At 34.6% G+C, this 72,089-nt stretch overlaps 1 protein-coding gene, 1 long non-coding RNA gene and 1 other non-coding gene across 4 annotated transcripts; 1 reads left to right on the forward strand and 2 right to left on the reverse strand.

The window, feature by feature from the left end:
• Positions 1–5,236: 5,236 nt before the first annotated feature.
• On the reverse strand, positions 5,237–20,575 carry LOC145614828 (uncharacterized). Its single transcript, XR_014107172.1, has 8 exons — positions 20,341–20,575; positions 20,004–20,167; positions 19,263–19,305; positions 15,747–15,938; positions 7,950–8,042; positions 7,750–7,861; positions 6,967–7,661; positions 5,237–6,863 (listed from the first exon to the last, which is right to left on the reverse strand). It is a non-coding gene; the product is annotated as an uncharacterized LOC145614828 (long non-coding RNA).
• Positions 20,576–21,215: 640 nt separating this feature from the next.
• Positions 21,216–27,425, forward strand: LOC145614296 (FBD-associated F-box protein At5g60610-like). 2 transcript variants are annotated; one of them, XM_081669324.1, is made up of 6 exons: positions 21,216–21,342; positions 21,782–21,887; positions 22,010–22,903; positions 23,066–23,209; positions 24,179–24,528; positions 26,980–27,425. In XM_081669324.1, exons 2-5 carry the CDS (start codon positions 21,843–21,845, stop codon positions 24,515–24,517), a joined length of 1,422 nt encoding a protein of 473 aa, XP_081525450.1. In that variant the 5' UTR covers positions 21,216–21,342; positions 21,782–21,842; the 3' UTR covers positions 24,518–24,528; positions 26,980–27,425. The 2 variants fall into 2 exon arrangements, with proteins under 2 accessions (XP_081525450.1, XP_081525452.1); XM_081669326.1 differs by having other exon boundaries at positions 27,060–27,425.
• Positions 27,426–54,345: 26,920 nt separating this feature from the next.
• LOC145615746 (small nucleolar RNA R71) lies at positions 54,346–54,452 on the reverse strand. Its single transcript, XR_014107339.1, has one exon. It is a non-coding gene; the product is annotated as a small nucleolar RNA R71 (small nucleolar RNA).
• Between the last annotated feature and the right edge of the window lie 17,637 nt (positions 54,453–72,089).

Here is a 72,089-nt window from a genome sequence, read left to right on the forward strand (position 1 = left end):
GAAAACTAGACCTGTCGCGAGGCGACAAACCTGTCGTTTGGCGACAGAGACAGTTTTTGCGGATTTTGTTTTTATCATATCTTTTGATCCAGAAGTCCAAATAAGTCATATAATATGTCGTTGGAAATCTCTTGAAGTCTTCTTTTTAATACAATTAGAATCAGATTAAAATCTTTTGTAGATAAAAAGATATGGCCGAAATAGTGAAAGGGTGTCAGTTTTGGATAGAGTTTCATATATCTTTCATATCTTTTTCGTTATAGCCCGGAATTAATATTATAATATATCACTGGAAAGATAATTTCAAGATCTATCCAACCATATTAAATTTGGATAAAAAATATGAGGCACAAAAATAATATCTGACTATCTTTGAACATCTTTAAATTCGAATAGAATTAGGAAAGTTTTAAAAGAAGGAAAGTTTATATTCAAATCAAATTCCATGATCTTATCTTTTCAAAAAAGGATAATTAAGATATTTTAGAAACTTATAGAAGATTCTAATCAATCCTAATTAGTTTAGGAATAGGATTAAACCTTTGGACCCTCCTCATGATCATTGGGTCGTAGGTTAAATCCGGTTTGGGCCCAATTTAGTATTTTGGCCATAACTTCCTCATTATTCATCGGAATTGGGCTTATAATATATCGTTGGAAAGGTCTTTTCAAGCCCCCTCCAACTACACCATTATTGGACCCTTATCATGGACCAAAATAAACTGAATTGAACGTTTTCATAAAATAGAGTGGGTTTTCGAAAACAGAAAGAAGGATTTTAATAAAAACTAACCGCAACACTTGACTTTTCACACTTTCACCTCATTCGATTATGGTTCGACGCGAAAGTTATTCATTACTGGGTTTGGTTTTGGGGAGTCACAAATGGGTGTCTACAAGTAGCATGCTAAATGTGTTTGATTGATTACAAGTAATATCATGCTAGGTTTGGAATGTAAATTATGATTTGGATGTTATTGGTGATTGAATTATGAAGCATGATTTATTTGTGATGGACTATTGAATGGAAAATAATATCTTGGAATATTATTTATGAACCACATATTTATTTATGGGATGGTAGAGAGCATGTTTTTTTTTTTTTTTTTTTTTTTTTTTTTTTTTTTTTTGACAGGATGGTAGAAAGCATGTTTAATTAAACAAAATGTTTAACTTGGTTTGGAATATTGAAAAGGAATTTTATTATGGTTCATATAATTTTTATTGATGTTATAAGCATGGAAAAGGAGCTATATAAGTGTCTATGTACACGAGGAATAAATTGTATGTTGGTGCCTTAGTGCACTTAAGGTGTTTTAACACTGAGGGATAGGATTTGTGGCGCTTTATGCGTTTAAGGTGTCTTTAACACTGAGGCAGATTTTAAAAGGGTTCAACATTAAATATTATGTGGCCACTAACTATTCAAGAATTAAATTGGCATATTTGATTGTGGTTTGTGAGTCATCACCAAGTCTAATAATCTGTAAATAACGTAAAGTGAAAGAGATTACGCACCAAAACTCTTGGAACGTATATACCTTGAGTATGAACATATGGGGGGAGTTATGTGACTTTATATTTGATCATAACTTCTACTGGAGTACAGAACGCTGTACATTCCTTTTTATTATTATGCACAGCCACCTATGTGTGCTTTTGATGCTGGCACGGTTAGCTCCCGTGTCAGTAACCTCAATTAATTTGGGGGAGGTAGAGTGGGAAACCCGTTCGATGCGTAATCAATGTTAAATAAATTATTTAGTCTAGTTCAAAAGTCTTGTTGAATGTTGTGTGTGCTTGTAAATAGGTGCATTGAGGTAAGTGTCTGTTGATAGGTGAAAGCATGTTAGTATGTTTAATTACACTTATGTACTCTGCTTTGCTGATTGTGTGTGCTTGTGTGTTTTGGCCATGTCTTTACCTTGGCCCTATGATGACCCATTTTTAATGGAGAGTAGTGGAAACAAGTAGAGATAAGCTTTTTAGGTATTAAAGCACATTCATGACGGGGCATGAGTGAAGAGCGAATGATGCTAGTTTCCATTAGTTTATTACGTGTTTTATGCTTTGCTTAGTTATGATATTATTATTATGTGTGAGATTAACGCAAAGTTTTGGATTTGGTTTGGTTTTAATAAGGGCCTACAATGGTTCCAAGTTGTAGGTTATTTTCGTTTGACTTTACATTCGTTTAGTTTGCTTTGTTTTGAATGGTTTTAAGTTTTGTTTTTTGGTGTGTATCTTTGATAATTGCCTTAATCGTTTTCACGGTGGCAGTAATATCTTAGATTTTCCTATTTTGAGTTTTAAAAAGAGCAAAATAGGTATTTTAGAAGACATAAATTTTTAGGGTGTTACGTAACTATGAAGTGTCTAACCAACAAATAATGGCGCCATTTTTCAACCGCAAGCACGATCGCCATTAACTCTTTTTCATAAATAGGTTTAGTCCATGCGCGACTTCCCAATAACTTGCTAAAGTAAGCAATAGGGTGCCCAAATTCAAGTAGCACCGCGCCAACCCCCTGACCACAAGCATCAGTTTCCAAAACGAAAGGCTAAGAAAAGTCCGCCATGGCAAGGATAGGAGCCTTAGTCATGGCTCCCTTGAGAATCACAAAAGCTTGGGTGGCAGCCTCGTTCCACCCATAATTATCCTTCTTCAATTGCTGTGTCAAAGGATGGGCAATTTGAGCATAATTCTTGATGAATTTTTGTAGTATCCGGTCAACCCCAAGAACCCACGAAGTTCCTTCAGATTTCTCGGTTGTGGCCATTCAATCATAGCCTGAACTTTGCTCTGGTCAACTTCCACCCCTTGACCATAGGCCACACGTTCCAGCCCAAACTCACATTTTTTCTAGTTGGCATACAGTTAGTGTGTTTACAGCACCCGCAACAACACCTCTGCCAAGTGCTTTTCATGCTCTTCATGAGACTTGCTATAAGCCAACACATCATCAAAAAAGACCAATACAAATTTGTGAAGGAACGACTTGAAAACTGAGTTCATCAAGGACTGAAAAGTGGCGGGAGCATTCGTTAGACCGAAGGGCATTACCAGAAATTTGTAATGGCCCTCGTGTGTATGAAATGTTGTCTTATGCACATCATCCTCACGCACCCTAATCTGGTGATACCCAGATTTTAAGTCTAATTTCGAGAAAACACAAGCACCATACAATTCGTCTAATATCTCATCAATAATAGGGATGGAGAATTTATCAGGACATTGCATTTATTTAAAGCTCTATAATCAACACAGAAACGCCACGAGTCATCACGTTTCTTAACCAACAACACAGGGCTAGAATAAGGACTAGAAGAAGGCTGAATTATACCTGCCGTGAGCATGTCCTGGACCGCTCTATCTCATCCTTCTGACTTTGCGGGTACCTATAAGGACAGACACTAACAGGGTTCGACCCCTCTTTCAAGATAATAGAGTGCTCGATTGAACACCGTGGCGGCAGACCTCCTGGCATCTCAAAAACCCCACTAAAGTCACTGAGAACCTATTGTAAAAACAGAGGAACCTCACTTGAACTGTGATCCTCGTGGTTTAGCTCCACCAAAACCCTTGCTTCTCCTTCTTATGCGACTTGATCATTTCCTTGAGAGAAACCCCCGAGCGACCCAAAAATTGATCACCTCGAAGTGTGACAGAATTATCCACGAGATGGAATTTCATCACTTGTGTTTTCCAGTTAGCTACGATGGTGCCTAACTTCTTGAGCCATTGAATACCAAGGATTAAGTCCGAGTCACCCAAGGGAAGGATAAGGAAATCCTCGACAATGGACACACCTGACAAGTCCAACAACACTCCCTTACAAATGCCTTCACCCTACATCGCCTCACCGGTGCCAAGAGTTACCGTAAAACTTTTGGACTCCGTCGATTGGATATCCAACTTCTGAGCAGCAATGGTAAAGATGAAATTATTGGTGGCGCCGGGATCGACCATCACCACCACATACCTACCGTTCACAACACCAGCCATCCGCATGGTTTTCGGAGTGGTAATCCCCATTATCGAGCTCAGAGAAACACTTGGAGTGGTGTCCCCCGCCGGAGAATCGGAATTACCCAGAAGAGGTTGCGTCTCCACCACCTTGAGATCGCCAGCATCGAAATCGCCGTCGTCCTCAACCGCAGTGAGCAGAACACTCAACCCACGCCGGTGACAACGGTGGTTGAGGTTCCATTTTTCATCACAGCGAAAACACAAACCCTGCTCGCGTTTTTGTTGGAGTTCGATTTCCGACAACCGCCTTATCTCTCCAGTGTTTTTCTGGTAAGGGTGAGTGTTTCGGGTGGTGTTTGGTTGGTGGGTGGATGAGGTGGAGATGGGTTGGTTTGTGTTTAGGTTCGTGGAAATCTGGGTTTGGCTATGTGGGTTGGAACGAAAAGACGGAGTGGGGGTTCGCCAATTTGGCATGTGTCCAACAGATTTGGCCCTTGGGCCCAAACGCAACTTTTCCTCAATCCTCATGGAAAGATCCATGGCATGATCCAAGAAAATCGGGTCAAGGATCCAAACCTCCACCTTGATATCATCTTTTAACCCATTAATATACTAACCCTTTGAGATCTCCTCTGCAACACCATGTTCATTAATCGGAGCGAGAAGCTCAATGAATCGCCGTTGATAGTCGACCACCGTGCCTGTTGAGCTAGCCATTGCTCGTGTAGCGTACCGGTGGCGGTGGTTCAAAAGCGCCGGAGAATCAATTTTGATGCCTAGAGCAAGGCGTCGCCATCAAGCGCGACAACCGCCGTCTCCAATTGATCTTCAGCACTCAACCGATAGGATCCAACCATCTGGGTTCGTGCAATCAAACATAGGCAAATCAAGCTTCTGCAACCGCCAGTTCGATTGCTCTCCTTGATCGCCACCATCACCAAACGGCATGTGGGGTTACGCACCAGCGAAAGAGTTATCCCACTGAAACGGCGATCCATGTACTGCTAATGATTTGGGATCAGATCGAGTTTTCTCCTCCCTAGCAGTGAGCTGAGCACTGAAATCAGTTTTGAAAGCCGCTAATGCCGATGAGATCTCCTGAGCAACACGGTTAGGAACTTTACTATTTCTTGCTCCAGTAAGTCAAGACGTTGAGCATGGGTAAGGCGAGCCATTGTCTACACCGGCGAAGATCGTGGTTGCCGTGATACCATTTTGCTAGGAATTAACCAGACCTGTAAGCAAACTCAGAGACTAACAACAGAATTTAGAGGAAGAAGAAGGATAGATTGTATTGAAGATTAGCAAATTCAGTCAATACACCTTTCTTTCGAGAGGAAAGGAGCTCTCCAAAACTAAGCAAAGCTTAACAATAATTATAGCATGATTATTACAATAGATTCTTCCCCCCTTAAATAAACTTAGCCAGCTAATCCTTTGCTTAAATATTCTTCTCTCTCTATAACAAACTTTCTCTAACAGAATAATGAAAGCTCTTGACTATTCTGCAACTGCATTGTTAATTGGATTTACTTCCCTTGGCCCGCTTCTTCCTTGCGTAAGTAAACACCACTAGGATCTCTAGCACATTCACATATTTATTATATATACTGTGTATAAAAAAAAGAAACTCAAAATTACCTCAAATTTCACGATTGTGACAAAATGATAATGATGATGGAGAATGCTACAATGGTGATGAATTAGAGAATATCCAAATCAGGACAAAGAACTATAAAGATTGAAAGAAAGTGAGGTAAAAAAGAAATCTATACTAATATATTAAAAGGCGTTTATAAAAACGTCTATGCGCCACGTAGCCTCTTCCAAATTACGCCACGTCACTTCACCAACAATTCATGACGCCACGTCACTTCACAAACATTTGACGGCGCCATGTCACCTACCCAACATCTCCACATACCACACCATCACTAAATAAAAAAAATGATGATAAGAGGATTTGAACCCCAAACCACTTACAACAAAATTGACTCTTTAGTCATCTAAGCTAATTATCAAACACGTTATAATTATGAAAAAGAAATAAATATAACTTAAAACCATGTGGTGTAATTATTACAAAAAAAAAACACATATTTATTTTCTACTTCACTCTTTATTCCCTACTTCGTACTTCGCATATTAAAAAGCGTTCCTAAACCTCTTATTACACATATTACTATTTAACCATCTAAGCCAATATCAACTATGTTATTTGTATAGAAAAAAATTCATATAAGTGCAAACCACAAGGTTCAATTATAAAATAAAAAAACTATATTTAAAGAATAACTCAATTTTAGTTTGACAATGACAATTGCAGTTTTGAAAAAACTTCTAAAAAATTTATTGATTGTACGTCTACAACAGTAGCAACTCGGGGCAACGCCCGGGGTCACTCACTAGTTAACTTTTAAAAAAGGAGAAAAAAAGAGGAGAGAGAAAATTTCAAATTGAGTAGAATACAAAGGAGAGAGAAAATTAATAGAGGTAAGAAAGAAGAAGAGAGAGAGTTAAGATATAAAAAGGGGATAAAAAACGCATGTTCATTTTTAGAATACTATATGTTAATATATAGATGCAGTGGTGCAGCTAGCTAAGCTACACAAGTGTGTAGCTAAGAATTTGCATGGTAGAGGGCATACTCGAAGCTTCAAAGATTGGGCTTGCCTGTTTGAATTACCTTCAAGTTGAGACCACCCTTCAAGCCTCAAAGGGTACAGCTTATCATCTTCATCTTTCTGAACCTACATGACAGTTTCTTTTGCTTCATTTGGATGTGTATGATACCCAACATGATTTGTCACAGGCCCACCAGCACTTCTCAAACGTCTCCCAATAGGGTTACCGCCACTCCCAGCAGTCCCAGGTCTTCCAGGAAATACAATATCTGCAGCACAACAAAAAAGAAGGTGTTAACAGTACAAATTCACATCCACTAACAAACACGTGATAAACAATGAAACACAACAAGGCAATTCTTAAAACAATACCTTCATGTTGAGCAGAAAAGTCATGGAAACCTTTTTCTTTAGAAAAAATCATGTGGTGCTAATATCCGAGGGTGAGCTGGTTGATTTGAGTGATTGTCCAACTCTGACAACCGCCAAGTTTGGTTATCTAAAACGGACAAATCATTTAACTCTGAGGTGGGTGTGGACTCTCCAGGGTTATCAATCTCAGAACTTAAATCTGAACAGATACCAAACCCTTCTTGAGCATTCAAATGCGGCATTACATCACACAACTCGTGAAAAGGGGCATGTTCTGGAGCATCTGCCAAGCGAACTGGTAAGTCAAGGCCGAAAAATCCTTGTTCAAACCATGAGATGATGTCAACAGCGAGAAATGGACCCTGTATCTTTCCCTGAGGTTCACGGCAATATAAGCTTAACTCCCCAGATGTTACACCATCACCAACACGATTACTATCTCTGTCACTCTGGGCATATAACTACTGTTACCTCGATTATCTTCAAGTGTTTTTGACAAAAACAAAGAGTCAGAATCATCGGGATGGTTAATACTAATATAAATCTCAGCAGCTTTGAGAGGAGTGATTTGGTAATTATCATCATCAGCATGTGCTGCATCAGCAATAATTTTGAGACTGTCAAGTGTCAACATTGGTCCTCCTCAGATTACATGCTCCAACCTTTGAATTTAACCACATATCGAGCTTTATTCCCTGGAACATGTAGCATTACACAAAGAAATGACATTCAAACAATATTCTTTTGAAAGATTAACACAAAGATGGAAGAGAGGATCCTTACCATCGGCCTGACGAGGTTAACCACTTGCTGAATCTTGGTAACTGATAGCCTCCCCGGCAATTGGATGAGGGGGCATCCTGGTCTTCATCAAGAGGATCCATGTTGCCGATGCCTGGTGAAAACATATTACTACCATCAGGAAAAGATAGTTCATGCAGTTCCTTCTTTCATAAGAATAAAAGTTATTGTGAATGAATTACCTGTTGCAACCTCAAAAACCTTGTCCTGTCTGTATGGACTTATGAAGCCCCACTGCCAGTGATTTTCTCCTTCCATAAATATTTGAGTAATGCCTGTTTAACCATATAGTATCAATAATAGCATCCAGCAGTATGAAGTGTTAAAGACTTCTAAAAAATCCTATGCATTCATTTCTCATGAAAATGGACTGTTTTAATCAATCAACAGGTGAAAAGTATTCCTAGCTAATAAATCATCTAATAATCAAACACTATAGTTGTACATCATCAAATACACAATAAATTTCAAGATTTTCCTTAACAAGGATTAACTATTAAACAGGTGAAATATCTACTACCCACATAGAAAAATATGCACCAAAAAAAAAAAAAAAAAAAAAAAAATCATCAACTCTTTATGCTTGTACACTTGATGTTTCCTGAATATTTTCACAAGATGGTCATTTGACTCATTTTTAAGGTAAAGAAACTGATTTTATGAGGGTCGTTGGCATGATTAATGTGTAAAATGTTTGATAGCAAGCTGATATCAAGTAAGAGGATATAAGTAGGGTCAATATGCCAATCCTACTGGAGATCTTGAAATCCCATCTCTTAATTTAATTTATTTTCCTTATCACCCTTCTGTCTAGCCTCAATTACTCCACCCAAATAGCACATCAAATAATCCCACAATTTCAAAATCAAACTTCAAAGATTAACGCATACTAATTGAAAGAAAGGGAAAAAAGATTCAAAAATCAAAGATTAATTGACATGAAATTTGGGGAATGCAGGTCAAAAACAGTTTCTTCATTATCTTAGTCAGCCCAGAAACTGAAAGCAAATTAATAACTTGTATAACTCAATAAATAAATAACCAACTCACTAATTCATTAAATTAATCAGCACGTCTTGTGTGCGGCTGGCCACACCGTGTGGCCATTTAAAGTAACCCCATATAACACTGACGGAGTAACTCTATAACACAACCCGAGTAACTCTATAATAATGATGAAGTAACCCCTTTAACACTGACCAAGTAATCGCCATTTCACTAGTGAAGTAACCCCCTATAGTGGCTGGCCACACGGTGTGGCCAGCCACATATAAGACTTTGTGTAAATCAATTCACTAATTCATCAAATAACCAGATGGTACTTTGTAAAAAGCCAGCAAGCCTAATCAATACTTTATCTAAATTGAAAGTAGTTACAAGCCGCTGAATGAGAAATCAACCATAGCGCATAAAGAATAAGAATGTCATGCTTAACATTTCTATGTATGAATGCATAGAAAATTCATCCTAAAATTTCTGAAAATAAACTCTCTGCAATAAACTGATATTACTCGGTGTAATAACAGTACAACGAAGGGGAAAACTCAGAAATTTGATCAAACAAATTAATGGTTTTACAACGATAGTAGTAGGTTTAGCCTACAAAGCTCCAATAGTGACTTTAGGTCACAACTCTCCTAAGAAACTACTCCAAAATTCTGCCTACCTCTTCTTTCTCTCCTTTCCCTATTTATACTAAGGCTAACAACTACTAACCTAATAATACTAGACTTCCCATATTTCCCATATTACATTTGATAATTACTAACATACTAAACTACCCATAATACCCTCCCCTAAGTCAGTTCATTACAATTAATTGCATCAACACCACAAACCAGTCCACATTCGTCGAAGACCAAATCAAAGAACCAAACTACTTCTCCTACATTCATGGAAAACACTCCCACTATTCTCCAACCGTCTACCATATACTTCCGCAAGCTCTATAAATATAATGGTCCTCCTCCTGTGAAGAAATCCAATTCATACATATACCATTTCCCTAAAAGTGCACTGCATATTATTTCCTCATAACTATATTTCCGGGCCATGCTTACACATAAATTTTTCACTAAGAGATTTCCTAACCAACTACTATATTCTAATGCTAAATAAGAAGCCTACCCTCTACAAATATCCTCTTAGCCTTTCGTATCCTTATTCCAAGGAGTAAAAGTGTAAAACTACTACTCCCTCCGTTCCTAAATGTTTTTTACGTTTCCATTTAGGGTGTTCCTTTTTATTCTTTACATTTAGTATATTTCCTATTTTGGTCATAAATTTTGGACTAAATTACCCTTGTTTTACAATTTTTTTACTCAAAAGTCCTTACTTTTCCATGTGCTATTGTACTTTTTGTATTATTTTATTAGTTTTTCAACACTTATTATCACTTTCTCTCTTCTCTCTCCTCTAATTTCTCCACCCCACATGCTCAACATTGTATTTTTCAATAAATTTGTCCTTTCAATTATTGAAATATTCCAATATACCTCAACTTTACACAATTTCTTAATTACCGCGCATAATTCCAAACGTAAAAAACATTAGGGAACGGAGGGAGTATAGTTTACTCCACCACATGCAAATGCTACAACTATTCTACTATATTATAATCTACTCTACACCATCACAAAGATAAAACTCCTATACACAATATTCCATCAAATTAATCTCTGCCGTATGTACTACTATACAACGAATGACCTGCCCTCCATTTATTTGTATTTGTCTACATTGTATTTTATATGCATCCGATTCACATTGTACTTGTAAATTGTAATTATAGGCTTTATGCCCGTATTATAGTGGATTGGTGGACTCAACGCCACCCGCAGTTTTTACCCTTATTTATGGGGGTTTCTGCGTCATCATCTTGGGTCTCTTCTTCCCCTTCCCCTTTGTTCATCTTTCGTAGGTTATTCACCCCCATTCTTTGAACCTACGCTATCATTCATAACCTTATTAATCTAGCTGTTGTCATGTTGAACCTGGTCAAATCTAGCGACCAAAACAGTTTGATGCCGTCTGTGGGGACACAGTTAGATAAATTTGTTCGTAATTTGCTATGGTTGGAAGTCCCAATCACAACCCCAATATGAACGAACTAGTCGAGCAATTGCGAGAAGAATTGAGAGCCTCTAGGAAGCAGAATCAAAAGCTCCAGGCCGAGTCTCAAGCAACCTTGGAAAAGTTCCAGCCCAAATCTCAAGCATCCTTGGAGAAGCTAACCAAGGAGCTCGAATCCGTCAAGAGCAACAAAAAGAAGCGGGTCAGAACTAAGGATATCCCTCAATTCTCCCTGATTTCATCCGATGAATCTTAAGGAGAAGATAGTAATCCTTAGAAGCCTGAAGAGAGTAGCTGTTCTTAAAGCCCAAAGCTGGAAAATGATGAAGCCTTTGAGTCGGCTACCAGGTGTGCCGAAGCCTGTAGCTTATGAATCTCCCGATGGATTTAATGAGTCTCCCTTTATGGAGGAGATAGCGCGAGTTCATATTCCCAAAAAGCTGAACATTCCCGTATTCCCCAAGCTGTACGATGGGACCACTGACCCTCAAGAGATCATGTAGCCCAGTACAAGCAGAGGTTGTGGCAGCTATCAATCCCGTGGGAGCTTATTGAGCCAACCATGTGCAAGTCCTTTGGCGCTACTCTATCTGAGTGGCTAACCAACTTGAAGCCGGGATCTATCAGCAGCTTCTATAGCTTGGCATACAGGTTCTATCAAAAATTTGCAGCTAACATGGAGCAGGAGAGGCAGAGCAGTGACCTGTACCGCGTCGTCCAGAACCAGAATGAGACAACCAGAGAATATTGGAGCAGGTTTAACAAAGAGATGGTCAACATCAAGAACTGCAATCATTCAACTGCCATAGAAGCATTCCGCCAAGGCCTCATTTATCAATCTAGGTTGTATTACGAGTTAACCAGATATCCTTGTGCTTCTTTGGCAACCTAGGAAGGTCCATACCAGGTTGACAAACCGCGTACAGGTTAGCTATGCCAGAAGGCAAGCTAGTACCTGGAAGCTGGAATGTGGCACATCTAAAAACTTGCCATTTCTAAGAACCTTCTAGGTTGTCTCCAGGTTTCTTCTAAGTTTTCTTTAAATTATTTCTAAGTTATTTTCAAGTTAGCTTCGCACTGTTTCTAACCTGTTTACTAATTTTGAGTTATTCCCCGGTTGCATCCATCTTCTTTTTAAGTTATTTTCTAATAAAAAAATATACAATATTTATGTTTGTTGTTTTAATTTGGTTGTATATTTCCGTCAAATCAGTACCAATTTAAAGTCATCCTAAGCTACGAATGAACCAAGGGCCAATGCGCCATATATCAATGACATCCGAAGTTACAAACGTACTAAGGGCCAATGCGCCAGATACCAAAGATATTCAAAGCAAAAGCACAATCGCAGAACAACGAAAGTAAAATCAAAGTCTATTCCAAAGAACCTAGCATCGAATGTTCAAAAAAAAACTAACGAATAAAAACCTTTGCCCTCATGAGCAAAGTAAAGCATAAGTTCAAAAGCCAAGATCAACGTGTTAATACCAAGAAACTGTCGTGACTTTTCGAATCTAAAGAATTATCTCGGGAAAATTTTTATCTTTCCGTCTAAGTTTATCTTTCGAAATCATTAAGCTTGCCTCATAGATGCAACAGGTACATCCAAGAGACAAGCTGGGGGCAAACTTTTGTGCCTAAATTTTTACTACAGGTTCAGATCGCAGGTCACAAATTGCTAGATTGCAGGTTATAGATTGCTACGTAGTCAGCTAACTGGTTCCAGATATTAAACGAAATCAAACAAAGATATTTATAAGGAGTATCCTAAGGAATGGGTCAAAGCTGTTACAAGTTTTCCTACGATCAAGGAGGAGATATTGCCAACAAGAATAAGTCAATTGGAAATATTAATTGTATCAACACCACAAACCAGTCCACATTCGTCGAAGACCAAATCAAAGAACCAAACTACTTCTCCTACTTTCGTGGAAAACACTCCCACTATTCTCCAACCGTCTACCATATACTTCCGCAAGCTCTATAAATATAATGGTCCTCCTCCCGTGAAGAAATCCAATTCATACATATACCATTTCCCTAAAAGTGCACTGCATATTATTTCCTCATAACTATATTTCCAGGCCATGCTTACACATAGATTTTCCACTAAGAGATTTCTAACCAACTACTATATTCTAATCCTAAATAAGAAGCCTACCCTCTACAAATATCCTCTTAGCCTTTCGTATCCTTATTCCAAGGAGTAAAACTACTATAGTTTACTCCACCACAAATGCTACAACTATTCTACTATATTATAATCTACTCTACACCATCACAAAGATAAAACTCCTATACACAATATTCCATCAAATCAATCTCTGCCGTATGTAATACTATACAACGAATGGCATGCCCTCCATTTATTTGTATTTGTCTACATTGTATTTTATATGCATCCGATTCACATTGTACTTGTAAATTGTAATTATAGGCTTTATGCTCGCATTATAGTGGATTGGTGGACTCAACGCCACCCGCAGTTTTTACCCTTATTTATAGGGGTTTCTGCGTCATCATCTTGGGTCTCTTCTTCCCCTTCCCCTTTGTTCATCTTTCGTAGGTTATTCACCCCCATTCTTTGAACCTACGCTATCATTCATAACCTTATTAATCTAGTTGTTGTCATATTGAACCTGGTCGAATTTAGCGAGCAGATTTTGGCCAAAACACCTAGTAGTTGTTTCGAGTTATTCATTTGGCCAGGCGAACCACTTGAAACAACATCCTGAATTCCTGACCACAAAGCAAGCATGTTGACCTTAAGTTTTGATGATGACTCAAGGAACCTAAGCAAACCCATATAAGTTTTAACTTTCGTTTTTAGCTGATTGATGACAGGTTTATGCGACGAAATTCTAGAGTAAGAATGGAGCATGGAACAAGGTTTAATGATAAGCTATGGAAGGATTAAGAAGACAATCAGAAGTCAAGTTCCTTGAGTGAGGAAATGAATCAGAAGTCAAGGTCTAATGATAAGCTATGGAAGGATAAAGAAGACAATCAGAAGTCAAGCTTCACAGAGTTTCAAGGAGTCTAATGTATTTTATCTTTATTTTAGGGTTCTTGTATTTATGTTAAGTACAATGATAATTGATATGATTTAAGTGGATTTAATTTTATTTGGTAAAGATTTTATTTTCCATATTTTAACTTAATTATTCTCGAAAATTTCTCTTAAGTTAAAATATCTTTTTGTTAAATTGATTTTCTGTTTTGATTTTATCTTATTCTTTGGAAAATCTGTTTTGGAAAAATATCTTCAACGTGTGTTTTACTTTGTCAAAAGAGGTTGAGAAAAATTAGGAAGCCAGTAAAACCACTTCCCGGTAAATCGTTTAGTTTGCTGCCGAAGCTCCCACGAATGGCACTTCCTAGTTTCATTGAAGGTGTGGCTTAGTGTTAAGGCAAACGGCAGTTTTTAACTTCCTTCTCCTCTTATAAATATACTTGGTTAATACACTTGAGCATTACAATCTTTTAGCTTTCGAAAAGAGTCATAATCCACTTAAGTCCTTGAGTGTCTTTGTACTTAGCATTTTAGAGTTTAATCTTGAGTTGTACTGGGATAGAGTTTGGGTAAACTCTAGAGTGTTTATTGCTTTGAGTGAAGCAAGAAAAAGAGAAAGTTTAGAGAGTTTAACTGGTTGAGGGATCAGAAGAGGACTTGAGTTCGTTGAGGAACTTGAGTTTAGAGTCTTAATTTGTAATAGGTTGTTTGCCCTATTATTATTAAGAGTTGAGTTTAAAATCCCTTGTGGTCGTGGTTTTTTTCCTTGATTAGGGCCCAGAAGTTTTCCACGTAAAATCTCTCTTTGCACTTTAAAGTTTTGTTTAAGTTTCTTTAAGAATTCCGCAAAAATTACCCTAGTTCCTCTACAATACAATTTACCCCCCTCTTGTATTGTTCATTCGAGTCGACAAAGCACAAAGTACTCAAGCTAATTGATAGAAAACATTGAATACAATCTGATGCCAAAAAAAAAAAAAAAAAAAAAAAAAGACACAGCACATAAGTGAGATAATGGATAATGACAAGACTATGGGAATAAAGATAAATAACAGGTAAATAGGCCATATATATAGAGAGAATATCCTCTTCAAGTAGAAAATAAAATCACTAAAAGAACCAAGAATATTACTCTTTTACCTAGCAGATCCTGCTCAAACAGAACACATCCAACATAATATACTTAAAAGTAGTCTAGCTTTAATGTTCAATAAATCTCAAATTTATTTTGGAATATGTCAAAATATAAGCATATAGCAGATTAATTGTCCAAAGAATATCTCATTTGGGACAGCATCCCAAAGGTCGTCGCAGGAAAGCACAAGAAATTCAAGCTCCTTGTCGAATTCTTGTTCTCGAGAAAGTAAATTAATTATTAATGAATGTTTTTTGGTCAATCCCCTACACGCAATATCTTGGCTAGGAAACCAGAAACTCACTTTTGCAAGCTGCTCCATCTCAAACTGAAGAGCATAAGTAACAGTTCCCAAAGGAATAAAGGTTAAAATTCAGGACAAGATCCACTATCGCAGAAGCAGATGCACAATAAGTATAGATCCTAAATTAATCTCACAGTAATAAAAAAATTCATTTCAATCTGTTACTTATCCCTTATACTTTTGATCTCAACTTCCAATCTGGAAACTTCCTGTAATAAGCCTAAATTAATCCTAAATTAATCTCACAGTAATAAGCCTGATGTCAGCTGCATTGCAAAATAAAACCATTGACATGATATTATATTATCAAAAGATTGCCTTTAAAGACTATCTTACCACATTCACCCTAGTATAGTATTAGTAACCTCCTTTGCACTTATTTGAAGCCATTTATTTGAAGCTAAACAGTATAGATATACTTTACACTGATTGCTGAAATAATATAAAAGTGTTACCTTGTTAGCAAGGATGTCCAGTGTTCCATGATTTGCTGTCAGATCTGAAGATACAACACAAGAAGGCAATTGAAACTTCATTGTTATACAATTGATTCTCTTTTCAGTATCATGCTGCACTCCAACCATAACACTGACAGACAAGCACCAGAATCTGAAGTGAATGGTGGCTTGACATATGTAGAGGTAAGCCTGCAAATAGAAAATATAGTAAGGCTCAAAGAAAAAGGTAGCCAATGCATGGAAGAATTGAAAGTGTATGTGAGTTGCTATCTACTCATCTGTAACTCATAAGGTTAAACTATGAATCAGGTGCATCATAATATAGCTTAATATGAAACATTTGGGAAGAAGAGAGAGATGAACCAATTTCAAAAACCAAAAATTCAAGTCAAGTAAAATAGATATATTCATCAAACTTCATGAAAAGCTCTTAAACAGTGTTTTTATGTCCATAAAAATACCTATTCAAAAGTCAAAACCACTAAATCGATGAGCTCCAATGGACACTAAGAAAATGACTCATAATTAATCCTAGGATCATTTTCAAAATTATACAAGAAATCATAAAAAATTTTCACAAAATAGTTGAGTCAGACACTTAGACACATATCTGTGTAGCCGTGTCGGGTTGTAGGCCATGGGTACCCGAGTCCGAGTAACATAGTGTTAGAATCTAACTCACTTTGATGTATTAGATGCTTTCCTAGTGTTTAGTTTATGTTTTCTAGGCCATAGGTCCCATTATTGTGTTACTTGTCAGTGCAACGTTCACTAGGGATTCTATGCATGTACTACATAAAGTTCTTTAGAGAGCGAGTGATTAATGAAATCTTAAAGCCTTCTACCAAGTGTTGCCTTGCTTTTATGGTTGTTTGTTGTTAGACCTTTATAGATATTGTGCCTTACTTGCATAATAGTTCCCCCTCCAACCTAACTTGATGCGCTAAGGGCTCGTGGTTCGGATCTGCTTGTGCCCGCCTTAAAGTATCGGCCGTCTCAAGCCCCGACCACCCGCACTCCGTCGCCCAAATAGACGTAAGTGCTCCTGAGATTCCATTGTCCGCTTGTGTTGCTTTGTGCTCACAAGCCCCTCTTTCGCACAAGGCTTGCGTTCTTGCCGCCAAAAGGCTAGAGCGCGCCGCACGTTTCAGGGCCCAAACTCCTGAACCGTGACAGTTGGTATCAGAGCCAGGTTCAAACATCGTCGCAAGCAACCCGTGTAGGCAAGGAGGGCTTCACGAAGACGAAATTCGTAGAAGAAAGGCTCGCTTGGCTCGAGGAGAAGGCGGACAAATGGTTCGAACTCCAAGTTATTGTACACGAGTAAGCCGAACAAATTGTAACATTGATGGGGGATAGAGATGCTCTCCATGAACAATTGTAATTTGTTCAAGGACAAGCTGATGAAGCACTTGAGAAATGTGCTACCCTAATGCGCGTTGTTGGCAGAGATGCAATGGGGGTAGGTGCGGTGAAGATCAAACCGCCCAAACCTCGCGACTATAGTGACGCTAGAGACGCAAAAGAAGTTGACAACTTCTTCTTCGACATGGAGCAGTACTTCCGAATATGTCAATTCAGTGACAATCAGAAGGTGGATACCGCTATCATGTACTTGTCCAAAGATGCTAAGCTTTGGTGGCGCACCAAGCACGCAGACATTGAAGCAAGAATGATAAAGATTGATACATGGACGGAGTTCAAAGAGGAACTCAAGGAATAGTTCTACCCCGATAACACAAACTTTGTTGCTCGGATAAAGTTGCAAGAGTGCTGCCAAAAGGGCTCTCTTCGTGACTATGTGAAGGAATACTCAGCGAAAATGTTGAACATCATAGACATGAACGAGAAAGATCGTGTGTTCAACTTTGTCAATGGGTTAAAGGAATGGGCACAGCGAGAGATTTTAAGGTAGAAGATTAATACCCTCGCTGCTGTTATGTGTGCTATTGAGAGATTGATGGACTACTCAGTCGGGAAGGACCGTCAATTTGAAAATGATTCAAGTGGGACGTCAACACGCTCCAATATCTCGAAGAATGGCTCTCGAGTATCGTCCAACACCGTCAATACATATCATAGGAAAAGTGGAGTAGGTGATGCCCAGAGATCTACATCTATCCCCTCCCACGACTCCGAAAACTCCTCACAAGTCTTCAGCAAACATAAAGTCGCTGACATGCATACTTTTTCAAGGCGCACACCAATGGTGGGAGTGCGAGCATAGAGAAGAGTTTCACCCTATCGGCAATGCGAGTGATGGAGTTAGAGAAGAAGGCGACATCGAAGAAACAAGCTCCCACCAGAGACCCTGAGAAGCGGGAGATGAAGCCCAATGATCGGCAACATCCCAGATGCACCCCTACCAAAACCAAAATCAGATCCACTGCTTGAAGTAGAGAGCGACGAGCCCGGAGATACCAAAGTAGAACCTCCCAAGAGAAAGGAAACACACAGTGGTCAAGCAAACAACGTTGGTCACATGCAAGAGATCACAAAGAAAATGGTCACCTAATAGACACCAGCCACAACTTGAAGCTCGCCACCACAGTCTCCACGAAGGAAGCAGTCCCCAACATATGACCGAGGAAGCAGCTCTCCATTAGAAACTACAAGATTTAGCTCCTAGGAGAGATGAGGAAATTCAGAGATGAAGCTCTCCACAAGTTGTTCGACCAGAGACAAGCTCCTCGACTCAAGATAGTTTAGGATTTTCTAATTTTGGTTGTAACCCTTGTAAGTCAACGAGGTCGTCGACAACTTAAGTGGGGGAGGAATGTTAATTTTGATGTATTATATGCCTTTTAGATGATTTCCTAGTGTTTAGTTTATGTTTTTTAGGCCATAGATCCCATTATTGTGTTATTGTCAGTGCTTTAGAGGGCGAATGATTAATGAAATATTAAATCCTTCAACCAAGAGTTGCCTTGCTTTTATGCTTGTTTGTTGTTAGACCTTTATAGATATTGTGTCATACTTGCATAATAGCTCCCCCTCTGACTCAACTTGATGCGCTAAGGGCTCGTGGTTCGAACCCGCTTGTGCCCACCTTGAAGTATTGGCCGTCACAAGCCTTGACCACCCGCACTCCATCGCCCGAGATTCTATTGCCCGCTTGTAAGTCTCGCTTGTGTTGCTTTGTGCTCAAAAGCCCCTCTTCCGCATAAGGCTTGTGTTCTTGCCGCCAAAAGGCTAGAGCGTGCCGCACGTTTCGGGGCTCAAACTCTCGAACCGTGACACATAGGCAATATGTGAACATTATTATCAACGGATAACCATTTATTCGCAGCAATATATAAACTATTTACCACCACAAATTTCATCAAAATTTAAATTATAATTAAATAAATAGAACTAAAAATAATCTATCAATCGTGACACCATTCACAGCAATAAACCAGCACTTCAGCAGTGCTCTTGATCGAAAGACAAGATACAACATTGCTAGGAAGAAGAATAAAAATATGAGCATAGAATAAATCACCAAAAAAAAAGAGAGAAGGGGGAGATTACCAGTAGGTCGATTACTTCCTGCACATGAATTTGCTCGATCTCCCTACTCATTCAAACAAATTAATAAGGCTGAAAGTATATTGTAGTCAAGAAAGCAGTAACCAAACGACCAATTGACCAAATTGGTAAATAAAAAAAGACCCCTAGCAAAAATTTGGTTTTTTGGATTAGTTCATTTTTCGTGGTTTTCTTACAAAAAATATACAAAATATTCTAACAAAGTACTCGTAAATGTTTAATTTAGTTCATTTTTCGTGGTTTCTTACCTAAATCTGCAACCCCTTTTTTTGGAATCAGCCATTTGAAGAAAAATTATTGTTTAAATACTAATTTTCACGTAATTTTCCTACCCATAGCATTGATTTTCTTAAAAAAAGAGGTTGAAAGTAGATATCGGGATATAGCAAAATAAAAGGAAATGACAGACAAAAATAATTTTAAAAAATATAATAATGAATTGAATTATTAAATATGAAGTCTTTGTCGGAAAAAAATTAGGTATTTTGGTCTAAATGTCGCCTGAGAATAAATTTTTTACCAAATTGTCACTTGGAGTCAACTTTTTTTACCATATTATCGTCGGAGTATTTTGTTTTTTACCAAATTGTCAATAGGGGTCTTTTTTCAATTGACCATAACCAAACAAAGTTCTGATTGATCCATAAGCTTTTCAAAAGCCATAAGATGAAATTTTTAGCATTGAGAAGTGAGAAGTATACACCAGGAAAGACATAATTGTACCTAATTTGATATCACTCTATTTGCAGGTGACTTAAGAAAGCCATTTTCTGGTGACTTGACATCTTGAACAGTTGAACTCATTTCAGAAACTTGAGTCATGACAGATTCACCACCATTCTGATCCAAAATTGCATAATCTTCTCAACCCAGTAACCAAGTTCGACCTACCCCGCCCCCCAAAAAATCATCCCATATTAGTTCAAATAAATAAAACATTTAAGGGTAAATTATGAACAGAAAGAACTAAGATATACCAATAAGGCAATAAATAATCAAAATTAAAAGTTTAATGCAATTTGAGTTTAAAAATCAGCAAAAGGGGAAGACATGATCTTACCCAAATCGAAGAAAATTGAAATTTCGATGATAGAAAACAACAGTGAAGATTGATGATTGCGGTTGACCGGATTGAAAATAATTTCAATAATTGCTTCAATTAATCAGCTTGTTTCAATTCAACTTCTTGTATTCCGGCAATCAACTATAATAATTGATTCATTAGCTAATTTGATTGATGAAAAGGAAAAGGAAAAGGAAAAGGAAGAGGAAGAGTGTATGGTGTGGAGGGAAAGGCAAATAACTGAGCTCAACACAATTGTTTACCAGACAAGGAAATTAGGAACTAAACTGAGCTGGAACTGAAATTAAGGTGAACAAAATAGACCCTTACTCGCTTTTTAAGGGTACTAGGTTAGATCCCGTGCCATGCACGGTAATTTCAATATTTATCATTAGTTTAATATAATTATTTTACTATAAAAAATAATATCAAATTGCAAAACAGGATGAAAGTTCTATAATTACAATTTTTTTGAATCTTTAAAGAAAACAGAGGAAGAAATGCATGCACGACTAATAAAAATAACCATGGATTACATTACAAAGTTATAGATGATATTACATTATTGTATTATATGACTTTGTTCCCGTCATAAATAAATAAATATATAAATATTTGTTGAATGTGTAAAAATAAATATACTTGCCAAATAGAAAAGAAATATTATTGTAAAGTAAGTATTAGATTAAATACTTCTCTAAGAAGCTTTGAAAAAAAAAACCTTTTGGAGGGAATATTTTTAACCAGGTTATGACAAGTGTCATTTCTGGTTTCGCCTTCGGTATAGGTATATTGATTGATTGATATATTGATTGATTGATTTTTTTAAACAACTTTTTAAAGGGTTATTTGTTTGCGGGAGTAACTTCTAATTGCTGTTGTAGGGTTTTGCCACTCTCTTGCACCTTCCCTAAAAAAACAAACTGTCCTCCCCAGTTTCCGACTGCAGCGCACTCAACGATCTCCATTAAAGCGCACTCCATTGACGCAGCTTCCGAGGTAAGTTGTTTCTTTGAATTTCAATTTCAGGGTTTATCGTTGATCTAATTTAATTGTCAGTATAGTAAATTTGGGTTTCGTTTAAATTATTGATTCGAATTACTAAGGCTATGAAAGATCATAACTTGCAATTATATTGCTAGAGAAGAAGATTGTGAACCTAATTTGATGACTGAATCAAATTTGGTTGCTAATTTGTTGCAGAACCCTTGAATTATGCGCCTTAAAAATCTAATTTGCTATTAAAGTTTTTATCTTTACTAATTCCTCTGATTTTTTCGAGCAATTTGATGTTTTTATATAGTTTTATAATCATAGTGTTCAATTTGACTTGTTAATTGTTAATTTCCTCTGAATTAACAGTCAAGCTTTTCTGTAACTGTATTTTGAGTACTACAATATTTATTTAATAGTTAATTGGTGCTGTTGAACCTTGCAGAGCTGAGTTAAGCTTAGGTTTGGTTACTGTGAAGCTTTGTTTGTCTTTGTCTTGTTTAATTATGGAGAAACGGACATGGCCTGCACTCAAATCTTGCAATCATCAGGTGCATAATATTTGTTTCCTTACCATGCACTAATATTACTTATATCAAACTGCGACGTACGAAATGTGTGATTCTGATTTGTGTTTTGTTTGCACTGTATGTCATGATTATAATAAGCTTAGCCTCATGAAGCAAAAGGCACTGATAATGATCGATTGAGTCAATTGCCGCATGATATTCTAATGTTGATCATGTCCCTCTTCACAATCAAGGAAGCTGCACAAACTAGTGTTCTTTCCCACGGATGGAATTACATGTGGCGATGTTTTCCCATCTTAATCTTTAAAGATGATTACCCTATAGTGCATTCGGTTGCACGAAATCATCTGTTACTTCCCCAAGAAAGGGTGAATTTTGTGACGATGGTGAACAATGTTTTGGAGTCTCATCTTGGCCTTGCTATAGATGAGCTAAGGGTGGTTTTCGACCTGGATGTAAGTTATGAGTCTGATATCGATAGGTGGCTCACCTTTGCTATCGAAAAACATGTCAAAAGGCTTGAATTGGACTTCACACCACAAGTTGGGAGAGCTTATTCGTTGATAAATTGCTACACTTGGCCCCTTGAATGTCATTTGTTGTCTCTTGGTTTGCATCGTAATTTGGCTTCCCTAACATCTTTGTGTCTCAAATATGTCAATGTAACTGACAAAGACATAGAGGGCATTCTGCTTTCTTGCCATGCCCTGGAGAATTTGTGCATTGTTAATGGGGCAAACGGTTTGAATCATATAAACATGCCTCAAACATCCTTACAACTCAAACATCTAGAGTTATCATGTTGTTATTATTTGTCATGCATTGACATTACGGCCCCAAAACTTGTGTCATTCACTCTGCATGGGCGGCCTATAGCACTGAATATTAGAGGTTCATTGCTTTCTAAGTTATCAATCGGAAATGGAGATTATAGTGGAGAGGTTGTGGCCTATGCTTATAGATCCCTTTCACAATATTTTTCCAACTTGGAGTATTTGAGTTTGCATTTGCGCTTGGCTACTTCCTACCCTGTCCAGGTACGACATGATATTTATGCCGCCTTTGCGAATAACTCTTATTCCCATTGTGAATAAATTTCATTCCCACCTATATATGTACTTGCCTGTTTCTTATTTTTTATTTTTTATTTTTATCTTTTTGTTAACATATTCATATTCAACTATCATCGTGTTATGCAGTGGAATACAGGGATATTTAAATCACCAGTCATGTCAAACCTTAAGCATTTAGAACTCCATGTCCAAGCAAAGGGTGATGAAAGCTTACTTGGGTGGGCTTACTTGATCGACGAATCTCCGGTCCTTGAGAAGCTCACTTTGAAGGTAGATCTCCCTGTACACACCCTCCTATACAAATGTGATATGCTGTTGATTGACTTTATATTATACCTACTCCCTAAGTGCTAAAAAAGTCTCATTTCATTACAAAGTCTTGTCCTGAATAATATAACAAAGTCTTGTCCTGGATAATATAACAAAGTCCCATCACAAAATGCATTTTAAACTCAAGGTTCTAAAAACTATAAACATTATTTGAGAGTATATTCGTGTACAATACAGAATGGAGAGAGAATCTCCTTTGACAGTGACTGATAACTAGTAACCATCATAACTGACCAGACTGCAGGCAGTTGTGTAGACTTGAGCAGTTGAGCTTGAGCTTAACTTGCGTTGTTAGCATGTCCTATTTAAAAATCTCCTTTATGGACGAACTTATTGTTGTATCCATCTTTGATTAGCCAAACCCATTATCCTCTTCTTTTATTCACCTTTAGGTATATCTCATGAATAGTCTAATAGGTTGGTTGCATCCGTTAGTTAATGTTGAACAACACTTCAATTCACATATGAGTTGTTTATAGATTTGGGGAGCCACCTCAATTTGGGGAACCAAATTTATTCCCATCGTGTATGCTCTTACCCTCTACAAATGACCTGTATTTTGGCCACACATGCTTACTGACAACCCCTGCCTTTTCACTCGTTTTCCCTTTCCTTTAATTTTTTGTGCAAATAGAAAATTGTCAAGAACATTAAAGAATGAATGGTAGACTTTGGTTTTCTGGGTCTGCCAATTGACAGTCCAACATAATCTTGTACGGCCTGATTGGTAGTGTTTAGAAATATTGGTAATGAGATGAACTTAAGTGCAATTTTACAAGGAAAACATCCAAATCTCCATTGGGGGACTCACTCTTAGGCTTGTATTTTTTTTTTTTCTCTATGGGGAAGCCAATTACCATACAGGCCGTTAGTATTTTATTCTGATCTTGTTTTTTTTTCATGTTGCAGTTCTCAAGGTATCCTTGGAGCTCTAAGTTTAATGTACCACAAAGGAATATAGTCAAACACAAAGGACGTCCCCTGAAAAACTTGAAGACCTTGGAGCACTTTGGTTTTCTTGGACTGCCGATTGACATTGAGTTTGCTACCTATGTGGTTGAGAATTCCGTCAAGCTGAAAGATGTAACATTTACCCTTCCACGAGTCAGCATATATCAAGACCCTACCAACGAGTATGCAAAAGATTGTGTTTTGGAATTCATAAAGACACTTCCTCAAGAAGTTGCATTCAAATTTGGCCAACCCGCAAACCATTGCTGTCGAATTTCAACACGTCCTTATTTTTAGATCTTTGCTTGGTGAGTACCATTCTATTCAGATCTTGTGTTTGAAAATTTGATGTTTGATTAGTATGATGATTCTTACATGTTGCTTCAAAAATTTTGCATCCGTCAATTGTCTTTTTGGTCTGCCCATCCTTTGAACCTTTGTGAAAAATAAAAATGTAGTCTTGGACTTTATTGGCTTTAGTGATCAGCCTATAATGAGAATGAGCTTGCCATAAGAGGATGTAATCATGTAGGGATATAGTTTAGGAGAAGAAATGAATAGTGGATTTAAAACTAGAGCTGCCTGCGGGGGGTATTTTTTTTAGTGCTTTTGCTTTCGTAGAAGTAAATGATCTACAATTTTTACTTTTTTCCCTAATATTTGTCAATGTTACATTGTAATTAATATATCTCAAGTTACATATTACAAAAAATTATAAAAATTACAAATTTGGAAACAAAAACTCGAGAAGGGTTAAATAATATCCCACATGACTATGTTTTGAAGATTATAAGTAACATTAAAGTATCAGATTCTATATGCATTTGAATATTCCAAGATTCCAAATAGGACAAATAAAAAGGAAACGAAAGGAGTAGAAAATTGAAATGATTTTATTCTCATGCAACCATATGTTCGTTAATTGTCTTTTTAAAATATATTATGTTTTTAGTGACATGGCAGTAATTACGTAAATATCACCAAATAATTTTAATGTTGCATTTATATGTATTAAGAACACTTGATTTAAATTATATGTATTAAGAACCAAATTTCATAACATATGAGTAAAATTTAGAACATGTGAGTAAATGTTTGGATCATACGAGTAATAATTTAGAACGCAATATGAAATCTAGCACATATAAGTTAAAATTTAGAACAATTACTTTAAGTTTTATAACAAGTGAGTAATAATTTTAAACATATGATTTAACTCATTTAAGATTGATAACATGCGAGTAAAGATTTGGAACCGCATATGAAAGAATTTTCACATCAAAGAGCTGAGGGGTTCTCATGAGAGCCTTCCCTATATATATAGGATCAAGTGAGGTTCCGGCAAGGAGGCTTGTAGAGTGGCTAAATGTTGGGATCATGAGGGCTCGGGGAAGATTGAAGAATTCACTGGAGGGTGATTCATAATGATATGATACTTTGGGGATTGATTCATAGTGATATGATACTCGGCAAGGAGGCTTGAAGAGTGGCTAACGGTGTGTTTGGATAGAAGGAAATGGAAGGAAAAGAAGGGGAGGGAAATGGAGAGATGTGATATCTTTCATTTGGATAACAAATGAGTAAGTAAGGGAATCGGAGGAGAGAGAAATAGAGGGATTAAATTGTAGGAAAATGATCCCTCCAACAATGGAGAGATTTGGAAGGAAAACACACCATTCTTCTCTCCTCTCCCTTTCCCTCCCCTCCTCTTCTTTTCCTTCCTCTAATGTTATCCAAACACACTGTAAAGGTTTGTCATCTTTTTCTTGTTTGGCTTCTTAGATGAGCCCTCATCTAGTCATCTACACTTTGTCTTCACCGGTGACTGATCTTGGGCCAAAAAGTTGTGTGTGTGTGTGTGTGTGTGTGTGTGTGTGTTGGGTGGGGGGGGGGGGGTGGGGAGGGGGGATCCTCCACCCTTTTGCTCAAAACAACACTAGCCACTATGCCACAACTTTTTACATGCATTTATTAGACATCATACTATTAACCATTAACCAACAACTCATAAAAACTTAGGGGGGATGGGGCTGCCGGCCGGCCATAACCAAGATTTGTCTCCACCCTCCGGTCTTCACCATCTCTATCACTGGCATTGCAGATTTCAGTTAACTTGCTCTGTCCTTAGAAAACATTTCCTCGCCAAACAGTGGAAATAGTTTTGTATTCATGCCTTATGTTTCTTTATGTCTTGTTTATAAAAGTCTGAACAATACCCTATGATTCCAAACATGTTTATATAAGTCTGAACAATACCCTATGAACCCAAACATGTATGAACAAATAAACAATAATAATAATATGTTTGCAATTGCTAACTGAAATTAGTAGATACAAACTACCGAACTACTGATGGAGTTATGGAATTGCATCTTCTTGAGCATTACAGAAAAATATTTCTAAGCATCATCATATTATTGCAAGTTAAACTATGATGCATTCCATTACTGCTGTGAGTACACTACTGTAAAAGTCAAGATATAGCGTGTGTTTCAACTTATGAAATTTCTAGCAAAAGAAACTTTGAAAGAGGATACGTACCACACCCTAACATGGGTTCCTCCCATGTTGATCTGCCTATTAGCCCTCAAATAATCAGTCCATTTATACATTTAAATCTCGAATTCATCAACTACGTGTCTCTTATTTAAATCTACCTTTCTCACTTTTATTTCTTAGTTTTTTCATTTTTATGTTATTTCTCATTGCTTAAATTCTGTTTATTCAAAACTTTAGACCTATATGTCTTCCTGTTTCAGGATGATTAAAACTAGTGCTTGATGTCCTTCTGTGTAACTATAAGGCTCCCCCTAATTCCTTTGTGCGCCTGGTTTATCAGATGTTGCCATTTTGAAAGTGTACTAATCATGCAAATTCATGGCCGTGGATTGAGGTGTTGGCCACCATGTCTGGTTGTGATCTTCGAGTTTGTTATAAATTATTTGATTTTTTATTTTTATTTTTTATTTTTCATTTTGAGTTTGCTTCAACTCGTGTAATGTTGTAACTTATGATCTTCAGTTCTTCCTTGTAATTTAGTTTTCACGTGTTCAGCGTTTTTTTTTTCTTTCTTTAATCTATAACTATAATGTATTAGGATACCCAACTACAATATATCGTCGTTTATGTGTTAAAAAAAAACTACAATAGTTGGGTAGCCATTATTTTTTACAAAGTATAATGTATTAGGATTCTTCTTTTTTCTTTTGATTTCTTCTAGAATTATTTTCTTTGGATTTTTTCATCCCTTGGATTATGAATAATTGAATACTCCATATGCACCTTGGGTACTTTGTGTCACTTTTGGTCTCTGTTTCGATGCCATTGGCTGGCTACAATCTGGATGTTTATATAGCTATTGTGACAATACTTCTTGTAGAATCAGCCATTGTCGTTGCAAAAGTTCAGGTTATGCTATTTTTTGTATTTCGTTTTATTGTTCCCCATTTTGTTTTGGATTTTTGATATATGGGTCTGTCACCAATTACATTTGTGACTTAAGGTCAAATCGAATGAGCTCCTTGAACATGGCTAGCTATGGCGTGCATCGCGCGCGTTAGCCGCCCTAAATAGTAAGAAAATACTACTATGTACTTAATATAGTTTTAAAAAACCCTATAAATGACAAACAATAACTCTATGTATTTAATTAGATACAAATGTCTTATCTTCCAAAACTAAAACAATATTATGATCAATTATCTCCAACAAATGAAATTGATCACTAATTTACTGATAATCTATTACATCATTTTTACTATGATAACAAAAATTTGGGATGCAACTACATTACACAATAGCTGAAAAATGGAAAATGATTATTGTTCTTTAAGGATGATTAAGTTATTTTATAATATGAATAGAACTACATATTGAATTACGGATTTTTTGTAGATTGGGATTATAATTAAATAGTGGAGGGAAAGCATGAACTTCATTTCCTTTTTGATATAGAAAAAAACAAATATTAAAAAAAAAAAAAAAAAAAAATCCTATTTTAAGATACTGAAGAACCTGTCAAAAAAAGATGTTGCACGAAAATGATTTTTAAAAATACAATTTATGGGGATTTGAACCGTGATTCCCTCCAATTCAATTATAACTTATCAAATGTAGCAAACCACATTTTTAAAAAGGAAAAATTAAAAAGAATAATCCCACCTTTCAACCATCTGCTTAAAATAATCCCACATTTTCGAATTCCAGAAATAATCCCGCCTTAACACCCCATCTGCTCAAAATGAACCTTTTTACCTACAACCATTTAAACAGGTAAATTTTTTGTTTTGTTTTTTTTTTTTAATAAATAAAACAAAGAAAAAAGAAAAAAAAAGAAAAAAAATCCCAAACACCCTAACCTAGCCCACCCACCATTGGCATCGCCTATCCCCCACCATTTTCCATCTCCCCCTCTTCATTCAACCACCATGACCATCACCACTAAACTAACCACTTTCCCAATTCCCACCATCACCACCAAACTGGACACCTACAATCCAAGCCCAGCCTAGCCACCTAATCCACGCCCACCTGAGATGCAGCGCCGCCCCGCCACTTGAGCCAAGCCCACCTAACCCGAGATTTCAACCGCCATTGATTCCGTTTTGTCAAGCTCCGAGGTTTCATCCCCACCCGAAATTGTCAGAGAAGGGGTTGCCATGTCCAATTCCCCTCTTTATCTTCTAATCAAAACCCACCTGAATTAGAAACTTCGTTCGAATCGGAGTTTCTCGGCAACCATGTCCATGTCCGGCCAGATCTTGAACTCGATCGACCCTGCCATGGGCCCGACGATGAATTACTTCACACAACAAGAGGTGGGAATCGGGGAAGGGGAAGTGGAAGAAAAAGGGAGAAGGGGAGGGAGAATGGGAGGGAATCGGAGAAGGGGAAGTGGAAGGGGGAACGGAGAATGGGAGGGAATCGGAGAAGGGGAAGTGGAAGGGGGAACGGAGAAGGGGAGGGAATCGGAGAAGGGGAAGTGGAAGGGGGAACGGAGAAGGGGAGAGAATCGGAGAAGGGGATGGAATCAAGGAGGGTGGCTGGTCCGGCTGTTCTACCGGCGGTTGGTCTAGCTTTTCCGGCATCAGGGGGTTGTGATGGTGGTGATAAAGAGGTGGCGGCAGGGGGTTGTGATGGTGGTGACGGTGGCGATGAAGAGGGTGGTCGTGGGGCTAGGAGTTTTTTATTAATTGTTTTTTTAATTATTTAAAATTAGGACCAATTAGAAGGTGACAAGTGTCAAGTCACCTTCTAAAACAGGTTACTAATTTCATAAATCGGTAAAAGGTTCATTTTGGGAAGATGGAGTTAAAAGGTGGGATTATTTCTAGAATTCGAAAAGGTGGGATTATTTTGAGCAGATGGGCGAAAGGTGGGATTATTCTTTTCAATTTTTCCTTTTAAAAATCACTCCATAAGTGGCTTAAAGTAATAACAAAAACTGGGCCTTTAATTCGTGGGCCCTATGTAGCCGGCTGCCTAGGTTAGATATGGGCTTGCTTACTACCTTAGCCCAATAAGTATTATGTGTACCATGGTGCACCTAGAAATAAGTGTACCACGCCTATACTTTTGAACATTTAGTAAAAAAAATTGAACGTTTTACAAAAATTGAACATTTAATATAATAAACTGTGAACACGTCACAAAAACTGAACATAAATGTGCAATTTTTATGTTCATATTTTATAAAGAAATGTTCATTTTGTATACAGTAAATGTTCAGTTTATATTACAAAACTATTAAATTATTACGATCAGACGAACTTTTTTCAAAATTTGTCTGACTCGTAATAATTCAAAATTTGCAATTGTTCAGATTTTTTTTTAATAAATGTTCAAAATTTGTTATAGTTCATATTTTTTTTAACTAAATGTTCAAAAGTATTTGCGTGGTGCATTGCGATGGTTCAGATTTTTTTACTAAATGTTTAAAATTTGCAATGTTCAGATTTTTTTACTAATTGTTTAAAATTCGCAATTGTTCAGATTTTTTTACTAAATGTTCAAAAGTATAGGCGTGATGCATTGAGATTGTTCAGATTTTTTTAACTAAATGTTCAAAATTTGCGATGTTCAGATGTTTTTACTACATGTTCAAAATTTGCAATTGTTCTGAGTTTTTACTAAATGTTCAAAAGTATAGGCGTGGTACACCTATATCTAGATGCACCATGGTGCATCTTAAAATTTGCGACCTTCGCCAATAATACTTTGTAATTGATCACGTTTTCTGTATATAAATAAATAAATACTCCATCCGTCCCTAAATTACATTCCTCTTTGGAAATTTACACGGGAATTAAGGAGGGAAGAATAAGACTGTTAGTTTAGATGAACTACTACGAGAGGGGGGGTGAATAGTAGTAGGTTCCAATCACGGAACTTAAGCGGAAATAAACAATAAAAACGTAAAGAAAACTTAAAGCACACAGCAAGTTTTACGAGGAAACCATCCAGTGCCTAACTGGAAGTAAAACCTCGGCCCTATTGGGACTTATAAACAAATTCCACTATAATAGGCAACTCTCCTAGTACAACCTATTACACAGACCTTTGCTTTGCAAGTTCCACCACGGACACTTGACTCTATGATAGGACACTTCCTACCAGACCTAAGACACTTCTCAGGACCCTTTTTCTCCCCTTACCCAGGACACTTCCTAGGTGACCCAAGACACTTCTCAGGTACCTTTCACTCTCTGTGCACTCACAGTCTTCACTCGAATTTTAGAGAATTCAAACTCATACACTTGTGTGAATTTAAGAGAATTCACAATCTCACCCCAAAACCAATTACAACTCAAAGACACACTCTAACACATAAATGGAAAGCTACACATGAAACCCGAAATCAAAATGATAAAGCTTAAACCTTTGGCAAACTTACTCTTAAGCACTAAGTGGTTTTCACGCTTAAAACTCTCTTTTTGCTAAGCTGAAATACTTCTATATTTATAGGAGTTCCTCAGCTTCTCAAACTAGGGTTTTCGCAAACAAGATAGATCAAACACAAATCTGATCTTATCTTCTTTAAAACCGAATCCAAACAGATTTAAATTCGTTTTTATAAAAACCAAATTTTATCAAATTCGTTTTTGTTAAAAGATAAGATTTTATAAAAAAGATAAAACCAAGTTAAACCAGATTTTATAAGATAAAATCAATTAAGTACTTTTTTTATAAAACTCATAATTATCTTTTACGAATTAGTTAGTTTGCCAAGCTTTATCTGATTTCTAATAAGTTCCAGGCATAACAGTCATTTATATGTTTACATCATCCTACGAAAACAAACTTATCTTTTATACAACTATAAGTTATGAAGTCCATCTTCTTCGGTTGATATCTTGATCTTTGTGTTGATCCTTGATTATCGAGGCTTGCCCCAGCATTACACCAGAACCAGGTCGTTACAACCCGTTTGAAGTTCCTGTTGAGAAACTTCGGGAAGTTCCATTGCTGGAACTCTTCTTCTGTTCTTTACTTGTCCTCATGGATCTTCTAAAGTTCCTTTGTTCCAGTTCCTACTTCAGCCCTCTACGCTTACTGAACCTGCCAACATCACAACACTAGAAAATCCTTATTAAAAGGAAGTTTGCTCAATTCTTAGTATCATCATCAAAACCTCATAAGGGTCAACAAAGACAAATAACAATAATTAGATAATGCAATGGGAAGTACAAAGATAGATTAGTTATTACTCATGACAAGTCATCAATCCTTTGCAAAAAAAAAAAAAGGACCAATCACATGCTCCTAATTAAAATTTTTAACCAATCATATTCATTGTAATTTGGCACAAGGATTATGAGTGAGATTAGGTAAGGATGAGTGAGAAAGCATTAAATATAAAACAGAAAAAGAGAGTTGATTTACTAAAAAACTTACCAAAAATAAAAAGGAGGAATGTAATTTAGGGACGGAAGGAGTATATTTTTTTTTATTAAGTAAGCACAAAAAAGAATAAGAAAGTAAATATATAGCTTGGAAAAAAATAAATAAAAATAAATACCCTTAACAATTCCAAGACAATAAATAGTTATTCTCTTTAAATCCTCTTTTTTTACTACTATACTAACTTTAAAGTAGTAGTAGCTCGGTGAAATGTTCAGGCCTCACAAAAATCTGGTTACCTAAAAAAGTGCAACATTTGTATCATGTTTTTTTTAGTCTCCTACTCCCTCCGTCCCAAAAAGAACGACCCATTTAGTCAAAACTTTGTCCCAAAAAGAATGACCCATTTGCATTAAACACCCACCAATTTATTACGATATTTGTGCAAAATTAATTTCCCCATATAAAAATTTGATTTTTCATGTTATTTTATTACTTTCTCTCTCTATTTTTTTTTACAAACCTCATGTAAATTTATCTTTCCAATATACTTTTACTTCTTTTTACTTAACTTTCTTAATACCCGCGTAATTAACCCAAATAGGTCGTTCTTTTTGGGACGGAGGGAGTAGTATTTACAGCTTCATTTCTGATTCGAGTAACTTGTTTTTAAGAAAATGTATGATCTAAAAAAATGAAAAATGTGCTATCAATATAATTTGTTACTCAAGTGTATTATAGGCATTAAAGTTCTAACATTAATAAGCGATATCTTGTATCATTAAATTATGGAATGTATTATTATAGCCACAACTTTTATTGACTGAGTAATGATTAAAACTTTACATTGAATAAATGTAGTCATGGGTTCAAGCCTTCAAGAATCGATGCCATTTTTTTAAGGAAGCAATATTAATTAGTGTGTACGTTTCGTTGAATGGAGTAAAAATATTGTAATTAAAAGTTTATTAAGTTATTTAAATTAGACCCACAAAAAGTGATGCACTCTAAAAAAATTTAAAATTTAAAAAATGAAAGGAATTTCTAGATAAGAAAGAAGAAGAAAAAAAAAAAGAAAAAAAAAGAAAAAAAAAAAAGGAGAATTAAGGACAATCTTCAATGATTCACCATGTAATCCAAATAGGAGGGTAATGCTTAAAAGTGATAATATATCTTTCTTGATCACGTTTCAAATAATTTAAATTAAGAATCAATAATCACGATATATATGTATAAATCTTGGAATATGTAGTAATACAATATCACGCTTGATCTTTGTATGTGTCATTTCATGTAATGTGTTTTTGACTTTTTAAAACAATAAATCAACAAAGATATTGATAAAATATATTGATTGCAGTCTTAAACTCTATATTGTCCATTTCAGTCTTAAACTCTATATTGATTGCAGGAAATCATATTTATCATGTATATATTCCGAATATAGTAAGAATTATATCTTTCATAAAATCTATCAAATTGAGTGGACATAGTATGATACTCCCTCCGTCCCCTTTTGATAGTCCCTTATTGACATTTTTCACGGGAATTAATAAACACAAATAAGAATAGTAAAAGTACATTGAAAATGTAAATTAACATTGTATATGCAAAAAGTAGAGAAAGAAAGTAATAAAAGTACATGGGAAAACAAAATTTACATGGGAAATCTAAATTTACACAAGTATTGTTGCAAATTGGAGGGAATTCAAGTAAAAAATTAATATTAATGATTGTTGGAAAAAGCAAATGGGGTGAACATTTTGGGACTAAAATTTGCCCATAAGGGACTATCGTATAATCACTTTGTTGTGAGGACCGTGCCTACGTACCATACTTTGACTTAACACGCAACCTTAATGAAATACCGATTAAATAATTTATCATGTATTTAATGCTTATATGTAGCCCTAATTTTAATACTCTCTCCGTCCTCTATTGATAGTCCCTTATGGGCAAATTTTAGTCTCAAAATGTTCACCCCATTTGCTTTTTCCAACAACATTAATATTAATTTTTAACCAAAATTCCCTCCAATTTGCAACAATATATACTTGTGCAAATTAATAAATTTTGTTTTCCCTTGTACTTTTATCACTTTCTCTCTCTACTTTTTTGCATACCCAATGTCAATTTACTTTTTCAATGTAATTTTACCATTCTTGTTTATGTTTATTAATTCTCGTGAAAAATGCCCATAAGAGACTATCAAATAGGGACGGAGGGAGTATGAAATTCACTTATTTTTTGTTAATTTTTTTTTTCCAAAGATGAAATTCACTTTATTTTGCTTAGATAATTAAGTAAAAAAAACTATAATGAAGTAAATATAAATAAATAAATAACTCTTACAAGAAAAGGAAACAGAAAAACCTTTGAAACTAAATACCCGAAGTAATAAACAGAATAATATCTGAAACTAAATACCCGAATTGAAGTAATAAATGTCTCACCGTGCGGAATAAATCTCACAATTTAACAACACTAAGTCACTTAATGATCGAACCCTAAGTCACTTCGCTATTTATTTAATGATCGAACCCTAAGTCACTTCGCTATTTATTTAAGTAACTGTCAAGCGAGATCGACTAATTCTTTTAATGAAATAACTCTTGCCTAAAACTGGTGAAGATTGCAAATTAGCACCTGTTTTGTGACTGAACTGAACTGAATTGAACTTAATTTTTTATGAGTTAAGGAAATTAAGATAAGAACTGAACTTATTAGAACTGAACAGAACTGAAAATAAGCTAAAGAGAACATATCCTTATTTATGATTTTATATAAAATACAAGGATGCATTTAATTTTCCTTAGATGGTATAAATTTATATTTCACATTAATTTCATTTTGCCAATCCTTTAGTCCAAACGTTATTACTATTCAATTATTTACCTCCCACCCTCCCTCATTCTTCACTTCACAAAAATTTTCATCCTTCTTCTCAATTCTTATACAACATTTTTGTATATCTGAAAAAGTATGGCAAAACTTAATGAAAACTCACCATTGATTGGACTTACCCTTTGTGCATTAGAAGATCTTTCGTCTATGGCTAAACTGGTATGAAATTTTAATTCTTTTTTTCAATTTCTTATTTGTACAACAACGTTCATTCATTCTTTGTATATATATGTTAGAACTGAAATGAATGATTGTTTGATTTAGTGTAATAATTTGTTTTATTGGTTGATTGTTTATTTTTTTTAATCTTTTATTAATTTTAATTCTTAAATTGTTGATTTTTCTAGTTGGTGATGCTTTTGAAGGCAGTGTTTGGTTTATTAAATACCAAGAACTTTTATCAATTTTTTTTTTTAAAAAAAAAATCAATTTTTTTTTTCTCTCACATGATTGATGAATAGATGGTTTTCTATTAATTTTTTATTACTTTTTTTTTGTAACATTTTATGTCACGGTTTATTTGCTGCTGCGTGCTTATAAAATCAATCTAATTAAGTTTACTATGAGATCAGTGACAGATTAACAAATTAATTCGAGTATTTTTCTACAACTTTGTTTTGTAATGTTTTATGTCACAATTATTCAGTTATTTTGTGTAAAACAATAAAACTATACTTTCTTTTAGAGATATATAGATCAACGAATCAACCGTATTATTTTTCTCTCACCTTTATTTGTAAAATTTTTTGTCACGATTTATCTACTATCTTTTGTTAAATTAGTCAAAGTTCACTTTCTTGTCATGACCATTAGATCGATGAAGCTATCCAATTATTTTTGGATCAAACATAATGCGAGTAGTTTGAAGTTTTGGTACTTTTAATTTAAAGTTCTTTTCGACTTACTAGACTTTTAGATCAAACAACATGTATGATGACCGTAACAACAAACATGTTAAACACTTAAACAGGCTGTTACAAATGCAAGTGATGTTTTTTTTTTTTTTTTTTTTTTTTTTTTTTTTTTTTTTTTTTTTTTTTTCCTTCATGTCTTAAGCCAAAAATTATGCGATCAGTGCGTCAAAGTGTGGATCAACACTTAATTATACTTTCATCATCTAATCTATCTCTTTCGTTTTATACAATTTACCTTATTTTAGATGTTAAAAATCATGAAAATTAATTACTTTTGTAAAATATGAAAATTCATTAAATAACCAATAGTCCAATACTTTACCACTAATTAATAAGTGAATGTACAGTTGTCATTTTTTTTTTTTTTTTTTTTTTTTTGTTAGTAAAAAACGTGAATGTAAATCTGTAATAACTCAATTAAATTTTTTGCTTGCCTTTTTTATTTATTTTTTCACACACACATCATTGTCAGTTTTTGGCTTTTAAAGTATTTTTTTTTTAAAACAAAGAAAAATTAATCCTGATTTTAAAACCCATTCATTTAAATAACTATGTGATTAAAAATGTCATAATAAAATCCGTAATAATAAATAAATTCACGATCTTATCAAACATATTATTTGAAATAATCTTACATAGATATATAGTTAGTCTCGTTGTAATTGTTGTCGTTACGTACATTCATCGACATGTCCTCAAGACACTTGCCGTTAATTTCGTTTTTCTAGGGTAAGCGCTTGAGGATAAATCGATAATTAATTGTAACGACAATAATTTCAATGAGATTAACTATATCTATGTAATATTATTTTTAAATAATTTGACTTTAATAATATGTTTTGTTAAGATCGTTATTTTTTTTTGAAAGACGTTAAGATCGTCAATTAAATTGATTTTACTATTATGAAATATATATTATTATTGTTATTGAAGTTTTTGGAGTAATCACACAGTTATTTAAATGGATTTTAAATCTAGATTAACTTTTCTATAAGATAAAAAAAAAAAAAAAAAAAAAAACTAAAAACTGACAAAAACAAATTTATTACACCTATTAAGCTTCAATGAGTTTTTAAAAAAATAAATAAATAAAATAATTAATTAAAAAAGCTTAAATGAATAATTATTTTTTATTTTATTGATTTTATTACTCCTATTATTATTGTTCTTGGGCTGTCAAGAAATAATCTTTTGCTGAATTACTGATTTGTTTCCATAATTAGCTTTGTTCCTGTCAAAAAAAAAATGTTTATACTGTTACATTCATTTGATAATTTTATTTTTTAAAAAAAAAAATTTCTGAATGACACCATTTTTTTTTTTTTTTGTTTTATAAATATTTTCACAAAACAGTACGCATCAACTGCTGCATTTGATGAAGAAGATTATGAAAAATTGCTGAGTGTTCCGCCCTCTATTTGTAACTCACCCAACAAACTAGAAGCTTCTAGGGTAAGTATAAATCTGTAAATTAATTAGTGTTATTATTTCTAAATTAATTTTTAAGGATTTTATTAAAAGAAAAGAAGCCCTATTACAGGATAACTTCACCCAACTAGATGGTAATGCCCTAACTAAGGCGTTATTGGCAATCGGAGCAACCATGGAGCCAATTGAAGTGGTAATACTTTTAAACTTACAATGTTAAAGCTTTGTATGTACAACAAACTGCAAAGTTTGAAGTACTCCGTATATTGTTTTAGTTTCGATTTACTTGTCACATGCTTAATTTCAGTTAATTATTACTCGGATGAAGTATATTAGTTTAGGTAATTTCGAGTAATACTTTTTATTACAGGAGATGACAAATGAGACGGCCAATGGTAATAATGAGGATGTTGTTGAAGATCCACTGCATATGTTGTTTGATGCTGCTGCTGCTCAAAACAATAATGCAATAATGAAAAATGAGGTACAACGCAATATGAATGGATGATGAGTTATTATGGATATGTATCTCATCATCTATTTTATTTTCTTTTTTTGATATACACATACTGTTAGAGATATGAGATATTTTCCGATATCTCATATCTCTAACACATACTCTTTATTAGGGATTTGATAGGGTAAGATCGTACCACCACATGGAGTAAACTGTAAAATATTACTGTATTATAAAGATGGTCATTTGTTGTATAATCACGCCTTTTAGGTGAGGACTTTATTACGTAATACATGAATTACTAGCTGTTTTACTCATTATAGGATGCATTAAATCATTAATTGTTAAGGTGGACTCAAAATGCTAAAAATACCTAAGAGAATTAACAAGATATTGCTAAACCTAAGAGGTTTGATGTAGATGCGAGTGTACAATTTCTTGAAAAACCATCACTTTTAATCTTTGCAAACTGTTCAATTTTGTTAGTGATATAGATATACTATGTGCTGAATGTTGATTATTTTTATTTTATTATTCCTCCTTGTTAATCATTTTTTTCTCCTTATTTATTTAATATTTTCCTAGCCTTTTTTTCCTAATTTAAATTTTCAAACGTACTAACATTTTGCAGGCAGTGCTGGTTTATAACACCAATCAAAGAAAAGTGTCAACTTTTTCACCTTTTGAACGCCTCCGAAACTGGATAATAAATGAGATTCCTTGTCCAAATGCCGGTGAAAGGATTTATAAAGTATACAAAAAAAAATTCTTACTTTGATTTATATATTATGTATATCACAATTTTTTGCCCTAATTTACTAAGTTTTTCCTCCCCTTGCAGCTCTATGTGCATTTATGGTCCGACGTAATGTTTAGATCCCTAGATGAAGTTGATGACTTTGTTCATTTTGGCTATCACCCGAAAGAGTCGGTGATGAATGTGGCTAAACTGACTGAAGTTATGGTGTGTTTATCTTTGTAAAGTTTCTTTAAAGCTTGTACTTATTATATAATTTTATGATTGGTATTTATTTACATTTAATTTTTTTTATATTTGCTTATGTAGCCTGCTGAAGCAAGCACTTCTAAGAGGAAGGAAAGGGAACTCAATTGGGAGTTTAGGTGTAAGGGAAAGAGCTCCGATGGTGATTTTACTATCTATGATATCGTTTTTCTTAAACCCGATTTCAACCAAGATCCAGACAACGTAAGTGTTCTTTTTATAATTTATATATAAGTTTGGCGAAAAAAAAAAACCGGCATATGAAAATTAAGTATAATGGTAGTCAATTTAAGGATGACTGCCATAAAAACATCTAATTATTAGGTTAATTAAAAGATTGTTGGTCGTTTTTATTTTAATTTTTATAATGTTGTTTTTGATGTCTGTCGCAGGACACTGGGGTGAATCAAGAAACTTGTGAAGAAAGGAAAGGTGATTCTGGAATCGAAAATAACCGTAATAAGAGAAGGAAGACATTAGAGATTGTTGATCAGGAAATGGTGGAGACATTCAAAGGAAATGGCAACATAGATAAGGGCAAGGGGAAAATGTATGAAGATAAGGGAGACAAAATCAAGACCAAGAACAACAATGGAAATGGCAGCAAAGATAAAGGCAAAGGGAAGATTTATGAAGTTTAAGGTTGGCATACCAGGGATCCTTTTTTAATTCGAATTTGTCGAAAAATATTTTATTTGGTCTGCTCTTGAAGCAAGAGCATATGGATTCTTCTAAATTATTGCCTGGATTTTTCTGAATTCTTATTGCTTCATATTTCATTCAGTTAATAATTAGTAATTAACAATACTGAACCATTTTTTTATGATTATAGTGGGGAAATTCCCTGTTTCTCATGGTGAGAAACGAAATTTGTTTCTCATGGGGTATTTTTGTGAATAAATCTTCAACTTTTTCATTATTGTAGGCTCCAAGTTGAATAAAGTTGTTGGTTTATTTATGAAAATGCCATGTGAGAAACCATGAGAAATTGGGGCATCCTCATTAAAGTGAACAATACAACATTTTTACCCCAATATAGGTTAGCTAATTAATGGAGAACCCGTCCTTGATTGCCTAGAAAATATGAAAGTATATATGAAAATTCTTATCTTAGAGAAGGTAAAAAAACACACATATTTCTTGAAATCTTTGTAACATGAACAAGTCATAGCAGCAAAAGGTGTCTATGAATTAAATGGAATCAGTAAGAGCCCCATGTTTGATTAATAAGGATTTATTTATTTATGTGGTTATTTTAGGCACCTAAAATAAATAAAATAATTAAGACTAGGAATTGACACTTTATGTATCACAAAACAAACTAGTAAAATCAAATCAACAATGATATTTTTCTTTTCTAATTTCTCTAGCTTTCTCTTTTGTTTTGGGGCTTGCCCCTCGTCTCCAAAAAAAAAAAAAAAAAAAAAAAAAAAAAAAAAAAAAATTGTTCTTAAGAAAAAGTAACGTTCAAATCCTTGTCAAATTCCAACCTTTTCAAATAATTTGTTAACATAATATCATTTAATTCCAACCGTAAAACCTGTTAATAAGATTGTCGATCTACAACTCAATTCACCTGATATGTTTACAGATCGTTTCCAAAATTACCATTTATTAAAAATAAATGGTTAACTAGTTTAGTCAGCAGCTAAAGTTTTCGCGGCTTTACTTCTAAGATCAAATTTAAATTGGTATCATATAATTTGAATCCGGCCATCTAAAATGCTACACTTTCTCATTTCTCATTGCATGGGTAGTTAAGAGTCTTTGTTGAGCACAAAGGTGTTATATTACAAATTAAAGACAACACTTAGACAACATATATAGGATCAATTTCCGTTAGATTTTGTATGTTAATTCTTCCCCAGATATCCTTCTAACAAAGACGAGATCATGAGAAAGAACAAAGCCTCAAGGTTGAGTCCTCCGAAGGGACAACATGCCACCAAAAGATATAAGAAGTATAATCAAATAGATGATAACACACTAAACTTATAGAGGAGCAAATATATAGCAAAGATATAAAATCTAGCCAATTAATTAGGAATAAACCAAGAATATCCATCTACGAAACCATTCAAATGCCAAGGATACTCTCCTTGATCTTAAAATTTTGCATTACAAAGTTTGCAAATGTTAATAAGAGGTCTAAAAAGAGTTTAAAAGAGATTAAAGCTCGGAATTTGAAGATGGAAAGCAGTCGATAACTATTAAAAGGTTCAGGTGAACCTTTGCCATCCTTAATCTTCATACATTTTGTCCTTGCTGTTGCCTATGATGTCTTTGTACTTGTTCTTGTCTTTGTTGTTATCTTCCTCATCTTTAATCTTAGGAGCATGTTGCGTTTCGTTGAGAAATGCCTCCACCCTTTCCTTGTCATCAATTAGTAGTTTCGCCGTCTTCCTTCTCTTATAAGGATTATCAATTTCAGGATCACTGATCTTTCCTTCAATTGAGATTATCTGCAACATCAAAACAATATATATTTAATTTATAGAAATTAAGAATATACTTCATATAATAACAAATTTTTAACCTCATATTTACATTGTACGTTCAATTTATCTTAATGATCGATAAGTAGTCATCATGTAACTTTAATTAAACACACTAAACCAAAATTATAACCACCACCACAATAATAAAATTTGATAAAAAGAACACTTACATTATTAGGGTTTTCTTTAGCACCAAGTTCAAGAAAACTGATATCATAGATTGGAGTTGTACCACCAGGTAGAACTCCTCTTTGGATCAATCTCCAGTTAATGTTCCGCCTAATCGAGCGCCTCTGCATAGTTAAGCAAGTACAAAGATTATGCATGATATCAAAGTATGCTAACATCATTATTATCAACCAATTTAGCCAACTTCAGTAAGATATATGTATAATGCTCACATTATTAACCAGTACAGGAGCGTTTGGCACTTGTCTTTTTGGGTGAAAGCCGAAATGAATGAAGTCATCGACTTCGTTCTTGGATCTGAACTGTATGCCAGACCCAATATGTATAAAGAACTGCAAGAAAAAATAGGGTTCAAATTAGTAACATAACTCGTACAAAAAAATTTTAAAAAAAATTGACAATTTGTATGTCAATTGTAAATTAGGGCAAAATAAGTGTTTGATTTTCATACTCTATCACTCCTTGTTGGGTCCTTTGGGCGAGGATTGATCTTAATCGTCCAGCCTTTTAATCGATCAGGCAAGGAAAACTTTGAAATTTTTCTTTTAAAAACATTCGTAGCCTGCAAATTTAAATAGTCATTTATTTATAATGGTAATAATAATTGATAACAACAATATATATACAACGTTTTATTATACTCCGTAATTGTTATTAAGAATCAATGAAAATAATATATATATATAAAAAAAAACCTCATAATTTAAAAACCTTACACAAATAGAAAAAAAAAAATGGGACTTATGGATTATTATAAAAAAAAATAAAAAATTTACGTCTATTAATAACTCGATCATTTTCTTTTTCTTTTTTTTTTTTTTTTTTGAAAGAACTCGATCATTTTCTTATTTGCCATAAAATACTAAATCTGTATTTCTACGTGCACAAATTAAATAAAAATTAAATCTGAGTATAAAATCGATTCAAAATAATTTAACTTAAAACGGAGTATAAAAATAAAATGAGTGACTGATGCATTTTCTATGTTAACTCTAGGTTACATCATTAAATTAATTGCCATCACGTACACTCCAAAGTATTATTTAGATTGTCACGTATTTCAAATTGAGCGATAATTATCTACTTTTACATGCTATATGCATGATATACACTAATCTAATAAGTTTGTGTTTTAATTATACAAAACTATAATGGTTAGTTTATTATTATACTCGTATTTCATTTTACTTAATCATATGCATAATAACTCAATTGTATTGCATAATAACTTAATCATAGGGCTTATATTGTTGTTGCATCAATTTTCATTGTATAAATTATTTGGTGCAAGATGTAATTAACTTTGGCATTAGCCTAATAATATAATCTACCTTTTAATTTCTTTGTTTAAAAAAAAAAATATTGCTTTGTACCCAATTATCCGTCGCAGAGTTTTGCAGAACATTATCATTTACATCATTCACTTCAATTATCATCCCCTTTAACAAAAACTGGTATTAGGCCCTATTCTTTTCACCTTAAACAAATAATATTAAGTAAAAAAAAATTTCAGTTCAGTCAAAATAAGTTTAGTTCAGTAAAATTCAGTTTTCTTAAAGAAGAATTATAATAGAAAATCAGTAAAAATAATTTCAGTTCAGTAAAAATAATTTAATTTCAGTAAAAATAATTTCAATTCAGTAAAATTAAGTTCAGTTCAGTAAAAATAATTTCAGTTCAGTAAAAATAATTTCAGTTTAGCAAAATTAAGGTGAATCAAACAGGGCCTTACTCTAAATTAGCAAATTTTATATATTGTAAAGGATCGGAAATTTAAAAATAATGAGAAGCAAATCAAAACTAAAATACAATCCAAAGTAGTAAACTTCATACGTAGTTTGTACACGACTTAAACAATGTAAAGTTAATAGCATTACCAATTCAGTTGTTGCAACATTAGTAACAACTTTTCCGGTACCTATATAGGGTACAACTGCCATAGTTGATGCATCAACACCTGTTCCAGCAGCGGTAACCTGTAGCAATATTTATATATTTCTTCATAATTAATTACTACATACGTAAATTTGTCCTTGATCTACACAATTTAACGATAGGAGTATTACCATTTCAGTTGCAGCAATATTAGTAACAACTTCTCCAGTACCTATATAAGGTACAATTGCCATAGTTGAGGCATGAACATCTGTTCCAGCAACGGTATCCTGTAACAATATTTATATAGTTCTTCATAATTAATTACTACGTACATACATTTATCCTTGATCCACACAATTTAACGGTAGGAGTATTACCATTTCACTTGCGGCAACATTAGTAACAAATTCCCTGGTACCTATATAAGGTACAATTGCCATAGTTGATGCATCAACATCTATTCCAGCAGCGGTATCCTGTAACAATATTTATATTGTTCTTCATAACTAATTACACGTACATAATTTATCCTTGATCTACACAATTTAACGGTAGGAGTATTAATTACCATTTCAGTTGCGGCAACATTAGTAGCAACTTCAATAGTTCCCTCATATGATGATGCAACAATTAGCCCTGATGTCTCCCCAATCTCCACAGTCGCGATAGTTGGAGCATTACCATCTGTTTGGATGATGGTATCCTGTGATAGTAACTTTATACCATGTTAGGATTTGTATAAAGAGAAAATATTAGAAGTAAATGGCTTACGCGGTCATTAATTAATCACAAACATACATACACGAAGTACTTCATACATAGGTTACACAATAATTAGGTAAACATAACTCTACTATAGTAAGGAGTTCGTGTACGTTACACGTTTGTGTAGACATTCTAATAAAATAAAAGTCGATTTTTAAAAGTTCATTAATAATTCATCATACTTAATTAGGTAAAATTAAACCTAAACACTTCTAGGGTAGAAATATTACCACTTGAGTAGTGGCAACATTAGTAGCAACTTCAATTCCAAGATGTGATTCAATGGTCCACATCCCCGAACATGCCATGACATTCTGTGATAATAAATTTATTAACTCATATTTTGTACATGATGGCCTGAACAATTAAGCAACATTACAAATCTTACCAATTCAGGTGTGGCAGCATTAGTAACAACTTCAACGGTTCCTATAATGGACTTAACCTTATTCTCCGGCATAGTTCCAAACGTCATAAATGCCATAGTTAGGGCATCATCATCCATCTGGGCGATCATATCCTAAAATCATTATTAATGGTGAGTGTTCAGCGCAATGCAATGGATTTTAATTTTTCATATTTCTTGTTATATAACGAAAACTTGACATCATAATGTGATAAGCAATTATTTGATATTTGAAGCAAAAACATTTAAAAGTTTGGAATAAAAATAGTTTATATTAATATAATTTCTCTATTTAATTGAGGTATAGCAGTGCTTATTGCAAAATATTACATATTGAGTATGTATTTAAACTTTAAAGGCGTTGCATATTTAACTACTTGTGACTTGTCTAACCCTTACAAAAATTACATTTGCAAGACTTTGTTGCCTTTTATTTTGAAACATTAAACAATGCATGATGTCATATTAGAATGGTGGTGATAAATCATGGTGTCACATGACACATAATAAACTTTCATAAAACACTTTTTAATATATTAGTAATAAAGTATAAATGTATTTATATATAAAGTTCTTGATTAAAAATTTATTATTTCACAAAATCGTTAACATGAATTGATTATCTACATGAGTAATTACCATAGAGCCATCTGCCCCACTTTGGTGCGAGGCAACATTAACGGGTGGACCGTTTACCAAAGATTCACAATCTTCTTTAGTAAAACCTTTGTCCGTTGATAGGTCCTATTTGTGAAAATATGAATAACAATGTCAATAAAAAAACAGCAATTATTACAATAAATGTTACAGTTTAGTATTAATAAAACATAGACATTCTGTGTAAATGCATGTATGAGAAGATATCAAATTAATTACACATCAAAATTAAATTTTAGAAATAAATCAAAGATACTTCTACAATCGGGTAACAAAATAATAGAATCAAAATATAAATAATGTCACATATGCTTTAGTTCATTATATTGATTATATAGAAATTAAAGTTGATAATCATTAACTGAATAAACGGTAAGTGTCGAGTAAATAAATGTAAAGACAACGATTTAAATGAGATTAATTGTATCTAAGTAAAATTTATTTTAAACAATAATTGCCTATATAAATGTTCGTTATGATCGTTATTTCAATTTAAACAATAATTGACTATATAAATGTTCGTTATGATCGTTATTTTAATTTCGTTATGATCGTTATTTTAGTTAATATTACTTTTAATCTTATTTTGAAGTAGTCATAAAATAATTTATACAAGTTCATTTTAATAGGATGTGTTTGGTTTGGGAAAAAAACACTCCTAATTTCCAGTTTTTTTTACAGAGTAATTCCTTCTTTGTATTAGAGCATTTAATAACTTTGTGCGATATGTACATCTCCCCAGAGTTCCTAAGCTCCCTGATCCCCTACAACCACACACGGTTTTATTTTTTCTCACTCTTTTTTTTTAAAAAAAATTATTATTTATGGGATATTACACAAAATTAATATGGTTAAGAATAAAACAATAATGTTGTAACAGTCTTGTTTGTGAAACAACATGTCCAAAATTTGTTGTGAAACAACATGTCCAAATTTTGAAAGCAAAAAGAATTTCAAAAAACCAAAAAACTTTAACTACCGTTGGGCACAAACACCCACACTCAAGTGTTACAAACCTGAATTCAAAGGATCAAAAAAAATTGGATTGATTCTTCGATCTCACGAAAAAATTAAATTTTGATTTTACAAGCAATAGATGATTTGTTTACAATATAATTTGGTTGATTTAATATATTGATTTATCACAGGGAGAGGAGTAAAGTTTGATTGATTTAACACACAAAAGCAGATAAATTGTGACAAAAACCTTAGAATAAAAAATGGTAGAAAAGTAATCAGGTTGAATCATTAATCTATCACTAGAAACAAGTAAAGTTTGATTGATTTAATACGCGATAGCAGATGAATTGGGACCAAAAAAATGTTACAAAGAAAATGATAGAATAATAATCAGATTGTTTTGTTGATCTATCTGTAGAACAAATTTAATTTTGATTTTTTTTTTTGACAGAAAATTTAATTTTGATTGATTTAACATGTGTTGTATAAGACATTTGGACATATAATAAAATATAAATTAAAGTCGATTGAAAGATAATTGAGTTAATTCGTTGATCTATCACTACAAGAGAGTAAAGTTTAATCAATTTAACATGCAATAGCATATAAAAATATATAATGACATATATCAAATTAGAGTACTAATCAAAGAAGGAACAACAACATGCATGGAATAGATCAAACTACTTGTATTAAAACATCAATACACTGCCCTTCAATTGAACATCATCCATTTGCACAAATCAACGAGTAGATATAAAAGTAATAGGGAAAAAAATAGTTTAACCAATTGAAGATATACAATCAATCATACATGTGAACTAATATTTGCACCAAATTATTAAACCATCATTCAATCCAAATTTATATAAAGGATGCACATCAAATGTTATACTAATAAATTTATTTTAAAGAAAAATTAAAATTTCATACCGCGGATTCACCATTTGCAACCGGAAATTGTTGATCATCAGATTCATTAAGGAGAAATTCAATGGACGACAAGAATTCATTAGGGTTTGTCATTTCTAAAGTTTTTAAACTCTAGAAATGTTATTTAAGAACTGAAGAGGATGAGAAATGTGAAGAAAGAATGGGATGGAGAGAAAGTTGAAAATATGAGAAAACTTTTTGACTGGTGGACTCTCTATATATATATACTAAGTCTAGAGATTCTTTTGGTTAAGGGTCTGTTCTGTTCACCTTATTTTCACTTATTTCAGATGTAATAAGTTCAGATAAGTTCAGATAAGTTCAGATAAGTTCAGTTAAGTTCAGATAAGTTCAGATCAGGTCTAATAAGTTTTAATAAGGGTTAACCAAGTACAAATTACATCTAAAATAAGTTTTAATAAGGTTTAATAAGTTCAAATAAGTTCAGGTAAGTTCAGATAAGTTAAGATAAGTTCAGATCAGTGAAAATCAGGTGAATAGAACACACCAATGAAAGATGTATTGAATTTGATTGGTTGAAAATTAATGCCATGAAATGAAAAAATTATACCACCTTAATTGGTAAATTTAATTAAAGTCACCCTTGTATTAATGTATTTTATATAAACTTATATGTATGTCACACTCTTTTTCACCCACTTATGGCAAGAGTTTTTTCATTAAAATGACTAGGAAAAATACATTTTGTCATGCTGTTACACTTATAAAACTAATGAAACGTTCAGTTTTTTAAAAAAATTTATTTAAAGATATAGAAAAGTGATTTAGAGTTTGCTCAAATTATTTGTGGAACTAAACTAGTGCTGTTAAATGTGTACCATTAGACACTTATTATTTTTTTTTTTTTACTTTCTTTTTGTTTTAAGAATAATTTTTTTTTTACCTGTACAATTTTTTCTTTAGTTATTATAGCAAATCAAACTGAAACTCAAATTGTAAATTAATTCACATTTCATTAGTATTACGTGTATAGTCAAAGTATTGTCCTTGTTATAATGTTATGATCAGTTGAGATTATGTTCACACTATTTGCTAGAAACAAATCATAGATAAAATTAAGATATTAGATGGATGGTATCTTACTATAAATGACGATATCTTTTTTGATATTACCTTAGCTATTAACCATATTACACGAAATGACACAAATATCAAGCGTGATATTATACAATAATTCAAAGATTTGTAAATATTAATCGTGATAATATTGATTGCATGGTACATAATTGTGATATTATTGAGAATGTAATAAGGAAACAAAAATAAGTAAATAACCAAGTTCAAATATTACCAAACTTGAAAAGTTCTTGGCCTGCCAGTTGGCTTTGACGGTGCATCATTGCAAACTGTCATTAAATTCTCCTCTCTCTCTTATTAAAGATAGCATTAGAATTAATTGACAATGTTATCCTAAGCTAGTTAATGTTTGGGTGTATTCTCTTTACATGAAAATTATTTTTGCTAACCAATTGGATGTTGGTGTATTGGTAATTGGGACTACACTTGGTAGGGAGGACCTGTGTTCGATCCCCCACAACAACAATTGGGAGGGGACTGAAAGATTAAATTAAAATTAACATTGATTACACCGATTGGCGCGTGATTTTTTAGTGCTTTTACAAATTAATACTAAAACTTTAGGTAATATTTTAAATATTTATCCAACGCCCCAGGGGTGTTCGTTAGCAAGATCCTACTACAAAACTTAAATATGTACCAACTAAAACTTATTTTCTATATATTCACGATTATGTTTGGTCAATTTGGACAAAATTTTATACAAGACGAGTGTACAATAAATAATACACGACTTTACATTGTCTAAAATGTTTTGTAAAATAATTAAAAGTTACCTCAATGAATTAAAATGTCACAAATTTATTCATCTTTAATATTGCTCTCTTTACCCAAATTTTTTTTACGAATGTCTCTATACAACTCTCTTTCCTATCCAAAAAGTTTTTAATTACTAAACTTAAATTTGACTTTTTTTTTTAAAGGAAAGTTAGCGCGGCCGCATCATTTATTAATTTAATCAAGTTCCGCCAAATTCGTAATACTTTGGAGAAATGAACCAATACAAACAAGTTCAGAATTGCTACCCGTATCCCACCTTGCAACTATATATATATATATATATATATATATATATATATATATATTGTGCAACAGTATTATAAGCCTTCTTAATATGAAAAAAAAACACTTAGGCCCCGTTATTTAGAGCTGCTATACTCTGCTCTACTTTGCTGTGCTGTGCTCTGCTCTGCTCAAATTAAATCTGCTCTGCTCTGCTCTATTTTTAAATAATAATTAATAATAACAATATTAATAATTAATATTCAATAGTAATAATAATTAATAATGTTCATTGATGATAATAATTTATTATTCTGAATAATTATAATAATTATTAATATTAAAAATAATTTTAATAATTATTAATATTAATAATAATTAATATTTATTAATCATAATAATTATTAATCATAATAATTATCAATAATAATATTTAATAATTCAAACTATTAAGAATTAATATTTAATAATATTATTAATTAATAATTTCTAATAATTATAACAATTCAAAGTAAATAAATAGTAATAACAATTAATAACAATTTCTTTTATAAATATTTGATATTAGAATCACAATGTATAGAAACATTTTATGTGGGTATTGATGGTTAGTTCATTGAGTTGAATTATTTTTCAAATCTTTCCATACAATTTGGGAATTTTTTTTTAAAAAAGAGCTTGTTTTCAAGTAGTACTTTGTATATATATCATTATTATTTTTAGTGTTAAAAATATATGATTAAGACAAATTTATAAGTAAAATCATTATTACTCATTAAATCATTGTATTTTAAAATTTTTGTAAAATAAATATAAGTAAACCATTGTCTTTTTTCTTTCTACTATTAACTTAATTATATATGTTAAATATGGTACACATATATTTATGTTTTCACTCACCTAAATCAATGGTATATGCACTTAATAATAATAATAATAATAATAATAACAATAACAATAACAATAACAATAACAATAACAATAACAATAACAATAATAATAATAATAACAATAACAACAACAATAATAGTTTTAATAATAATGTTGAAATCTGCTCTGCTCGGCTCGGCTCTACTCTACTCTGCTCGGCTCTGATGTGCTATCCTGAAATCTGCTCTGCTCTGCTTTGCCTAGAAGCTCAAAAGAACAAGGTCTAAATTGTACTGATCAAGAGATAAACTATCAAAATAAATGTCATCATAAACCAAAAGTAAAGGAGAAAAGCCACTGATCCTGTTTCTTACAGATTGCACAACGCTGATCTCGCACCATTTCTTCATCCCACACACACGCATGTGGGGGTAGTCTGTAGTCAACGTCGGGGAAATTCCGACATAAGTTGTGATGACTTCGCAAAAAAAATGTTTAAAGTATAATCTTACCGAAAAAAAAAGGAAAAAAAAAACTAGCACAAGAAGGTTAGTGAAAAAAAAAATGATTTATAAGAAGATTTCTGACAAAATTTCTATTTCTAATTATAATCTTAATAAGGTTTGGCCCTAGTCGTCTCATCAATGGTTTCAAGGTGCCACATTCTAGCAAGTATCAGTGGCGAAAAGCATATAATACACAAATCTGTCTAGAAAGATGGCTTAGTTCCGGCCAAGATGTGGAATCTATACTCAAACCATATAGCAAGACTACTAGGGTTTGGTTCTCTTCCTTGGCGGAGCATCAAATCCACGTATCTTTACTGGATAACCAATTTCTAAATATTAGGGTAGATACGTATGTAAGATATACCGCTTTGTCATGAATTTATCTTAAATCGTGATCTTCCTTTGACTCAACTTTATTCATGATGCGGATCGAGCATCAAGAATTTAATTGTCAAGATTTATGTTGTTTAGGATTTATTTTTCATTATTTTATCCTGTTAGTAGTTAGTTTAATATTATTAGGGTTTGTTAGGATTTAATATTATCTTTTTAGTTATAGTTATCATATCGGGCATGAGATCGTATGCCTATAAATATGATTATTTTCAATTAATAGAATCACATGTTTTTTAGTCTAAAATAATTAATTTTGAGATTGATTCGAGTGAGTTAATTTTGAACGTTGCTTTTCTTCTCCTTTGAGTCAAAAAGATCAAAACTTATGAATTAGGTTTAACCCTAATTGCTAGTATCTCTTATTGTTTGAATTAGGTTTAACCCTAATTGCTAGTATCCCTTTTTGTTGTTTAATCCACATCAAATTGGTATCAAGAGCCGAGGTTTTTTGAAAACTTTTTTCGATTCATCACGATCTTGGAAGTGATCTACTTTCGTCAGTTTTGGTCAGTTTTAAAGGTCAACTTCGAGTGGCTATATCTCCTTCATTAGAAAAGTTTTTAAACGATGCTTTTTTTAAATCTGGGTGTTTTTTGTCTAGTTTTCACATACAAAATTTCAGAATTTTTCAGAAACGTTTGCTATTAAACTGGGTCAGTTTCTGTCAACGGGTTAGATTTGAGTCTATTATGTGATTGCTTGCTATTAGATGTGTTCTTTGCTATTGCAATTTGTTGTTCAACATGGGTGGCCAAATTGAGCTTATAGCACATTTGGAGAACATGAATCAATAATTGCAAAAAGTAACACAAACATTACAAGAAATTTTGGTCGAGATGCAAGAGTATGAAAGAACAAAAGCACATAAGATGGAGGTGGTTGACTCTAATTCTATGAACAAGGTTGATAGTATTTCAAATCTGGTTGAGCAAGATGAAGAAGAGATCGAGGTACTAGATAATGAATTAGATTTAACTTTGTCTTATCCATTATTGATGCAACCCAAGCAATTAATCAGGATGCACGGAAGATCCAACCTATACAAAATATATTTGTGCGAAAATTAGACTTGGTTATTCATGATATATATTTTCCTAATTGTTGTCATATGGACGCAACCACATTGAAAATTGGGATAGTGATAAGTGTTTTATTTGTCCACTTATCATGGCTTTCAAAACACAATTTTGTACTCTTCCCCCTACTCTAATCCCTTTTTCTAACTCCTCTTGTGTTAATTTGCATCTTTTGGCTTCCCCGTTTCTTTTTATGTGTGTGCTCGTGCTTGTAGGTACGATGACTAATAGCATGAGCATGAAGAAATACTCTTTGGAAGCAAAGGAAAGTAGGAGCGGGCGTGCACCTATATAGGAGTGGGCGCTCCTCCCTGTTTTCCTACAAACTACCTCAAATTGGTGCAAGAGGAGAGGGCGTGCAGAGAGCCCAGGAGCGGGCGCTCCATACAGAGGAGCGGGCGCTCCTACTTACTGGAGCGGGCGCTCCTCCTGTTCTGAAGCCCGATTTTGACGGATTTTACGATGTAATTTTTGGGCATATAAATAGGACGCTTAGCTTCAGTTTTCTGTATCTTCTTTCCCTTTAGTTTTCTTAGGCCCTTAGTTCTTCTCAACCCTCATTAATTAGCTTAGATCTTCTCAAACTCAATCATTGTAATAGATTAATTGAAGATTGTTCTCTTGAATTCAACAATTTCTCAACTTTGAAGCATTTTAAGTAATCTCTTTCCTCTATCTCTTACTCTTTAATTTCAGTTTTTATTTACTTTGAATTGTTAATTTCTCTCTTGATCTTGCTTAATTGTTGTTGCATGTCCAATCTACCTTATTCCTACTACTCCTCTTAACTTGTTAACTTAATGTTGGAATTAGAACTTGTTGTTTTGATGTCCCTCACCATGTTTAGTGAGTAGTTAATTAGCTAGGGGTTGGGTGAAGACCCAACCAAGCCATGGGTTGATTGATGTTTGTGCTTGCATGTTCGTTTTGGATTGATGATTGATTGTTAAAGAGATGGTTAATTGCATGTGTAATTGGATGGCCACTTATTGCTCATGTATTCACTTCTATGCTTGCATTGAGAGATGAAGTCTAGTTGTGAGCCTTTTTCTTATATGGTTATGCTAATCTCCTCTTGATTATGGTTCCTTGTTTGAATGATGTAGTAGTCTTAGTTGCAACAATTAGGTGAGAAATCTCAATTGCTTGTGCTTTAATGCTTTCTTGGACCGATCGAAAGACAAACCCGAGTTAGTAGTCTACTTCTCATTGTTAAGACTTGGTTGGCCTATCTTGTTGGTTGGGTTTGGCTTAGGAATGCTTAGTGTTGTGGCTTCGAAAGAAGGCAACATTGAGTGCCCTCTCTATCACCCAATTTGTGTTCATGCTTGCCTATTGATTTGATCCGTTGGTTTGGTTGGAGTCGATCCCTATTCCCCCCTAGTGTTTGTCTCCATAGTAGTTATCTAATCAAAACCCCCAATTTGTGACCGAACTAGATTGCAACCGTTTCATACTCTCGGTGTACTTACCCATTTCCTGTGGATACGATCCTCTACTTACCCTAGACTTGTCTTAGGTTGGTTTAGGTAGAAATATTGTTTGGTTTTAGGGTGATCGTCCAACGATCGATTATTCCGCCTACCAAAATGGCGCCGTTGCCGGGGAATGGCGTTAAGCATTGAGTTACTTATGGGATATGTGAGACTAGTTCATTTGTATAGCTTTATTTTTTTTCTTTGTTTTCCTTGACTAACCTACTAATCTCCCATCTACTCTTCTTTGTTTATGCCCAAACGCAGCAATAGGACACTTCCTCTAGTGCCGTTGAATCTTGAGCTTGAAAAAGTAGTAAGGGCAAATCGAAGAGAAAAGAGGGCGATAGCTTGTGGTGCCACATCAAGTGAGGCACAAGTGGTAGTTGAGTCCGATCATTCTAGTTCTAGTGAGTCTAGTGGAGACACCATTCCATTAGAGTCACCAAGGACAAATTCTCCAACTTCTCCACCTCATCACCAATTTGAAATGGCCGCTCCGAACAAGACTTTGAGAGAGTTTGGTGTTCCTCCTCCATATCAAGAAGCAAGTGGGATTGCTACTCCCGCTATTGAAGCAAACAACTTTGAGATAAGGCCCGCCCTTATCACCTTGATTGAGGGTCATCAATTCTCCGGGGCAAAGCATGAAGATCCCATTGCACATCTCAAGCAATTCACACGGTATTGTAGCACCGTGAAGGCAAATGGGGTTACTCCGGAGTACATTCTCTTAAGCATGTTCAAATTCTCTTTAACGGGCAAGGCAAGTGATTGGCTTGATAGATTGCCTCCGAACTCATTGAACACTTGGAATGAGGTGACTTCGGCATTCCTTGGGAGGTTCATTCCTCTTGGGAAAACGGCGGAGTTGAGGTCCAAGATATCTAACTTCCAACAAGAGCCCGACGAATCCCTCTATGATGCTTGGGAGAGATTCAAGAGCTACCAACAACAATGCCCCCACCATGGCATGGAAGATTGGCTCTTGCTCCATGGGTTTTATAGAGGACTCTTGAGATCGGACCGCATACTCTTGGATGGAGCATCGGGAGGACCTATCATGAACAAGCCACCCACGGAGGCACTAAAGATCATAGAGGATGTAGTTCAAAACTACACCGATTGGAGCCCCGATGAGAGAAGCACTTCCAAGAAAGGAGGGAAGTATGAGGTAAATGATATAAACATGATTAATTCAAAATTAGATGCTTTATCTTCTAAGTTTGATCAATTGCAATCCTCTTCTCTATCCCCTTCCCCACGCCAAAATTCGCATGTATCTAGTTCTTTAAATGATAACATGTCAATACAAATGATGTCTTGTGATGCTTGTGGAAGTGATGATCATGTGACTTCGGAATGCTATTTGCTAAATGATGCATGTTCCCCTTCCCCTTCCATGGAACAAGTAAATGCAATCAACAATGGTCAAACCAATCCTAGGTATGACCCTTATTCCAACACCTACAATGAGGGATGGAAACATCACCCAAATTTTGGTTGGAAAGGGGGCCAAACCCAAGGAAATGGTCTAGGTCAATATAGTGGCCAAAGGAATGTTCAAAATAATCAAGGAAACTATAGGAACCAAGGTAATGGTAACTATGTGTCAAACAACCAAGTAAATCAACAAAATGACAATAGGTATCACCAAAGAGGTCAATATTCGTCTAATCATAACCCACCCGGTTTTAATGGAGGAAATAGACCTACCCTTGCTCCTATCCCTCAACCTCCTCTCCAACTTCAAGCTCCCCCTACTAAGTCAAGTATAGAAACAACAATGGAAAATTTTGTTCATGCTCAAACCAAGAAAACCAATGACTTAGAGGAGTCTATCAAGCAAGTGCAAGTCCACAATAAGATGCTAGAAACTCATTAACTCAATTAGTTAATGCACTTAAAAGTAACAATTCTAGCATCTCTTCGCCTAGTCAAGAAGAACATTGTAAGGCAATCATGACTAGATGTGGGACTAGCATAGATGAAACTCCACCCATGAGCTTGCAAAAAGAGAGTGAAAATGAGGAGGTTAGAGAAGAAAAACAATGTGAGGAGTCTAAGTCAAGTGAGGATGAGATGGTTGTCATGAGTGAGTCCACCACGGTGAGCTTAACCTAAAATTGTAGTGCAATTATCAAAAACCACTCTCCCACTAAACTAAAAGATCCCGGAAGTTTCTCTACTCCTTGCTCTATCAAGAACGTTTCCTTTGAAAATGCCCCATGTGATCTAGGAGCTAGTGTGAGTTTGATGCCTTTTTCGGTTTATGAGAAGCTTGGTATAGGTGGTTTGGTACCCACTAATGTCACTCTTCAACTTGCCGATGGATCCACCAAATTCCCTAAGGGTAAGGTTGAGGATGTCCCTCTCAAGGTAGGTAATTTCACCATTTCGGTTGATTTTATTGTGTTAGGAATGATGGAAGATGTCCTCACCCCTATTATCCTAGGTCGGCCTTTCTTAGCAACGGGTGGTGCAATCATTGATGTAAGGGAAGGAAAACTCACATTAAATGTGGGTGATGATGAATTTTGTCTTACTATTGACCCTAAGAGAGGATGTCCTTCCCCCATGAAAGATTGCATGACCTTAGAGGCTATTAGCGATAATGATTTGCATATGTTGAGAATGCTTTGTGCTACTAATCCTCTTTTCAATGTCCATGAGTGTAGACACCCATTTGTGTCTCCCCAAAACCAAACCCAGTGATGAATGCCTTGCACGTTGTGTTATTATCGAATTAGGTGAAAGTGGTTCGAAAGCCAAGTGTTGCGGTTTAGTTTTAATTAAATTCTTTTCTCTCTGTTTTTGAAAACGACCTTATTTATTTGAAAACGTCCATTTCACTTTATTTTGGTCCATGATAAGGGTCCAATAATGGTGTAGATGGATGGGGCTCGAAGAGACCTTTCCAACGATATATTATAAGTCCGATTCCGATGAATAATGAGGAAGTTATGGCCAAAATACTAAACTGGGCCCAGTTATTTATTTTAATACGACCCAATGATCTAGAGGAGGGCCCAATATTAATTATTATTCCTAAAATTATTAGGATTAATTATAGTTTTCTAGAAGTTTCTAGAAAGTTCCTTTTAATTCTAATATTGTTAGATTTAATAATTAATTATTTTTAATAGTTTTTTTATTTGGAATAAAATATTGTTTTGTTATCTTAAAAATACGTATTTTATCTTCTGTACGGATTCCGTAGATCAAGTTGATTAAAGATCGGATTCCGCGTGAAGAAAAACGCGCTAATACAGGCTGTCGCCAAACGACAAGTCTGTCGCCACGCGACAGACCCTGTCGCCTCGCGACAGACATTGTCGCGTCGCGACAGAGTTAATTCCTGGCGACAGCGTGGAGTTTTATTCCTTATCAAATTCTATTTTTTTCCGGATTATTTTCATTATAAATAGTGTCCGAATCTCTGTTTTCAAAATCATCTACAAACATCAATCATCTCTCATCAATTCTTCCTTAATTCTTTTCTTTCTCTCCTTTTTTCAAACACAATATTCCGCATTCACAAGACTTAGAATCACTTAGCCAAGTTCGAAGTTGCCTTCGCCCTAGACGTGCAAGGTTGATAATTTCTGAGGGTTTGGTCCAAATCTAGTCTAAACTTTATATAATTTAATTCTTTAATTCTTTAATTATTGTTTATTTTCATTGAAGTTTACTAACTTGTGTATTTTGTTATTAGAAAGAGGTACGAGGCTTCAAAGTATGTAATCTTATTACTCTCTTTCAATGCAGAAAGCATGTTTATTATTGTTTATGATTCCTAGTATCATGTTAGGATGTTATTTTATGCTTTCTAGTATCATGTTTAGGGTGCCGCTTATTATTTCTAATATTATGTTATCATGTTAGTACCATGTTAGGTTTGAAGCTTTGATCTTTATTGTTTAGCGACATGCTAGGGTTTGTTATTAACCTTGTTAGTATCATGCCTAGGATCTTGCTATTATTATTGAGCTTTATTATGCCTTATCATGCTATCATCATTATTGTTATATTGTTTATTATTATGTTGCTTGATATATATTCTATTGTTGTTGCTTGATCACGCCTTTTATGCAGGTTTAAAGGGAATTTGTACTTGAAATCACGCTTAATAAGATAATTAATAATTTGGTTTAGGCTAATGTGATTTTAAGTCAAGTGATCGCCAATAATAGTATTGTTTGTGCATTAATATTCAACCAACATAGATAAACAGGGTAGGTTCAATATAATGTTTGTATGTTATTCGAAAAGCGCACATGAATACGAGCAGAACAAAGTAGAGGCCTATTTTATAGGGCGGGTCCTTTCTTTTGTAGATTGGATTCGTACCCTCATCCCCGGACCCTGTTTGGTTCAAGACCTTATGGAGTAGTTGATGGTCCTTTTGGATTGTCTTTTGGGTTTACAAGTTCCTAAAACTTGTTGGCGACTCTTTTTGCTCTTTGTCTTTCCCTTTGGAACGCCACCATACTTTAGTGTATGATTACAGTGGGGTTCAAGTTTGGGGTTATCATGATGCTTGAAATATTCCCTACAATGAGTCAAAGCAAAGTTTGGATAGGTTTGATGAGGTGATTGCCATGCTTACTTGCCTCAAGACTATGCTTGAAGATGGTGAGTCCGACGCTCACAAAGATGAAGAGGGTGACATCAAGGCTTCCAAGAAGAAGAGGAAGGGAAAGTCAAAGAGAAAAAGGAAGAAGGATTCAAAGAAAGATGATGAAAATGAATTTGTTGTAGGTGTTAGTCAAGGAAACAATTTGGTTTTGCCCAAGATGGCAAGTTGTAACAATGAAAACAATGGTGACAATTTGGTTTCGAACTTTATCCCACCTTGAGGATACTTTTCGAATTTGCGTCAAGCTAGTGACGTTAAAGAAGCGCTCCCGGGAGACAACCCGAGTATTTTTGCTTTTACTAAAAAAAAAAAAACGAGAGAGAGAGATGAAAGAGTTTAAACTAACACTTAACATTTTGAATGTTTTGTTTAGTGTTTTGTTTTGATATAGGTAATTTGCTTGGAGAAAAGAAAAAGAGGCAGATTTGAGACTCCAGTTAGGAGCGGGCGCTCCTACCCGAGTGCACGCCCGCTCCTACTAGCAGCAAACAAAGCAGGAACTCCATCAAGATAAGGAGCGGGCGCTCCTGAAGGAGTGCACGCCCGCTCCTGTGTACACAAAACTGGGCAGGAACTACAGAAAATGTAGGAGCGGGCGCTCCTTACCACCTGCACGCCCGCTCCTATATTCAGCTCTCGAAAAAAAAAATTTGAAAGTTTTGGAAAAACTGGCAGAATCGAAGAGAAGAAGTAGGAGCGGGCGCTCCTCACAACCTGCACGCCCGCTCCTACTGACGAAAAACAGGCAGTAGGTTCCTCCAAAGGCAGGAGCGGGCGCTCCACTCTACCGGAGCGGGCGCTCCACCCCTGCCGCCGTGTAAAAAAAAAAAAAGATTTTTCCTTATCTCTTTTTACCCTCTCTCATTCTCCACCTCTCATTTACCCATATTCATCTTCTCTCTCCTCTTTACCCACCTCTTTCTCACTCTAAAAATCTCATCTTCTCTACCTTCTCTCATCAAAATCATCATCAATCCTTCATTTTTTTCACTCAAAATTTACAAATTCTTACTCTCCTTCCAATTCTCTTTCTAAAAATCACAAAAATTCACAAATTTGGTCAAAAATTCGAAAACCCACAAAATCTCCATTGAAGAACAAGAGCAAAAAGGTGAAAGCTTGAAGAAGGAGGAGCAAATTTGGGTAGTCTTGGAGGATTTTAGAGTATTTTCATACTCTATTTGGTATAATCCACTTCTCTACTCAACTTTCTTTTTCAAATTTTCATAATTATTGTTTATTTCATACAAATTGTGTAGTTGATTGCATGATTGGTTGGAATTGAACAATTATTGTTGTTTATGGAGAATTGTTAGAGAAAATTGTGAATGATTTTTAGAATAGTTGAAATTGTGATTGAAAATTGCATAAACATTGTGATTTTGTGAATGTGGTTTGTGTGAAATTAGTGAAGTGCATTGTTGTTGGGATTTTTTGTGTTGGAATATATTGTTGGTTGTGTTGTGGAACAGGTACATTTGGATTTTTAAAGGGGGTTTGAAGTTAAGGGTGTGTGTGGAGTTGTTTGTTGTTGAGTGTTTTTCCTAATTACCCTTTTTCCAAACTAAAAATAAATAAATAAATAAATAAAAATGAAGAAATTCATTGGAGGGATTAAGAAAAGAAAAACAAGTGAACCTCAAACATCCTCATCCCCTTCACAATGAGAAAACCCTAACCCACCACCAACTTTAAAAATCGATAAACGATTTAAAAAGCCTTTCGATGACCTTTCCAAACGAAAGATTATTCTAACCCGATTCTATCATCAACATTCAAGGCGACTTCTAGGGGTCGATGAGGGAATAAGAAGAGTAGCCGAAAACTTCGGTTGGCTAGACTTCTTGGACCTTGGGGAAGAAACCTTTTCTTCTCTAACTCTTGAATTCCTTTCATCGGTTTCTATGAAACGCATAAGCCTTGAGGATGAGCCATTAGAATGTGAAATAAAATTTAGAATGTTCAATGTCGAAAAAACCTTAACTTTGACGAGATTGAACGAAATTTTTGAATGGCCCACCCTCAACCAAGTCTATGACCCCAATGGTACTTACTTCTCAAGTTATGAGGAGCAAGTGTGGTGGAATACCATTGCGGGGTATCCCAATTTCACAACCCGGTCTAGCCATGCTAGCCACATTATCCACCCCGTCCTTCGAATTTTCATGCGAATCATGAGCTATGCTTGTTTTTCTATACAAGACTTAGGGAAGCTAACTAAAGAGGAGATCAAATGCCTCTTTCTAGCTTCAAGATTCGAAGGAAATGTGGAAGGGAATGTGAACATGGGATACTTGTTCATCAAGAGATGTATTGAAATAAGAGAAAGTGGAGAGATGAGCGGCGAGATTAGATGCGGGGGAATGATTTCAATTATTGCGAGGAATTTAGGGTTTGGGTCTTTTCTAGACCAAATGACCCCGGTCCAAGGCTCTAACATGCTTGATCTTAAGGCACTTAGTGATATGAAGTTCCTTAGTGAAATTCCGGGCCGAAATCTTCGCTATAGTTGGAAGGTCAATGGGGCGCATTATTGCACTCTCCCAAATCCGGCGGTTAATAACTCGGTGGGGGACACGTGGCAAGTGCCAAGTGATCAACTCCCACGAGGTATGGCCGATGGTGGCGAGAATGTACCCATACCCCGTCGTATGAGTACATCCTCCATTCCCCGATCTAGGGTAGATGGTTCCTCTTCCTCCTCTTCTCTCTTTGATGTGGAAAATGCTTTCAACCAATTAAATCTAACTAATCAAAGACTTCTTAAACAAAATAAGTACCAAAGTTTTGTAGCGGAGAGAAGCTACCAACATCAAGTTGAGAGGGGAGACTTTCTCCCTTACCTCAACTATCCCAACCGTCCCGTTCAAGAAGGGCCGGTAGCGGGTTGGAACAATGGCCAATTAACCTACCCTTTTTGGCAAGGCCCGCGTAGTTCAATTGGGGAGATTCGCTCCTTTCCCCCTTATGACTACACACAACCCGGGGGAAGTGATTATAGGGGCGACCCTAGCTATTACTATGTCCCCGAGGTTAGTGGAGATAGTTCATCTTCGGAGGTGCTCGATCCCCCCCTAAGGGGGCATTACGGGTTTCCACCCGGCTATGATGGTGGTTGGGGTGAGCAAAGTGTGCCGGACTTTGGCCATTACCGCACTTGCCCCAACTATGATCTACCTCCTTATGTAGACGCCCCGGCCACTTCTAGTGATGTAGATATTAACTACAATTATCACTATTCGCCGGGACGACGACATAATTAGATGGCCTAGACATTCTAGTTACTGTTTCATTGCCCCTTCCACTTCTTGGGACACCGAGGACGGTGCCAATCCCAAGCTTGGGGAAGGTTACTTCATTGCCTATTTTGTTTCATTGAAACGGTGACTAAATGTCTAGCTTGGGGGAGTATTTAGGCCTTGCATAGAGTTGGGATTTGATGTTGCTAGTTTCGTGCTTAATTTGATTATGCTCCATTTGTCTTGATTGGTTAGTTAATGGTTGAATGTTTGCATTTTGATGAGCTTGGTTTGGTTTATGTGCTTCTCTGTTGATGATGATATTTGTTGATGAGCCTCCTCTCCTTCCCTAAAATCCAAAACCCGAAAATCCAAAGCCCTTAATCCAAATTCTTTAGTTAGTTTCTCCTTCCTTCCTCTTCTCCTTCCCTCTCCTAATCTTCTTTAGCTAGTTCCTCCTCCCTTAATCCAAATTCTTTAGCTAGTACCTCTTTCCCCTCCTCTAAGTAAAAAAAAAAAAAAAAAAAAAAAAAAAAAAAAAAAAAAAAAAAAAACATTTTTGCTTTTAGAATAGTCCTCAATGATGATATTGAATTGCATGTGATGGATATTTGCTTTCTTTTGGTAATAAAATTTCGAGCATGGTTTAGATGCCCTTGGTTGAACATAGAATTGGCTAGTTTAGGCTAGTGTGAGAATAACCTTACCGAATGTACGAAACCAAAAGTCTAGCATTGTGGTAAGAAGGTGTCGCCCATATCAAAGGAATTTGAACCCCGAAAGGTAGTAATTGATCCCACATTGTTCCCAAAAGTGAGGTTGTAATATTTTTCAAGCCTACTACATTTTGAATGAGTGGCAAGGATCCTCTTTGATTTAGTACCTAGATCGAGAACTTGAGTCTTAACTCCCAAGATCGCGGCCTAAACTACTCTTAGTGATTATGAAGGTTGTTATGTATTGTTCATTCGCACAAAGTTAAGGCATGTCATTCTTGTTTCATTAGTTCAATCTTTAAGTTATTATAAATAATAGTTTGTGATGTAAATGCCAAGTTTGAAAAAAAAAAAAAGAAAAGAAAAGAAAAGAAAAAAAAAAGAAAAGAAAAAAAGTAGAGAAAGAAAGAAAGAAAAAGAAGTGATGAATAGCCACCACCCTAGCAATTAAACAAGCTTGGGGGTGCATTTTTGTTTCAAGTTTATTCATAATTTGTAATTTGGGTCAAAGTTAGAAACCTCTTTAGGTTTGCTCTTAGTGTTATATATCCTAGCTTGACTTTAATTGCAAAGCACTTCTAGTTTTCTCTATGCCTTAACCTTGTGCCGTAATCCTTGAGTCTTGTAATGTTAGGGAGTTGGTTCACAAGCATATGGAGAGGGTACTTATCATTGAGATGTCGAGTGTTCTAAACCTTCTTTTGTTTATTTTTCTTCCGGCTCCTTCGAGGAGTCATGAGACACTACCATTAGGGGGAATTTGAACTTTGTGTTGGGGACGCGGTAAGATTGGTTGAATGGACCAAAGTTGAGTACATTCGGGAAGGTTAGCTAGGCCTTGGCTAGTCATGACCGTGGTTGATCTTAGGCATATACCTCATGCTCGAGTTTTATTGCTTAAGGATTCTTTTATCTTTACATGTGTTTTTCTTTGAGCGGACTAATCTATTGGTTTCTTTTGCGCCAAGTGAATTGCTTAGGGACAAGCAATTGGCTAGCTTGGGGGAATTTGATAAGTGTTTTATTTGTCCACTTATCATGGCTTTCTAAACACAATTTTGTACTCTTCCCCCTACTCTAATCCCTTTTTCTAACTCCTCTTGTGTTAATTTGCATCTTTTGGCTTCCCCGTTTCTTTTTATGTGTGTGCTCGTGCTTGTAGGTACGATGGCTAATAGCATGAGCATGAAGAAATACTCTTTGGAAGCAAAGGAAAGTAGGAGCGGGCGTGCACCTATATAGGAGCGGGCGCTCCTCCCTGTTTTCCTACAAACTGCCTCAAACTGGTGCAAGAGGAGAGGGCGTGCAGAGAGCCCAGGAGCGGGCGCTCCATACAGAGGAGCGGGCGCTCCTACTTACTGGAGCGGGCGCTCCTCCTGTTCTGAAGCCCGATTTTGACGGATTTTACGATGTAATTTTTGGGCATATAAATAGGACGCTTAGCTTCAGTTTTCTGTATCTTCTTTCCCTTTAGTTTTCTTAGGCCCTTAGTTCTTCTTAACCCTCATTAATTAGCTTAGATCTTCTCAAACTCAATCATTGTAATAGATTAATTGAAGATTGTTCTCTTGAATTCAACAATTTCTCAACTTTGAAGCATTTTAAGTAATCTCTTTCCTCTATCTCTTACTCTTTAATTTCAGTTTTTATTTACTTTGAATTGTTAATTTCTCTCTTGATCTTGCTTAATTGTTGTTGCATGTCCAATCTACCTTATTCCTACTACTCCTCTTAACTTGTTAACTTAATGTTGGAATTAGAACTTGTTGTTTTGATGTCCCTCACCATGTTTAGTGAGTAGTTAATTAGCTAGGGGTTGGGTGAAGACCCAACCAAGCCATGGGTTGATTGATGTTTGTGCTTGCATGTTCGTTTTGGATTGATGATTGATTGTTAAAGAGATGGTTAATTGCATGTGTAATTGGATGGCCACTTATTGCTCATGTATTCACTTCTATGCTTGCATTGAGAGATGAAGTCTAGTTGTGAGCCTTTTTCTTATATGGTTATGCTAATCTCCTCTTGATTATGGTTCCTTGTTTGAATGATGTAGTAGTCTTAGTTGCAACAATTAGGTGAGAAATCTCAATTGCTTGTGCTTTAATGCTTTCTTGGACCGATCGAAAGACAAACCCGAGTTAGTAGTCTACTTCTCATTGTTAAGACTTGGTTGGCCTATCTTGTTGGTTGGGTTTGGCTTAGGAATGCTTAGTGTTGTGGCTTCGAAAGAAGGCAACATTGAGTGCCCTCTCTATCACCCAATTTGTGTTCATGCTTGCCTATTGATTTGATCCGTTGGTTTGGTTGGAGTCGATCCCTATTCCCCCCTAGTGTTTGTCTCCATAGTAGTTATCTAATCAAAACCCCCAATTTGTGACCGAACTAGATTGCAACCGTTTCATACTCTCGGTGTACTTACCCATTTCCTGTGGATACGATCCTCTACTTACCCTAGACTTGTCTTAGGTTGGTTTAGGTAGAAATATTGTTTGGTTTTAGGGTGATCGTCCAACGACCGATTATTCCGCCTACCAGATAGCTAGCTTATGATGAAAAGAATGGTCGTAAAGAGAATATGTTTTCATGTTTTGTTCGTTTAATTAGGATGATTCCTTGGTCCTTTACTACTTGGAGAAAACTTGGGACAAGTTATTTTCAAGAGGGGGAGAATGATGCAGATCAAGCATAAAAATTTACGAGTCAAGATTTATTTTGTTTAGGATTTATTTTTCATTATTTTATCCTGTTAGTAGTTGGTTTAATTATAAGAGTTTGTTAGAATTTAATATTATCTTTTTAGTTATAGTTATCCTATCGGGCATGGGATTGCATGCCTATATATAAATATGTTTATTTTCATTAATAGAATCATAAATTGTGAGATTGATTCGTGTGAGTTAATTTTGAAACCTTGATTTTCTTCTTCTTTGAGTCGAAAAGATCAAAACTTATTGAAATAGGATTAACCCCAATTGCTAATATCCCTTATTGTTTGAAATAAGTTTAACCCTAATTACTACTATCCCTTTTTGTGGTTTAATCCACATCAATACATACTAGTTTTGCCAAAGGTGCAACCCCATTTTCACTTTAAATTCGGCAAAATATGGAAAAAAATTTCTTACTTTTCACGGAGAATATATAAATGAACCAGGCCAGCGGCGGATCCAGCGAGGGTTCAAAGGGTTAAACTTAACCTCGTTAGATCTGGAAAAAAAATATGGATCGTGTTTGATGGAGTACCCATTTGCAGTGAAAGAATCTTCTATTTTCTTGAGTTTTTTAGGTTTAATTTAAGGCTTAAAGCTTCAAGTTTCATTAATGGGGAAAATGAAGAAACTAGTGTGTGGAAGGAAGAAGAAGTAAATTGCGGCTGACAATACATCCTAACCTAATTTATTTATTTTTTAAAAAAATGGTGGACCCTTCTTTTTCTATCTTTTCTTTATTTCATTTGATACTTTAGTGCTTATTGCCCAGTATTTACTGTATATTATAGTGTACAACTGTGTATTTTTCTTTTTTTTTTTATATATATAAATAAACTTATAAAACTTTAGTTACCTGTATTGAGAAAAGGATATGCATGGGTAATTGTAAAGTCCAAAGAAAGTAAATATTGTAATAAATTTAAAAGTCTATTAAAAAAAGAAAAATACCAATTTTAAGAAAATCGGGAACTCTATAGTCATACGTTCCAGGAACTTTTTTGCCTATGTTCCGCGTTGTTCCCGTTACCGTTCCTGTACCACGTTTCCAAACGTCCCATATAGCGTGTAACATTGGTATCAGATCATTTTGTTTTGCATATTTATTGGAATTTAGACTTATTTTTGTTGTGTACTTGTGTATTGGTATTTATTGGAACACTCTATTTTATACTTGAATACCCGATTATATCTGTGCATTCGAATATCGGGTGTTTGATGAAGTTCGAACCCCTAGGTACAATTCTTGGATCTGCCATTGTACCAGGCCAGTAATTATGGGTTTTTAAGTTGCGAAAACTAGTTCATTATTGTAAATCATCATACAAAATATAATGGCACAGATAGATGAGAGCTTGGATAGCAAACCTGAAATCATATCAAGTGATATGTTAGACCATAATGGTGATAATACGCATAACATTTTCTTAAGTCAATACTAAAAAGAGGAATAGAGTAAATTGGCGCCATGATAGATTGCATCCCTTTCTTCAATTCTGTAATCTTTGTAGACCATAGGATCATAAATTTGCATGACGAGTTATTATACAGTGCATGCAATGTGGGGTAAGAGAAGCTATTCATACCATTAAAACATTTGTAGTGGAGATTGAACCCCAACCTTAAGGTTAGAAGTATTAAGATATATTAGTCAGAATATATCTTTAGTTTTTTTTAATAACTTAGTTACCTTGTTTATAGCCTAGGATCTTTTGCAATTAGCTATTTCCTATTTAGTAGCTAAATTAGTGGCTTATGATAAGCTTGTATACTGTACATATATCCTAGACTATGGAATGATAAAGGTACGGAATTCTTTTATATTCATGGTATCATCAGTCTAGGGCTTCTTCCGCTGCACCCTAGTGATTGTTCCGTCATTCTTTCTTTTCTTCCTTCTCTTCTCCTTCTCTTCTTCTTCTTCTTCTTCTTCTTCTTCTTCTTCTTCTTCTTCTTCTTCTCTATTTGCACTATAACCATGGTGTAGGCGTCGTTCAAAGCGCGCCTACATTAAGCATGTTGTGAATATGCTTGGCACTCATAGGAAGTGGGAATCGACATATACGATTAGGGACAAGGAAAGTAGGAAGCCACCAACAAGTTTTTATGGAACTTGTAAGCCGTTTGCGGATCATAAAAGGTAACCATGATTAAGGGACAACGAAAGGCAAAAACGATTGACCCGTGAAGGTTATTACACCCCATTCATAATCCATGAGATTACTGACTCCATATTGTTCGGAACCACGAAAGGAGGATCGGGGATACTGGTACGAAGTGAGTCATGAAGTCACATTCGCCTGTATTGGCCTCTACTCGATTCTTATAGTGAAAAAGTATTCCTGTGATCTCTAAGGCATGCAAACAAAGATTCAATTCGCTCCAAACTATTTTTACGCTAAATTGGTTAAATATTAGAGCAACATATAATTTTATAATATTAAGATCACTTGATTAAACAACAAGATTTAAAAGGAACCTAAACCGGTTATCCAATTTATCTTATTAGGCATGATTTTCAATTACATATTCCCTTTAAACATGCAATATGGTGATCAATAGATAATAATACTAGAATAGACATTAATGAAGGAGTTATGTCTTCGATAAGTGCAATTACTAGATATATCAAGGATCACTATTATGGAGATAATAAGTTCGTTTTTTTGGGGCGTCATCCTCTGTTGCTAGACTATGAGAGATGATCTTTGGACTAGTCAAATAGTCCAAAGCCCTTTAGAATGGATCCTTTGAGGTCACACAACAAGGGTATTGGGTTAAACAAGTAAGAGGCCCATTAATGGGCCTCATGAGATTATGACATACCATGTAGAGTGTTGGGCTAGAGTAGTGTGTTTTGGATAAGGGTTTTGGGCTTTTGACATGGGCTCTTATTTAGAGATATGATCTATAAATAAGATCCATGCCTAGGGTTTGTAGCAAGCAGTCATAATTCACACACTGTGAATTTTGACATCAAGGCAACCAATCCCAAAACCCTAAAACACTCTCCTCTCTCACGGCCCTCCCCTCTCCCTTTCACGTCCGTACGTGCGGCGCCCCTCATGGTGGCTCGTGGTGTTCGTCGTGGTGGTTCATGGTTAGCTCGTGTCTCTCTTCTCCGTTGAAGGTTGATTGAAGCGTTCAGTCACGACTAACTAGCATTAGTGAAGGTTTAACTTGTGCCCGTGGACCAAGTAGAGGAATCACGCTTGGGGTTCTTTATCTCCCTTTGTTCTTGCTCGATCGCACGTGGAATCACGCTTCAAAGGTACAATTATTTGTTCTTTATGTGTTATGCATTAGATCCTTGGATTAGGTACTGTATGAATATGATTCATGTTATTTCCGCTGCGTAGTACCTATAAACTCCTACAGTGGTATCAGTTAGCCTATTGCATTTACGCATATTGCCAATAATTCTTTGATAATCCACAATTTTAATTCAATTAGGAGGGAAAATAATTAATTATGGGTCAATTATTATATTAAATGTGATTTAACTCTTGGAATTGATTAAATGTGATTTAATAATGCTCAAAATAGCCATGAAGAGATCCGATTTTTGCCTATTATGCTCGAAAATTTTGACCCCCCAAACCCTAATTTCGAAAATTTCGAAACCCTAACCCTAAATTATGAATTTTATGTTTTGGTTTTGATTTAATTCGTTTACTATGTAATTAATGAATTTAATCTATTTGATTTCATGATAAATTATGAATTTTTCATGATCAAATTATTTAATTTAAGAGTTAAATTGAATTGGGGATTAAAATTCATGAAGAACCCTAGTTTTAAAATTAGATTGTGAATTTAATTTTAATTGGATGAATTAGCATAAAAGTTATGTTTTAATTTATCATGGACCACATGAATTTTATTTAACAAAAGTTGTTGATAAAATTGAAATCAATAAAAAAAAAGGGGTTTTAGCAGCGGCAACCGCGGCTGGGTGGCGCAGCCACGGCGGCTGCCGCTGCAGGTGGTCCGGAGGGAGGGGTGGGATGGGGCAGCAGGTCGGGTCAGCGAAGTGAAGCAACAACAACACCGTGCAGCAGTTGCGCGGCGCTGCTGCTGCTGCTGTGCACCGCTGCAGTGCAGCGTACACCTCACGGTGTACGGCCACCATAGCCGGCTTCGGCTGGCCACACCACGGTGGCTGGTGCACGGTTTTTTCAAAAAAAAAAAAAATTCTGTTTTGAAAAATTATTTCAGGATAATTACGAATTATTTTGAGATAAAATCGGTTTTATTTTGGATAAGTTAAAATAATTTTGAAAATATGATCTGTTATTTTAAAAGATAAAATTGGTTTTATTTGGATAAAATCTTTTATTTTAGGATAAAATCAAATATTCAAAAGTTGTTATATTTGATATTATCCATATTTAAGTTGTTAAATTAGTAATTATCCATAATTAAAGTGGTTAATTTTGGATAAGATTTGTTAGGATATTCTGAGCATATTCCAAAAGGATAATAATTGATTTAAATAATGTGATTATCCCATAATTATTTTTGGATATAATTGATTTAAAATATTGTGATTGACTAGTAATTAGGATAGAATTTCCTAACTTTGTTAGGATAATCTTTGAGGATAAATATGATTTATCTTTTAAGATTAAAATAAGATTTGATTCTATCTCATGACTAACTTAGAATATATGATATTTTATTGATGATCATGAATAATATATGATATTATCTAATTACATTAATTAAAATATGAGATATTTAGATGCCATGTTTCCTTAATTGTGAACATTCGATGTTGTAGTTTAGGAAAGCATGATCAGTGATTTATTATGTGGCAATTTTATAATATATGATGTTGTTTTATTGCTATATAATGACTAGTATGGCCCAGTAGATTGCTAAATACGATCTGCGCATCCTGAAGTATTTTTGTAATCTTAGTACGGTCTACGAACCGGTAAAGTATTTTGTAATTTTACTTTATTTTATTTAAGTAGTAGATAGAATAGAGTAGAATTACAGGTTGCAATTAATCCAAGAAGCCCATGAAGTATAGGCCCAAAGGAGCAAGGTGGATGCGATCCATGATGATTCAAGTGGGAGCATTTACTTTATTAGTTTTCTTAGGATTAGGGGCCATGCTATGTCTTATTTATGCATTCAGTATTTTATGCATGTTTAGGTTTATTTATGTTGCTTGATGATGCGCTAGAGTTCACTATATAATCACAACATAATAAATCTAGATCCTAGTAATATTGATGCAGCTTTTCCAATTAAAAACCCGACGAAAACCTTGATCGTTTGTAATGGGTCGGCCTCAGTAGAGCATCATAATATATCTTGGGGAAGTGGGGGTAGATCACGTTCTACACTTTTAATTGGTTATATTCAACAAGGTTACCTAAAGATCAGTTTAGAACCTTGAAGCTAAGGGTAATAATTAAACATGTGATGGTTAATTATTCAACCAAGAGTTACAAGAGTTGTAATCAGTAAAGAGTTTACTCACCTTGAAAATGTAATGGTTGATGGCAGGGCCTCAGTCCGGTTAATTATTGCACGAATAAAGGATCTTGGAATCACTTAATTCAAGATGGGATCACTTAAATTGAATAGAGTGTTTTAAAGTTACCAATTTAATTCGCTTATGGTACTTTAAATTTAATAAACAATATTGAATTTTGCGTTTACTTATAAGTAACATGTCGTTCTAATTTTATTATTATATATATTTTCCTCGATTGAAAATAAAGTTGAGAAACGTTCTCAAAAGGTTTAAAAGATAATCCATAAACCTATATTCCAATTTTGCTAAGATTGTTCTAAAAGGCAAGTTTTAGAAATTCATGTCACATGTCTAAGGTTGGTTTTATTCAAAATGTTTGAGTAAAATGCCAACACATCTTCATTTTGAAAAATGTTTCAATGGATATAATGAAATGAGAGGTACAAACCCTCCAAAAGACAAGTATAAAAATCCAATAAAATCTCTTATCCTCAATATGATTGAATATAAGAAAGTGATTGGAAATATCTATGATCAAAAGTTGATCAAATGACAGTATTCTTCATCTACTTTATATAGAGTTTAATACTTGATTAAACTCAAATATGAAAAATGATTGAATAGACTTAGCAAAATCATGAAAAGTGCTTAAAGAAGTTAAGCAAAGCATCAATTTGAACCTAAGAGAAGTGTTCTAAGTGGCTCAAAGGGAAAGGTTTAGGAATATATGAGGATTGCATTAAGATGTTATAGGCCAAGAAATGCAAACAAGTTGCTACTTCTCAAACCTAAAACTACTTACATGCTAAAAGTTGTTATGAACAACAAATGTTTCAAATTAAATGGATCAATTTCAATTGATTAGAAACTACCTCATATAGTTGGAAGGTAAAAGAATGGAAATGTTCCAATTTAAGAATTATATTATAGAAATTGATTTGGCATATTACTACTTCTTGGACATATTATGTCTTGTTTAGATCACTCATTGCACAATGTGATTGAACTAAAGGAAGAAGTTATTGCTAAAGGAGAAATAAATCTACAAGCTTAGAAGCAAATGTTGCTACTTCACAAGTAGTATCTACAAGTTTGGAAGCAAAAGTTGCAACTTTACAAGTAGAACCAGTATTTCACCACTAATAATTGGCTAGAATTAAATAAATGTTATTCATTCTTGCCATTATCAAAACACCATTCAATGTTAGTAATGACTAAGCATCGAAGATTCAAAACGTGGAATAAATGTTATTCTATGCTTCATTGAGTCATAATGTGTTTTGAATTGCTAAATAGGTTTAAAATTCTATATGATAGAAATAATTAAACCATTTCTATATATATAAATTGTCTCTAAAATATCAATTAATTCGAATGAAAATGAAAATTGCATGCGGAAGATCCAAAGGGATGGACTTTCAATATCATTAGATTATGAATCTATTGATATATGTAATTATCATTCTAATTTGAAATTTTGACTAAGTCACCATTTAGAGAAATGATGATGTGAACTCGAGGTCGAATACATATCGATGTAAGAAAACCAAAGGTTCAAGGCTAGAGACGGACAATGAAACTTCATTTGTGATATGATCACTTGTGCCTAGGTGAAGCATAAGAGTGAAGATTTTGAAAAGTTCAAAATTTTCAGTATGAAGCTCAGTAACTTGACAAGATAATGATTACACTACAATATGATTGTAATTGTGAAAATTTAAGTCAAAACATGTACTTGGCAACACATTCAAAGTATTGCGACATGATCATAATAATGAGAATTTAAGCCAAGACCTTGATAAACATCCAAGAGTTGAGA

Source organism: Chenopodium album, chromosome 25 (assembly GCF_948465745.1).
Source record: "Chenopodium album chromosome 25, dcCheAlbu1.1, whole genome shotgun sequence".
NCBI lineage: Eukaryota > Viridiplantae > Streptophyta > Magnoliopsida > Caryophyllales > Amaranthaceae > Chenopodium > Chenopodium album.

What these genes read in the sequence shown, in the direction of transcription:
- LOC145614296 (XM_081669324.1), top strand. Translation starts at nt 21,843, where the DNA reads ATGGAGAAACGGACATGGCCTGCACTCAAATCTTGCAATCATCAG. An exon ending in CTACTTCCTACCCTGTCCAG is followed by an intron (nt 22,904 to 23,065) that starts GTACGACATGAT and finishes CGTGTTATGCAG; the next exon opens with TGGAATACAGGGATATTTAA. An exon ending in TTGAGAAGCTCACTTTGAAG is followed by an intron (nt 23,210 to 24,178) that starts GTAGATCTCCCT and finishes TTCATGTTGCAG; the next exon opens with TTCTCAAGGTATCCTTGGAG.